Source organism: Astatotilapia calliptera, chromosome 11, assembly GCF_964374335.1.
Source record: "Astatotilapia calliptera chromosome 11, fAstCal68.1, whole genome shotgun sequence".
In the NCBI taxonomy this organism is placed as follows: Eukaryota; Metazoa; Chordata; class Actinopteri; order Cichliformes; family Cichlidae; genus Astatotilapia; species Astatotilapia calliptera.
In genome coordinates this window covers 31634505-31706593 of record NC_137432.1, presented here as the reverse complement: position 1 = coordinate 31706593, position 72089 = coordinate 31634505, and the positions used below count along the sequence as shown (strand labels likewise).

Sequence of the window (72089 nt, the reverse complement as noted above, 5' to 3'; positions counted from 1 at the left end):
GACAGTGTAACACCTATACTGTGCCACTTATCTACAGCATATGATCCCATATACCAGTGGTATCAAACAATGTGCCACTTCACACAGGGGAACAGAAAGGTGACAGAAAGTGCTCTCAGTTACTGTTATGGTACACATACATTCATTATCCAGAGTCCTAAAGTTTTTTTTCCTTCTCATAATAATAAATCAGTCTTTGGTTATAAAGTGGTATAAAGAATAAGATTTAAGTCTCAAATTTAGTGTAGTTAATCTTAATCTCTGAGGCATCCTCTAAGATCTTTTTACTTTTATCTCTTTTAAAACTTTGTATTCCTGCTTTTCATTCTCTTATCATCTTCCTCTTCTTGTGATAATTTGAGAGGTATGCCATTTTCTTAGTTCTTCATTTCAACATTATGTCTTTCTTTCTGTTTATTTTTACCAGCTGGAACATTTTATGGTATAACTCTGAATATTTATCTACGTCAGAGGCGTCAGTGTCTGACGGTCTGTCTTTCTAAGAACAGCCAGGTAACACACACACACATACACACACAAACTCAAACAGACACTCAAGCACTCCTGCTGGTTGGTGTAGACACAACCCCGCTGAGTGGGTCAGGTCTGACAATGGACCGTCAGCAGGGAGGACACAGTAGGTTTGCATTTTAACATAAGAATGGAGAAATGGCGCACAACCTGGCAGAATACTCAATTCTCATCAGGTGTCAGGTGTCTGACAGATCACACAGAAAATATCTTCACTCTCAAGCTCTAAAACTCTTAATTTAGTCTCACAGAGATGGGAATCTAGAGCGCGCTCACGCTTCCGCACATTAACGTCTCTCCATTCACTGACTTGTTTAGACAACCTTCCAATCAATCCTTCAACTTGTTCTCCTGAAACAAGGCCACGTGTGTGTGTGTGTTTGTGCATCTGTCTGTACTCCCGTTTAGGTGATTCATAATCGCAAAGGATGATGGGAAGGATAGGTCCATTTAGGATAGACAGGTGTGACCTTAGATGCCCGCCTTTCAGCTTTAATGGCATGGAGGTTCAATAGTCACTTTATCAAAGATCAAACTACTGTTGTTGGGTTCAGGGGGCATAATCCATAACACTGTTTGACATCCAAAATCAAAAGTGTGGGAGGTCATGGATCCTAAGCTATTCAGTGATCTAGTGAGTAATCCAGGTGGAGGTATCGTCCAGACTATGGCATGTAATTTGTGTTTGAGATTTAAAGGGATTCAAGTAAATTAGTGCTAAATATTTTCCATGATCCAATTAAATCCCAGCTACAAACTATAAAATCCATTATGCTGAGTCATCAGTTTTAGACTAACGTGTTTTTATGAGATATCATAACTGCAAGAAAATTTGCTTTCCCTAATTAAGGCCTCTCTGTTTAGGCCTCTCATCCAGTGACCTTATAGAGGTTAGAGTTCTCTTCCCAGTTCTAGTCAACACCTGGTCATACTGCTTAGGGATGCTTTACAACTTTGCAGTCACACACCATTAACTTTGCTTGACTGGCATCATAGTCTTGGAACTGCAACATCACGCATCACTCAAGAGCTGAGGCTGAAGATACTGCGCCCAAAGTCCCTCATCACTCACAAGCCTGAAGCTTGCTGATTTGCAGCAAACATTTTTATAAAGCTCTTTTTCCTCTGCTGATTTTTCATGTTGCCTTATTGCCTGGTGTTTTGATGGTCTGTTCATACATGAATGCCGTACTGTCTCAGTGTTTGTATCTATGTGTCTAAAGGAAGTCTTAATGACGACGTTGTCTCACTATGATTGGAGGATTTGACAGGTAGACAAGGTTTTCAAATTGATCAGCAGTAGATGGGATGCAGCCTGATGTAAACACCCACACACACCTTTTAACAGCTTGGACAAAAGTTGAGATAAGATCTGTGTAGCTTCCAGGGATGTTACCTACACACACACACACACACACACACACACACACACACACACACACACACACACACACACACACACACACACACAAGAAAAGCTCTCTCTCTATGCCATTAGAGGCCTGTGTAAGGCCCTGCGTTTGTGTGCCATAAAGTCCCCAACCTTTTTTGCACCACGGACCGGTTTATGTCCGACAATATTTTCACGGAGCGGCCTTTAAGGTGTTGCGTATAAATACAACAAAATAAAACCAGTACTGCAGTACTGGTTTTATTTTGTCGTATGGTACCAAAAAAAGAAGATTTATTCATAACACACGGGAAAAGACCCAGGGAAAACGATTAAAAAAACAACGCTAAAAACCCCGAAAACCATGAATTTCACACCCAAACCTCAACTCTCGCGTCCCGGTACCAAACGACTGACGGACCGGTACCAATCCATAGCCTAGGGGTTGGGAACCGCTGCTTTACGACATAAGTAAGTGAAGTTGGTTCATTAAACAAATATTATTAATTGGGAAAATGACCTATTTTCATCTTTAGCCTCATCGCTTCATCAATGTCTCACTTGCATACTTTGCCCTTTTTCTCTCTGAAACTTAAGCCTCTTTCAGACAAGCACTCCTTCCCATTAATATGACAGCACTGGAACGTGTCAGCTTCAAAAACACAGTGTCACTCTTGGCCGTATACAGAAGCTCTCGCTCCATCACTATGATGGATATATTTGAATGAAGCGTTGAAGAACACTAAAAAAAAACCAGCCTATGTCTGAATGACAGAACGCCATCGCTTTAACAAACTAATTAAGCCAGCAATGTTATGTATCCCATGTCTCAGAAGGACTATACACACACACACTCAGGCCCACGCTCTCACACAGAGGTGCAGTTGTGAGTTCAAAGCGCCGCCTCGGGCCGCTGATGGAGGGAGTGGGGGGAAGCCGGAGAATGAAAGAATGGATGAATGAATGAAAGGAAGGTAACATACCTGCAGGGGTTAGAACAGGTGAGCTTTAATGGAGCCTTTCCCTTTCAGTGCTCAGACACACTCACTCACATACACACATACCTGCATACCATCGCTCTTTCTCTCTGACCCTTGCCACAGACCATTGATCTATAAGGCTGACTGATTTATTCATTTCATTTTTCTTTGCATGCAGTATTCACATAACCTTTTTTTTTTATCATATTCACCTGATATTTATGTAATCATAATGTAAAACACAGCATATCTGTTGTACCTTCTGCCACAGAAGGGTTTTTCAGAATGTCTTAAATACTCATGGGACTTCATGGCTGATTTGTTGTGTTTGTGACCTTTGACTTCTTTGGTGTTTGCTTCTTGTGATCTCAGTAATCTACAAGAGATGAAGCTTCCTCTAACTGTCCCCTTATTTTGAGTCTATGCTGGTAAAAAAAATGACATAAATAAACATTAAATCATTTTTTGCTTTTGTGTTTCAAGAGTTTTCAGTCATAAAATTGGTTTGGGGATTTTTGAGTGTAGTGTGGGAGAAAAGCAGCCCTCTGTCCTCACCTTCCACTCTCAGCTCTCTGATCTCCTCCAGGGGAGAATATAGAGGAGGGAAGGGGGGGGACACAGGTGACTCTCTCTCTCTCTCCCAGAAGTCAGGCTTCCTCCCAGGGGTGCTGACAGCTCCAGGCCTCCCTGGGTCACCGCAAAGCTAACCTCAGGCTAAATGGCAGGACAAGTGTGAGTGTTATAGTTCTAGAAAAATGTTAGATTCACTGTATTTTGACTTTTTTCATAATATATTAAAACCTGACAAATCAGAACGCTTCACAGTCTAGCTCTGCGTACAAAGCATTATAAAAACTCTTTTTTAAACAGTTTTTCACAGATTTCTTTAATTATTACTAAATGACAAGAAAATGAGAATAACAACAACATTTTTAAATCCAATCATTCAATTAAGGACACAAAGAAATATGTCAAGCTGGAGACTACACTGACTGCATGTAGTTGTTGAAAAGTTCAAAACCTGTAAATGAGTTTCATTCTTGAATTAGTTGCATAGTGATTGATGGAGATGATTGGTGCCAAACACAATGTTAAATGAAATGCTGGTGACACAACCATGAGAGAAGTATTTTTTTCCCTTTATAGCTCATGTTCTCTATCAAGGAAGGTAAAATCTAGCAATAGTATAAGACTATAAAATACACTGTTCTTAACCAATCCTAAGTACAAAAGTAACCCAGTTTACTTAAAGTAAAAAAGTAAAGTACAAAAATGTTATTTTATATCGTTTTTATCATTAACTCGGTTTCCCTGGGTGTCTTCCCATGTCTTATGAATAAATCTTCTTTTTTTGGGGTACCGGTACTGGTTTTATTTTGTTGTATTTATCCGCAACACCTTAAAGGCCAGTCTGTGAAAATATTGCCGGACATAAACCAGCAAACCACCAGTAGATCACCAGATGGGTGCATTGACACTGTTTGTATGAATGAATATGCAGGGACAAGGGAAATATGTAACTCAAATTCACATATCATTCCCTTTTATCAAATATAAACTTAATGAACAACTCTTGACAATTAAAATAACAAATAAAGGTAAATACATATGAATTTATTATATATATATTATTGAAATGATCATGAAAATATTTATTTCAAATACATGATTCATTAATTAATTATTTAATGTGAGTGCTTGAGCAGTTTCCAAACTTTCACCTCAATTTTTTCCGCCTGGACAGTTTCAACTTTTACATTTAAAATCAGTGTTTTGGTGAGAGTTGAGATTTTAGGCCATTTTCCCTTATGTGGTAGGTGACCTGAAATAGCTGAGCTGGGGGCTGGGTCCAGGGTCTTTCTCACACGCACATGCACATGCACAAACCCCTTCTTTGTGCTTCCGAACCTTCGACAAAGCAAAGAGGGGAAAAAGGCCCCTATTTATCTGAACCACCTCTCCATAAAGAACGAGGGATCAACACCACCTTTCTTTTTTTTCTTTTACCACCCCTTCACCACTCTATACACCCCTCACCCCTGATCGCCCCATTGTCGGACGGGACAAAGGCCTCGAGAAAGAGAGAGGTAAATGGGGGTCGAAGGTAGGTGTGTGTGTGTGGGGGGGGGGGAGGATTCACCTGATAAGAGGATGAATGATCCGTTCACTGTGGCATGAGGAGGAGAAAAGTAAAGGGAATGAAGTGCATCTCCTCTTACAGAAAAACAGCCAACATATATCCATATTTTCCCTGCACTTTTAAACTGTCACATTAAAACCTATCTCAAATTTCTATTTTAGTATCAAATTCCAAAACAAACAAAAAGTCGGGGTTTAAGTGAGGTCATGGAAGCAAAACTTGAAAGAGATTCTGCAGAAAAGAAAAGAGAAAATGTAGCTGAAGGGAAATAAATAAATATTTATCTTTAAGGGAAATAAAGGTATTGCACAAAAAATATAAATTGGAAACAGCTTGGAAGAGGAAACTTTAAAAAGTACCTTCTCTGACCTACGACTTTGTCATTAATTGCTGTAACGTTCAGCATTTTCTGCTGATTATTTCACTGCGATTCGATTGTCTGTGAACAGACAAGGAGAATATGAAACTTGTGAAATACAAACTTGCCACATTTCCTTGCAGGCAATTGGATTTTCCTTTTACAAATGCTTTTCTCCACATTTTACACCTGAACGGGCATCAAAACAAGAGGCTTTCTGTGTGTGTTTCCTCTGCTTTTTTATGGATCGTTCCATTTGTTTTTCATTGGATCTTTTTACCCTATTGCTGAAGCTAATAGGTAGACGACAAACACTGCTGGAGCCACTTTTATGAGGCAGAGCATGAATCAGAGTCCAGTGGAAAGTCACTGGAGATCTCAAACTAGTAACCCATTAAATAAGATGCAGGACAGTAAACAGTTGTCTTTAAGCCTTTTAAGGAATACAAAGCTTTTTTGCTTTTGTTTTCTTTCATGGTTGTGTTGTTATCATATTTGTGGCTGCTTTGTATTTCAACTTCCACTGCTCACCTAAGACTTTCATTTGGTATTTCGTGCCTACTAGCTACAGTGTTTAACAGCATGCAGTAATGAGTACTGTCTGGTGCTGTACTTTCACACATGTTTGTTGCAAAATCCTTTTAGAAATGTTTTCCTTTTTTTTTTTTTGGAAATCAAATTCAAATTAAACCAAATTCACAACACAAAAACCTACAATGTTTAATAAAGATATGAAAAATCCAAAATACCTTTCTTGTCTTTCAAGATGGGGCTGGTGCCAAATGCTTTTTGAGAACCAGCAGTTCAGCTGTACTGAGAGTCAAACTATTTATTGTACATAGCAGAAGCTGCTACTTCTTTCATGTTTTATCAACATAGTGGAACTCCCGATCCTACCGATTGTGTTATAAGTGGTTCCAGGTTTTTTTTGGGACTGGCAAATTTGAGGACAATGTTGCATGCTTTTTTGTTTTTGTTGTTTTAAGTGGTAATGTGAGCAACCAGTTCCCAATTAGGTACAGGTCTTAGAGGTGGCTTTTAAAAGAGTGCCTATGTAATGTTGAACTTACCCATAGCTCAGTGCATCGATAGAGATAAGGATAAGGCAAATTCCCAGTGTTGAATTTGGTACTCAAAAAAGGTTATTGCACATTACTTGTTACTTAATTACTCCCCAGAGACAATTCATCACACTACTGAGTATATTATTTTCTTGTTACTCCATAAACTGACCTGAAACGTATTGCCTCATAATTACCAGTTAATAATATAGTCTACAGTCCCACACAACAACACAAATCCTTATCCCAATGAGGACACACATATAATTTCTCTCTTAGTATTTACCCTTAGTATTCGACAAGAACCGATTCTCAATTCCCATCCCTTGTACTGAGTCTGCATTATTCAAATCAAATCAAATCAAAATTTATTTATATAGCAGATATTATAACTACAGTGTTGACCATAGTGCTTCACAGTCAGTAAAAACATGCGACAATTAAAACAAACAATAAAACAGGACAACAAACAATAAGTAACAACACAATAAGCTAGAACAGCCAACTAGTTATTATTGGCTAGCTTTGTGTTAGCTTGTTGTTTTGCAAAGAGCCGAATTTTCTGTGTAATGCAATTGTTTCTGTCCTGGACGCAGTTTAAACGTTACCATCACTCTCTTGTCCTTTTATGCAATTAAAATAAAAGGAATGTTTATATCTCCACTGTTGAGCGCTCCACCATTTATATTCTCCTACACACTCCTCTCTATCTCTCTATCTGCCCAGTGAGTAAATAACTGAAGAACCTAATTCAAGTCACAATATTATTGTAACTGAAATTGGTAATTACTGAAAAATGTAACGTGATTACATGTTACACCCAACAGTGCTTCCCAACAGGAAGAGTAATACCTGTTATATTTCTTATACCTGCTTGGGCCACATGTGTAGTTGGTGTTGTAACCTCAATTCTCTATGGACAAGTTCAGAAAAAACTTTATTTAGGACCTGAGCAGACCCTAGCGGACTAACAGACACACGAGGTGTAATTGAAGCGTAAAAACTTTGAGGTTGCTAATACTTGATTCGAATACTATATTCACGACTGTGCTAGCTACTTATGTTATGCTAATATGATGCACGCCAAGTTAATGAGGAATTATTTCCTTATACACACCTTACACTGAGCCTAATGAGTATTATTTAAGTATTAAAGTATTATTAAAGAAGCAGGTGTAGAACATTCATAAACAAATTTGATCGGATGATTAGGCTTTAAAAAATGTAACAGGATAATTCATGTTGGATATTTGAATGCCCACAATTTCATGGCAACCCTTCCAATAGTTGCCTATTGATTATGGAAAAAAGCCATGTTATGTCAGTTTACCTTTACCTGGTGGTGATCAACTCCAATTACAATTTTCCACAGTGTAACAAAGTGATGTGAAAATGCATGGCTTCAAATAAAAGTTGAGTGAATTCATCAACTAATGTGAAAACCCCAAAACAGTAAAGACACAGTATTATCAGAAATGTAATTATGCAAGTTAGAAAACTGTTAACTCTCTAATGTTGCTAATTTGTGACGTTGGAGATTATTGGATTTTCTTTGAAAGCTACATAATATCCACATTCTAGAGAAGGAAAGGAGATAAAGATAAAGAGAGGAGGTACAGAGGTGAGGAATTTATATGACCGGGGCTATAGGTTATGGTGAATTATCCTGAATTAACAGTGTGTTTACTTTAGCTGGGAGGCTGCTGAGTGAAATGGGTGAAGTTGGGGCGTCAGGTGACCCAGGTCTTTGTTATGGAAAGAGGTGGGCAGGCAAACGCAGCCCCAAATGACTGGCAGGAATGTCAGCGGAACAATGCTGTGACTCTCCACGACAGCAATGTCCATCATCATTAAGAGCTCGCCCATCATTGTGAAAAAAAGCTGTGAATATCTTTTGTGAGGTTGTACTGTCGAGGCCTTGTGACTTTGACCCTTGGCCTCTTCACTGTCACTTCACACATTATTGACAGAGAAAGTAAGACTGTATGGTTGATGTAACAGCAAGTTCTAAAACTGATTTGCATTGGAAGCTGAAATCGGGTTTCACAAGATTTGAATTGATAGAGGTTAATGTAGTCTTTTCAGAACGCAATTGTTTTTTTTATCAGATAATAACCAAATGGTACACAATATGCAAACTTTTCTTCTCAGAGAAAACTATTCATTTGCATTATAGCCCACTGTTATTAACTGTAGTTTCAAAACAAACAGTAATTATTAAACAAAAACTAAATCCCTAGCCAAACGTAAAAAAAATAGACACCACTGTAACAGGAAGGAATATTAAGTGGGATCATTTCCATAACAGTTAAATCAATCTTATTTATGAAAATAACTTGCTTTATAGAATTCAGATGTGCAGAAATTCTGGATCAAAGCTTTACTCAACTATCCTAGCTTTGCCAAAAGAGTACCTTATACTAATGACCATCGGTTCTTTTTGTTGCTTAGACTGAGGTTTGAATGTGTATGCTTATGAGAATTAACTAAAGAGAACTTTAGTTTTACAGCTCAAACACACACACACACAAAGTCAACCATACATAGGTAAATGCAATCAGCTTCCCTCCATTGTTTGTTTATGTAGCCAATGTCCCAAAACCACTAGCATTAGCATCAACAAGCTAAAGAACAAAGCCAGGGAATGAGCCAGTACTAGCATTCTCTGAACTGTCTAGTGATACAAGCTAAAAGTCACCTGAGTTAGAGTCACTAATTCAACAGAGGTTTCAGTTTATCCCTTATTTAAAAGAATTTAATAAATAAAAACTTGCAATGCAATTTGGGGAGCAAAAGAGCCCCTCAGGATCAATCCGATGTCAGAGAAGGAACATCACTGCCTGAATGTTCAAGTGGATTTTTTTAAAGTTGCACTTAAAAGTACAGGTGACAAATGATGTGTCCTAACATAAAGATACTGGCAAATGAGAGGTAACAGTTCAGCAGTAGAACCCTGTGTTATGCTTGTTGTCCAAACCTGATTGATGTAAAGCACAATGTAATCAGTTTTAGTTGTATCTGCATGGAACTAGTAGACACATTATTTTTAAGCAAAATTCACTAGAATCACTCCAAGTTTAATTTTCTAATTACACGCTGTTATTGTTCTGCATAAGCTGTGGAGTTTCCTTTTCTTGATTTCCTTGAAACGGTTGGTATTTAATAATAAAAAGAGATCTTATCATTCTTGATGTTCTGAAACTTTCTGCAGAACTATGGAAACCTTAAAACAGAAAGAGTCTCTAAAAGCATGCAGTTAAATGTGGGCGTAATAGCAATTAATAGAGATAAAAAAAAAAAATTAAGCACATTCCTAAGATAAAATTCCTCTCGAGTTATATCAGTTGTCTCTTTGTAACAAGTACATATATGCTTTCCAACAAAAGTCACCGGAGAACTGACAGACAATTAAAGTGTGACGAAATGATGAACATTTTTAATCAAGTGGATAAGAGTGTGGAGTGTTTCTGGTAACTAATGTAACTGAGGAAATTAAGTGTCAACTAAATGACAGTGAACTAACATTTGCCAAGTCAATTAGCACTTGCTAACAGAGCTCCGATTACTCAAGAATGCAGTTGTTCAGGGGATGTTAACACACCAAGCAGCAGTGTTGCCTATCGTTGTTTGCTTTGCTGTTGTCAATCGGTGTTGTGTTGACACTGGAAGAACAAAAAAAGTCACATTCAAGATAAATGAAAAATCCTACTGATACAAAGCTTTGTCACATTAGCGTTGGTACACGTAAATTTTATCCATACGTCTTTACCGTTAGGTTGAGGAAAAATGTGAGAAAAATAAGAGGGTACCTAGTAGCCAGGTGTTGCTAATTAAATATACTTTATTAACTGATCATCAGCAACTGTGACCACCTCTATAAAACCACAGGTTTTGGCAGTTTATGGGTCTGGGGCATTCAAGGTGTTTTTAAGCACAATGCGATCTTCAGTCTTTTAAGGAGTAGATGTTGCAGCATCCAAGAGTCAGATCATCATTGCAATAATCCCAAGAGCTACATCACAGACTCTACAGCCGTTGGTTAGCTTGCTAACCTAAGTTCACGCCTCTACAATTAGAAAAAGACTGACTAAATATCGATTGTTCGCAAGGGTTGCCAAGGGAAAGATTCTGTTCTCTGGACTGCCAGAGTCCTGTGAAAAACTCTTTTTCACATGACTGTTCACATAACATGTTTACATACATACATGCAAACACAGAAGGCTGGGTGTCTGTGAGTGAGGCTCATTATGTGTATGTTTGTGGCTCTAATTGGTTGTGTGTATATATTCATGTCTTTTAGTGTGTGTCTCAGACCTAAAGAGCCTGTGAGCAGCTTATATGTTGGGGGAGTTTAGGGGCTGTTGTGTTTGCTGAGAAAACTCAACAGGCTAATTCTTTTTAGTTTAATCTACTGGTCTAATTCCCATGTCTGAGACAGTGAATTGGCCTTAGAGGATTATAAACAAGGAGAGCGGGACTCGCCAAAACAAAGATGACTCTCCCTGTTACTGTTAAAGAAGGTAACAGGAAAACCTTGGACAAACAGATCCCCATATATGTTCTGATGTTTGTTTCTTTGTTTCTTTTTTTTTACAGTATTGATAACTTGGAGAAAAGACACACAAGTGTATAAGATCCAGAAGTGTCCAGTAATGCAGCCATGTAGTAAAAAATCTACCTAAGATACCACAAAAAGGCCTCTTATCCTACCTCCCATATCTTTTCATGTAATCTTTGTTAAACTTCTCCAAGTTTTGATAGAGAGCTTGCAGAAAAACCAAACCGCAACCCAAATCCTCCACCCAGCCCCAAAAAATCCCCCAGTGGCAGCCCCATTCTGTCGATTTAGTCAAACAACCGAATCTACAGATGTAGCAAACTCCACCCAAAATCCTCAACACCAATTCTCTTATAGCAATGAAAATGGCAGCTCTAAGACAACAAGGCAATGAAAACCTGGACGGGAGTTTCCCAGCTTTATTTATTTTGGTAAATTCAGTCTAATCCACTGAAGTCTGAGGTCATTTGTCATTGTATTCAAGTCACTAGATCTTTCCTTCCTATAGCAGATGCATAATACTTTTTAGTAAATTGCTTTAACTAATAAAAAAAACAGTCAAAATAGCCAAAGCCAGAGCTCCTGTGCACTTGAGTCTATGCAAGTGTGCATGAACACACAGCTGCAGAGGCATACACACACACACACACACACACACACAGAATGGAAAGTATTACTGAGTCTTTTTTGGTGGCAGAAGCATGTGGGATATGTCGCTTCACCCTGCAGGCCATTTCCCCATTCTCTCCTGATGATTATCTGAGGTAAGCTCACACACACACTCCATGAGCGTTGTGGGGAATGTCACGCTTTCCTTTTAACAAGTTTTCCTTTCAGTTAAATTAATCTTGACAGGAAGCGCTTACTTTAAACTACTTAAATTAGGATTGAATTTTAGTTCATGTATTAAATAGACACCTCATTTTTATCTTCACGATGTGTGGACGAAGCCAACTGTTATTTTGAATGCATCTCAATGAGACAGCTTTAGTTATGTTGACTTGACCGGCTGTTAACACATGTGACGTCTTGTATTTGTGAAGAAGGATGAATAAAAAACAATGATATTCAAATTGCAGAAATAATAATTTGCCCTTTAATTTTACTTTAATTTCAAAACAAACAAGTTCCTCCTATTGCATTTACATATGAGGAAATGAAAATGAAAGGTTCAAAAAATTCTTTGAGAATCTTATGACTCTTATGATATGGTTTACGTGAACATCCAGGAATTCATACACACATAGTAAGTCATGTGAACACACCCAGACCCACACAAACGCACGCAAACTGAGCTTCACTAACTGAGAGTCACCCCGCCTTACCCCCTGCGTGGCGGCTGCAGGCCCAGATTTGAAAGGGATTTGTTTGACCCGAGGAGGTGTTAGCAGGGGACACGGTGTATGTGTGTGTGTGGTGTGTGCGTGCGTGCATGTGTGTGTGTGTGTAGGAGGACGACTGAGACAGACAGACAGTAAAACATATGTTGCTCCCAGGGAGAGGCCATCTTGCTGATTCAGCTATGGTAGTGATTGCAATGCAGTGGTCAATAGTTTGGATCATCCACACCCCAAAAACTAACATACCTGCTGCTTTACAGCTTGCCAGAGGCACGGCAGCAATATGGAGGGGAGGAGGACCCCCAAGATGTGCGTGTAAATTCTCCCTTCTGGGCAGAGAGGACAGTAGGAGGTGTTGCCACTCTGCCTGTCTGTCAACATGTTTGACATTCCAGTTTGCTTGTTTGTTTGATTTTTGTACAAACTTTGCTTCTTGGAGATTTTTTTTTGCAGGTCAGTTCTGAAGCGCGTTACCTCATGCTTTTCAAGAAGGCAGATTAGCTCAAAAATCGCAAAATAAGCACAAATCAGCAAGGAGAAATTTTTCTCGTTTTTACAAGTTTTGTCTTCTTTCCTTTGGTATTTCCTGGATTTGGGATAGGGACATAAAAGATCATGGGACAGTAAGTCAGTAAGTTTAATTATATTATCTAGAGTACTAAACATGAATTTAATCACAATCTGAATTTCCACGATAATCAGCCTTTCCACTTGCAAATTGTGGGCAGATACAATCCTTGTTTGCCTGCTGTGATCACAGTGATACATTTTCCTTGATCTTGGTTTGATTGAGCACATTTTTCCTACTTCTGCTTTCTATGTTAAACATCTCACAGCACTCTTATAGTCCTTTATAGAGTGCTAGCACATGGTTTGGATCTTAATCTTCAGTGGAACAAAGACATCTGTCGACAGATGAGGATATTCATAGAATGGAGAAATACATAGAAGTTTTTCCTCATTTTCACGGCCCTGTTTAATCACATGACCACCACTGTCTTGTTCTGTCAGCAGCAAACAAATCCACATGTTCACATCCCTTTTCTGTCAATAACTCCCATCTCGTCATCTTGCTTTCACAATCTCTGCTATTTCCTCTGATTTCACCTTTTTTTCTCTCTTTTTTATCTTTGTTTGTTGCTCAACTCTTCTCTGCACTTCCATTCTTTCTGCCTGCCTCCTTCTCCCCGTTCTCTCATCTCCATTTTTGCAATATTGTGTCTCTTCCCATCATCAAGCTCAAATATCTCCTCTCTTTTTTTAGCTATTCAATCCCCCCTGCCCCCATATTTCTTACTTTATTTCTCTGCCTCACCTATCTCCATTTCCATTTTCACTCCTTCCTTTCTTCCTCTTGTGCCACAGTCAATTTTTTTTTTACAAGTGAATTTTAAAAAAAATCCACTCTCTTCACTCCTCCCCTCTTTCTCGGTTGTCACTGAGGGATGAATGAGGTGACAGCTTGGTTTTAGCCCCTGGAGGGGAAAGGGGGATGCCAGACCTTCTCTTCACACTGACACACAATCATGCACACGCACACATACTCAGACACTGTTGCTAAATATCTGACTGAGATTGTTCACAGTTTAAACTGGACTGAAGGTGAAACTGCTACCGCTGTCAGGTGAACAAATATTTCACCTTAAAGTTTAATATGAAGTGCTCATGTGACTGCGCTGTGTCCAGTGGTTATGTGCTTTCTGCACTGCGCTTCTCAGAAACAGCATTTCCAACACACTGTGTGGGCAGTATTGAAAACGTCTTTGAAATACTGCATGTGATTTTTTTCTTGTGGTTTTCTTGTCAGTCGAATTATGGATGCAATCACAATGATGTCACACAAATGATTAATTATTTAAGCAACCCTGTTTCAGAGCCACACAGTTATCATGTATCTACATTTTATGTGCAGTCCACACTGGACTTAAATAAATGTTTCAATACTTTTGGAAATATGCTTATTCACTCTCTTGCCTCTGTGGTAGGTCTAACTCTGCAACTTCCCAGGAAAGTTGCTAAACAGATTATTTCCACCCTCGGACACACTAACAATTTGGGTGGACTGCAGAGCATTGACAGAGCTGTTCTGCTAAAGCTACTTTCAGTGTCCAATATTATGAAGAAATAACAAGTCCTTTTCTTTTTTCTTTGTTTGCTCAAGCATCATCATTCCCTTCCTTGATTAAAAGAGATCAAAGCAGACCTTGTTTGCACGTATACAGTTTTACTTATATAAAACCTCATGAACTGAATAAAGAAATGTGGAATATATAGGCAAGTAAATCCATAAAAAAAAAACAGAGAAGCGCATATACCTGCAACAGAGAAGAAGTAGAAAGCTCTCAAACTCTCTTTAACATGCATTGCAAGAATTGGGTAGTTAAATATAAGGGGGAAAGTATTTAATTTGAGAAGACACAGACTATAATCAAGTGAAATAATCTGCCAAATTTCTTGAAATTTCTTGATATAAAAAAAAAATATCTAGACTTGGGGGGAAAGTGGGAAAAATCTTAATAAGTTACTTGGAATGAGTGTTTCAAGAAATCTTTTTTAAGTCAAATAAAGTCATGCTTCATTTAGCATTGGTTTTTTTCTCTCTCTGAGAGAAAAGATCTTAAAACAGTCAGCTTCTTTGGGTCACCAGTCTATCAACCACAGACAATTTGGAATCACCAGTTAACTTAACTCCAGTAATTACATGCCTTTGGACTGTGGACGAGAGCCACACCAGATGGTGGAGTTTAACTGAGGACCTTTGTGCTGTGAAGGAGTAGTGCTAACCACTGTGCTACTTTCTCACCCGTGTGCTAAACAGAAGTCTAAGTGTGCAAATTGTTACTGAGAGGTCTTGAAACAAGATTTCACAGGTAAAAATGGTTTTAAAATACAATGTGATCTCAGACGGTGTCTTGGTGATATAAAGTAGCCTCATAAGATTTTTAAACTAAATATAAAATAAAAGTCATATATTCTCAAAGCAAGATTAAAAATTGTATTCATTGGACTCTTTGTTATTATATCACTCTCAAAACAAAATCAAAAAGACTTTTTGGTTGGATATAAGATTGTAAGACTTGGTTAAACAGACAATTTTTGCAGTTTGCTCCTTAACATGATTATTTGATAACAAATGGTACAGACTGGTCCAAAGAATAGTTTTCATTTCACTGTTGTTTGGATGAAATAATCAAAATATGTAACTAAATGATTCTTATATAGCACTTTTTTACTCTATCTGAGCACTCAAAGCGCTTTATGCAACTAATTCATTCACCCAATCACAGCAGCACGTTTTCTAGGTTGTGAAGTGCTTAATATCTAACATTCATACACATTCACACTCCGATGGATGCAACATGGGGTTAGTATCTTGCCCAAGGATGCAGACTGGAGGAGCCTGGGATCAAACCACCAACCTTCCAGTTAGTACCTCACCTGCAGCCACCCCACATCAGCACATATAGTGCCAATAACAGTGCACCACTGTCACATCCAACTTCAGCACATTCCCTTGCATTAACAAGACTGCACATTAAAAGAACCACAGTGATTTCTTGTCAAAACCAAACCCTAGCTCAAAACTTTAACATAGACCTCGTATATCTTCTTCTTTTGGCTGATCCCTTAGAGGTCACCACAGTGGATCGCCTACTTCCATCTCACCCTATCCCTTGCCTCCTCTTCTGTCACACCAACCCTCTGGATGGCCTCCTCTGAGGTCTTCCTCTTTTCCTCTGGACTGGAAACTCCATCTTCAACATTCTTGTACTGTTTGTCCAATATATCCACTCTCCCTCCTCTGCACAATAGCAACAAAGCACTTAAATACTTTGGTGCCAGCTTCAAAATAGCAAGTCATCATGATTATCTTATCTGATTACTCTTGACAGGACAATTTACTTAAATAAAATGTTAGGTGCAGTTTTGATTTCACTGCTGTTTTGATGATGATTACAAAAGCTACATATTCTCTTTAGGCAGGTTATATGCATATTGCTTTTCATTGTATGGTTTATCATTTAATATTTATTTCATTTTTCCAACCCACTCTTCTTGTAAATAAGGACATTTGAGGAAGATTACCCTTTCCTTTTAAATACTGAATGTGTCTTTTAGTAGTTCAAAGCCTTTTTGTATTTTCACCGTGGCTAATTTTAGAAACAACACAGTCAGTGCGGTTGAACAGCTCCTGTTACCTAAGCCTGAGTCACCAATCTTTACCTGTTTAGGTGGCACACACTTAGAAATGGGGGTTTTCCAAGCTTGCAAACAAAACCTCAATTTACAAGGACCAGGGCATCAATGATCAAAGAGGGGGTGTGGTCCCATGGCTCCATTAGGTTGCCGTGGGAGACAGTCCCTGAGGAAATGTCGCCAGCGCAGCCCTGTCGCCAAGGAATAAATTACAGACTTGATGGGCAGGTAACTATCACCTGGACTGGCTTGCTCTCTCTGTTCTTGTTTTTGTTTTAGCTTTTGGTGTCTGGACTGTGCTGTCCTCCTCTTGCCACCCTTTTTTTTACCCTCCCGTCTTTCCGTCTTTCTCTTTCTAACCACAGTTTCGAAAGCATGTGAACACCCCTGTCTGTAATTTTTCCTTAGGTGATTTCGAGTCTTTCTGTGTGTGTGTGTGTGTGTGTGTGTGTGTGTGTGTGTGTGTGTGTGTGTGTGCTGCATGGGCCATTTCCTGTTTCAACATGATGGTGCAGTTGTGTGCGTCAAAACAGATCCATAAATTGTGTCCCAAGTGTGGAAAATCACTGGCGCACAGCCCAAACCACAAGCATGTCAAACACCTGTGAGATTAACTGAAAGACCAGCTATGAGCAGGGCTAAATTAAAATTTGAAGCATTTTCAACAATCACATGAGGTTGTGTTATATGAACGAGCTTTCATTAGATTTCTTTTCCTCTTTCTCTCCCACCCTCCCTTCCTGAATTGGTCCTGAATGAGGCTCTAAATTGCCTCTAACTGGTTTGGAGGCGTGATAGAAGTGTAGAATACCGAAATCAAGCAAGAAAGTGACATCGTTGAGGGCAAACAGGCCAGTGAGTTAAGACAGCAGGTCAAGAACCCTTCTTGGGAGAGAAGGGGAGCGAACATGAGCGCAGGACCAGTTATAGGATCTGAGTGTACTTTACCACCAGTCTGTTATGGTTCATTCACTTGTCCTGTAGCTCTTTAATCAGAGAACAAACAGTAAACTATAAACATTCTGAACATCTCAGATTTTACAATACAACCAGTCTACATCAGATGTTACACAAACACAACATCAGAAAAACATAGCAGTGTACAAAAGACTTAGAATATGAGTCATATGACGTTTAACCTTTGAAAATCTTGTCTATCTATCTTCAAAGGAAAAAAACACGATTGCTGCAATGATTTAATTTTTTTTAATGTCATGCCATTTTTAAATTTAAATTCCCCTACACCTACCTTGAGAGTAGATAGCCTTTTTTTCATGCTGGCTTACAACCTGGCACACAATAGCACTGGGGTGAGTAATTAACTTTCCCAAGGGCCCATGTGAGAAACTGTGACTGGTGTGAAGGGCCACCCCAATAAGGCTATAAAGAGATAAAATGAATCATGAGCAGAACTGTGTGACCCCTTGGGAAAATTAATTGCTCAGTCTTGACATATAGCATGCTGTAAGTATAGTACCTTTGTGGCAGCTGTTTTGTTTTATTTTCTTAAATGTAGAGTATATTGTATGACGGTGTTAGGCATTGAAGTTGGTTGTATTTTTATCCATCATATATGTGTTTACATTCTATCAAGCACCTCCAATTTGGTGACATCTTAAAAAAGTTCAGGTATACAGAACATGTGTAAAGATGGCTTAGACAGCTTAAATTGAAATGTGACAATTTCTCCACAGTGTATGAAAGGAACCTTCTTGCCAAATGTCATGCGACATGAGTGGGTTATGCTACTCGAAATGCCATTTATTGTATTTTGTATGACGTTTACTGTTAATTGTTTTTAGACATCCTTAGTGATCTTGCACTACTTCCACATTTTTACTTCCACACCTCCACTGTGAACTGTGAGAAAATGATATTTGAACAAAGGTTTTAAGGGGAATCTCATATTTAAAGATTTTTATTTGAGTCGTCATTGCAGTCAAAACGGTATCGCTTCCTCTTTCTATTCATTTTTTTATCCAAATGATTTATTAATATCTCCATGTGTTGTTTCTTTTCCATTCTTAGTATGTCTTTGATGTTCATCTAAAATTTGCAATGACTTCCATCAGAGAAAGCACAGAGGCTCTTATTTATTATAATTATCATCATCATGATAAAAACTTGTCACTGTAATTTTAATATTCATATTAAATTAAGCTCGAGTCTATTCATTCATATCTTTCACTACAATGTAACCATTTTAATTCCTAGTTTATATTTAGTCTTTTTTTTATTTCCATTGTGTTATATTGCTTTAAATGGTTGTATATTAAAATGAAAATATATTAGTAAGAAGAATTCTGTGATATTGTAATGCAGAACAATCCCATGCAAAGTCTTCTTTCTTCCTTCTTCCTTCTTTCCCCACTTTCCCTTACCTCTTACTCTTTCTTTAAACCTTTTTCCTCTTTCTCCACTTTTCTCTTGCTTTGACAGCTTGTCTCTTGGGAATGCGGGGATTGTGTAATGCTAATCAGAGCAACATGGATTACAATCAGCACATACACACGCATCTGTCACAGAGGCAGTTAATAAGTCAATATGTTGACATTGCTCAGGGCCACACATGTGCCCCTGTGAGGAACAGTTTGTGATAGTGCGTAATCAATTTTAAAGAAACACAAATAGTTATCTGCCAGTCTGTGTAGTCTTACCTTAATCACTTTGAAGTGATGATATCAAATCACGCACAACTTAAAGTTTCCAATTTTTAGGTGTCTTTTCCATACAGTAATTCAGGTGATAACTGCTAGGAAATGCTATTAGTTTATTTAGTATGACTAAAGATACAAAGATGCATGTTTACTTAATCTTTAAATAAGTTGTGGAAACTGACCCCGCAATTAAGAGTGCCTGTAAATTTCCAAAGTTTACCAAATTAAGCTGCCATGGCTCAGGAGAAGAACAGGTCATCTACTAATTAGAAGGTCAGTATTTTGGTCCCCAGCTCCTTTAGTTTGTATATCAACGTATCTTTGGGCATGATGCTTAACCCTCAGTTGCTCTAATAGAGCAGAAAGTGTTATATAACTACCAATCAATTGACCAGAAATCAAGTTAGCTTTCTGGGGAAACTATGGTTCAGTTTTGGCAGTGTGTGGGCAGCTAAGGACTGCCTGTGTATCTTTACAGAGTGTCTGTTGTCAGATGGAATCAGTGTCAAAAAATATGTGGTATAACAGATCTGTGGGCTGCTGTTGTAGAAGAATGACGATGTAACCTACAAAGCGCTTAAGTGAAACTCAGTCTTAAAAACAATGAAAAGTATCCACCCTCTGTATTTTCCATATTTCAATTTTTATTTAGTTTTCAATCTTTGATATTTTTTGTGAGCTTCACCCATTCCTCATGAACTCCACCGTTGCCTTCATAACTGTTCTGGCCCATTTGTCGCAAAGTCAACATTTACAGCATCATCCACGTCAAGCCATGGGTAGATTTTTGAGAACTGCACAAGAGCACTTGTTGGAATCCTCTCTCAATAAACTCTCCACTGGCAAATATTTCCACAAACAGTCACAATTGCTGCACTGTAAATTAACCATCACTCTGGCCAGGCATGCAAAGGTGTAAAAGAGAGCAAGAATGATGCAGCAATTCTTGAGATAAATTTTGAGGGGTCTTGTTTCTGCTTCGCAAAGTGGTGAAAATGTGTTTAGACTTTCCTCTCTTCCTTGCTTTTACTTGTTATAACGGACAGAAAGAACAGACTACTTTGTTTTAGGTGGCTAAAGCAGAAGAGGCTAGTAAGTACTTGGCTAAATGGCTTCAAAAGCATTCAGTCGGCTGATTTACTGCAGGAATGAGGCAGAACAAGAATAAGATGTTTAGAGTGGCTGCCTCTTCAAAAGCAATGAGTGATTTGTAAAACCATGTAAAGCCAGTCCAGGCCAAACTCAAGGCCAAAATCCAGCCCCATTTTAGACTGTGAACTTTAACCCCCGAGGCCAAAGAGGAAGTGCTTAGTAAATAGACAAGGGAGGAGGGACAGTAGATAGTAGCTAAAGCTGATTCAATCACTGCATCGTGGGAAACACACACAAACAGCCACTTTGCCTTCAAGACAAAAACACAGGAAGGATCATCTAAGTGGTCGTTACCATAGAAGCAAGGACCGCCGCCCGAGCCATAACCCTGGTTGTATGTGAACTTTTACCTCAGAACTTGTGATTGTGTGCGTGTTTGCAGCACACAGTAAGGAAATTCACTTTGGCGCAGATTTCGGATGAACTCACAGGACCTCTCCCAGCTCAGCATGTGGTCCAACTTGAGAAAGTGGAAGACACAAACACACTTCAAACGCACACACGCTTTCTTTCAACAGCGCTCTTCAGATGACAAAACATTTCCTCACTGTCTCCACATGAAATTTTCCGACCTCCTCTCTGCGTTGATGGATGTAGCCATGGAGCTGGTCAGCACTGTGTGTCGGAAGTGTTTTCAGGGTTTTATGCACTCTGTGTTTGGACTGTGGCCTCTTGTTAACGTCCCTCTGGCTACAAACACACTGACATGTGATTTATGGAAATGAGCCATGGAGGAAACACAGCGGGATAAATCAAATGCACCCAACCTATGCAATGTCTTTCACTTTGTATGTGTGAGAGAGAAGGTAAAAGAGAAGAAAACTAATAAAAAGAGACACAGAGGGAAAGTGTGTAAGATTGATGGGGTTTTTCCTCTTTTGATGTTGCAACAAAGTCTGGAAGGGGCTGTAAATCCACATGCACATGGGACAAGAACTAGAGTGGGTCAGAGATATTACCTTTAGGCTCCAGAGTTGGTTGATGTTTGATCAACGAGCTCTTTCTCACAAAGAAAGTTACGGTAGTTTTGCACATTTTGTCACAAAAACGAACATGCCATACTGTTTAAGGATATGGAAACTGTGCATATGGAGCATTAGAATGACTGAGCAAAGAACCACTGTCTTCAGACACCCAAGATAACACAGTTTGAGAGACATAAAATTTAAGTTTTGCGCCAACAATTTATTTCCCAAAGTTCTCTTAGCCAAAAAAAACTCAGCATGTCTTATTTTCCTGTGCAATGTATCCTTAAAAAATGGGGAAACTGGACAAATGGAGGACAAAAAAGAAGTGGAGAGCCTAAAAGGGAATATCTGAAAGTCATGTCCAAAAATCTGAGCAAAAGTGGAGCCATTTCCAGTCACTGAAGTCTCATCAGAAATGGTCTCAGTGAAAGGGTGGTTGTCAAGAAGCCATTGGTGAAGAAGGGAAACAGGGAGAAAAGGCCAAAAAGAACTAAGCTAAAAATCAGTCTATGTATGTATCTCAGGCAAAAGGTCTGACCAACAAATGTCTACAACCATCTGTAAAACATGGTGGAGGCTCTGTCATGGTCTTGGGCTACATTTCAGGTTTTGAAGATTTTGCCAATGGATGGATGGAATTAATTCATTAGGTTAGATCTGGAAAGAATCAAATCTTTGACACTGCAGTAAAAGCTGGATAGAAAAACACAGAGTTGAAGACTACCAGTCATGCACTAGCCTCCCTAGAGCCTGAGCTTCAAAAAGCCAGTAGAACTATTCCTGAAGTCTACTTAAAGAAATGTCAAGACAGAGTTCAACCTGCACTGAAGAATAAAGGTGGTCAGACCAAATACTGATTTTCAAGTTCAACAGAATTGTACAAACTGTTTTTGTCTTAGTTTCCACAAACTCCTGCTCCAGTTCCCATTTTCATAGGAAAATACAAAGCGTTGACTCAAGCTTTTGCACTGCTCTGTATATACGTTTATCAGTCACCATTTATTTTTAGCAAAAACAATGAAAGGGTTAAAACGGGTCATAATAAAATCACTGTAGTCCTTAAGATGGAGGGGCTAGACCAAGTGCAGTGTAAACGACTCTCTCTTTATTTATTAAGCAAAGTTCAGTGCTCTTCAGACTGTAACTGAAGAACATGCCTGATTCATAAACAAGACCTAAGACACGTATTTCACTAGAATCCTCAAAGGTTTCCTGTACTCTTCACTTTTGTGATTACAGAAATTATTTTTCCATTGTTTATGGGTTTGGTGACGGGAAGCTCCTCTTGACCCTCTTTGATTTAATTTGATAAATTCCCTCTTAACCAATGATTAATATTCTTTTTATATAGGAAGAAGAAGTTGTGTAGGGATGCATTCACTAAGTTCTACTTAAAGGTTTTAAGGTTTAAGGTTACCTTCATCTCAACCGAGTTCGGATCACAACACCGACCATTATCTGCTTAACCTGGGAGAAGAAGCCAATGTAAAGTGACCTTCAGCAACCTCAGTGTATGTGTACGTGTGTACAGAGATTGATAGTCATCCTTTACTTACAGGGTTTAGGCTCTAGCTTGGGTAAAAGTAGGCTAATATCACACAGAGAGGAGTGACCTCGTTCACGTTCCAAACTGTACAAAGAACCTGTTGACCCCTCATCAGCCAGATTACATTGGATGACTGGGGGAGTGGTGGCCAAGACGATCTCACATGATGTTTACTAATTTGTTTTGTAACCTCCCAATCTTTGCGAAAGATGTAAGGTTGTTAGGCTGTTATTTTGGTCAATACCCAGCTTTATTTTTTCAATTATTATACACTAACTTGGCAGCACGGTGGTGTAGTTAAGACTGATTCCTCACACCAAGCACACTCCTGAGTTTCACTCCACCACCTCGCCGGGGCCAGGAGTTGTGTGGGGTTTGATTGATTTGCATGTTCTCCCTATGTCTCTGTGGGTTCTCTCTGGGTACTCCCACATCCAGGTTCATCCAGTAGGAGAGTTATGTTGTGACTACAAAGCCTGTCTTATGGATCCGCAGGCGAAGATCGAGGCAAAAAGAGCGTCAGTGGAGTTTTGTTCCTTTGGAGATCAACATGGCAGTCACGGAGGCACGCGGCTGACAGCCAAAGTCAGCAGTCCAACCTCCTGAATCAGTTAAACTAACAAAGAGTAATGCAAGTAGAGCAGATAAAACAATGCATATAAAGCAAAAGCATGTTTTAACACATTTTAACCAAATAAAGAATTGATTTGATTTCACAGAGCAAAACATGTCCACACTGAACTCTTTACTCTTCACACAGTTACACTGAAGTGTAACTGGCATCTACTTTGGGGTTGGGGGCTGGAGTTACCTGCAACCCGAGGATAATTTCCAACTTTGAATAGTTTTTGTTCATCACTGTAGTAAAAGCTACATAATCAAAAAGGAAAATAAATATAGTCAGACTTACTTAGTCAATAAATTACAATTACCTTCTAAAATGCTGGTGACATATATAATGCATAGACTTTGAGTCATCAGTTAGCCTGATGCTCTGTAAGATATACACATACACATACTTTGATAAAGCCATCAACATGTTTCAATATTTTCCAAGGGAAATAAAGAAATTAGGGTTCCACACCAGATCTAGGTCTATGTTGATTTTTTTTGCTGAATACATTGTTACATATGTTTGTACATATGTTTTTACATGGCTGATTTTATCTAGCACAGTCCATGTGTAAATGTGTTTACTTCTTTGTGTGTGTGTGTGTGTCTGTGTGCGTGTGTCTGTGGGTGTGTCCAAAAGGATTAATCAGAGAAGGCCTTGTCTGGGATAAATTTGTGGCCCCTGGCCTCCTATTTCATCGTGAGTCTGCTGGCCTTGGGCCACTGATGAAACCCTCCAAGGTTAACCAGATACAATCATACACACACACACACTCACACATCATGTCCTCCTTCCATTCCAACTCTTTTTTCCTGCTTTTCAAGATTGTAAACATGATTATCTCTTCCTGAAATGGAAAGTCACGTTCAGTTTACAACAATATCAACATCACATTTCTTGTAATCTAGGCAATACCTTCCAGTAAAAACATGTATTAACAGTTGCACTGGTCAACATCCTCCTTCTACATACATCCTCTATCCTTTCATTTTCAAACAATTTACTCTTGAGTCCACACTGAAAGGGGGTTGAGTAACAGAGGAAAGACATTTAATGTGAATGATATAACTGACTGAATCAACACAAAAGTAACATCTATTCTCTTATTATAAGCACATATAGTCTGCTCATAACAATGTTTGTTTTTTTTGCTTCCTGTTTGCACATGATGTTGGGAGTATCATTTCCAGTACGACATGTTTAATAGGTCCTTTAACCTCCACTTGATCTTTTTATCCTCTGACCATCAACAAAACTGACACAGCCTGGAAATGACTTGGTCCAGCATCGACTTTAGTGTGTGTCAGTGCATGAAGAAATTTATGGTTTCTTCACACTGTAAATGTATATCTAACCCAAGTTTGCCTTAACGATGTTATAAAGAGAATGGCTAAAAACAAACAAAAAAAAAGATCTCTTCCTCTTAAGAGTGAAAACATGCACAGCAAATTTCACATGAATCTGGCTCTAGTTTTGTGGATATTTTTGTCCCAGACAGAGAGACAGATGTTTACAGTCCTAGTTTGCTTGTAATTTGTCTGGCTCGACTGAAATGAACCACAAAAATAGAGAAGTAAAGAGGGAGGAGTGTATCTTGGAGAGTAAAGAAAAGTGGAATAGAGTGATATATACATTCATAGAAAAATGAAGGCTTGGCACAATTGAAAGGGGGAGAGAATGAAAACAATGAGCAAGGAAGAAATGAAAACAAGGAAAGAGAAAGAGCGAGATAGGGGACAGATTTCCCAGGGGGTGCGGGACAGGGTAGGGGCAGCTGGCCGCTAAGAGCCGTACACGTAGACACACACTGTGCACATTAATTAGACTTCATTAGCAACTGTCGGATGAGACTAATCAGGGTGTGTTACTGTTAGAGATTTAGGGAAGCCGTCTGTGTGTGCGCTTGTGCGTGTATGTGTATATGTGATTTACTGCTGGGGCCCAGCTGAGTATGTGTAGTGATCAGAGGCCCAATCAGACCCCATGACACACACACACACACACACACACTAACACACTCATCAGGTCAGATGACGCATCTGTCATCCGTTTAAATGCTGCAGGTTGTCAGTTAAACAGCAGGTTATACTTGTGTGTGTATGTGTGCGACCTTGTGTGAATGACAGCTCCATTACAAATGATACACATACTGTATGTATCATCTCTTCTGCTAAATATTATTCCTCACCAGGTGAGTGTATGGGTTTAAAAAAAAGGAAAGAACATGAAAAAGCTGACGTGATGGATTTACACGTTCACTCTGTATATTTGTGTGCTTTTAGAGGAATAACTAATTTATGGTGATTTATATACAGGAATGCAGATTTTTCTCTGGAAATGAAATCTAAGTTTACTGGCACTGTTTATGACTGTTTTTGATGAAATGCAAAAGAGATTTATTTGGAAATTGAAAGACATTTACTGGAGTCAGGGTGATTTCAATATTTATCATCATGTGAACAAATGAGGCATGTGTCCTGAGATACATCTGGAAATACTAAGTGCGGTGGTGCTAAAGCCCAAAAAGATGAGGCATCGAGTGCAGACTTACGTGCGGTCATAATACATCTGTCTGCATAGATTGCATTTATATGGAGCATTTTAACCTTCACTCAAATGTCTTTACACTTCAAGTCATATAATAACACATTTATATGTTACTGTTATTTTAAAGGCCACATACAGCAAAGCAGAACGAAAACACTGTATCTATGTGTCTATTACTCACAGCGGTGGCACATTAGGGACCATTTTGCAGACTATAAGAGAGCAGTATTAAATCACCAACCTTTAAAATTTGCGGATAATTTTAGATTAACAATGACAGTCAGTGAATGAACAGTTGAAAGAAAAGGCAAAAAACAGACTGAGGTATCAACCCATTATTTAACCACCGCTATCCCACCTGAGCCACGGTGAAGTATGCTTGTGAGACGGCTATAAGAAATAGTAGTATATATAAAGTGCATGTCAATTTATTGGTTTTAACTAAACTATAAAGCATATGCTGCCTCATTCACTTAAAGCTTCACTGGGAATTAGTTATCCCAGCGACCATCAAAACATAGCAAAAGTCATACTTCTTCAGCGGTTCTACACTTGCTCAGCTGTGACTATCACATTAAGGAAAAATGTGGTAGACTTCAGAGTCAAAATTAGTCCAGTTGTTACTCATTTCTGCTGTTGTGGTTTCCATTAAATAGACAGACTCCGGGGATTGCTGTAAGTAACATCCAGCAACTGTTCAACAGTCTCTGTTTTTTGCTTATCCTTTGGCGTTGCTCATTCACTGACTGCCATAGTTAATCCAGTATTTATGCCATGTAGTCACACACTCATGTAGTTCATCAGGTTGAGAAAACATACATACATGCGCTGAGTTTTTCACAGATACAGATGTGATTTTGTCAGTTGTTATGTTGGCCCACTCAGAACTTCACACTCCAATGAGAGTCGAATGCCAGAGCGGAAACACACACGGATACAGAACATAAATAGAGTATAAATGCACACTCTTTTTCACTAGTTACAAATTAGCATGCATTGATATAGACTTACGCACGAACACGCACAGACTAAGACAGCAACAGGCTCTTTTTACAAACACAGAAAGACAAATCATCCTCTTCACACTCCGAGAGTGACAGATCGATTCCCAGTACAGCTGCTGCTCAGACAGGTGTGTGTGTGTGTGTGTGTGTGTGTGTGTGTGTGTGTGTGTGTGTGTGTGTGTGTGTGTGTGTGTGTGTGTGTGTGTGCGTGCATGCGAGATGTTCCTCGTTTCACACTTAAAAAGAAAGACAAGCACTCAGAGAATTTTCTCTTCCTCTTTATTCCTCTCTTCTTCATTTCAGTCTGTCTCTCTAGGATTTTGTGTTTCCAGTTTGAATTGTAAAGAATGGAATGTTTTTTATTTATTATGTTTCTTTTAGTTAAATTAGTCCATGGCTTATCGTTGTTGTTTCTCAAGTTTTCTTTTAAGTATTTATGAAATGTTTGTGTATACAGCTTCAGTGGTGTAAGTGTTGTTTAACTTCATTTTACATTTATGCTTCCCATTTTCCAATTACAGAAGGTGACAGGATTACCACCCACCTACCAACTGCCATGACACTAGTGAACTAGTGAACAATTTTACTTCTGCAGAAGAGACAAGCCAGACTGAAGTATGCTGAGAACAACTTGGTAAAAGATTTTGTGCGCCAGTGCGTCCGGAACTGGGAAACTAGTCAAGGTGAATAGAATAGAATAGAATAGAATAGAATTCAACTTTATTGTCATTGCACATGCACAGGTACAGGGCAACAAAGGTGGAAGCAATCACAAAGAAAGAAGGATATGGTAGGATTCTGAAAGAAAAGTTCAAGAAGTCAGCAGCAAGAACCAGGTCTGGTTCATTGTTTTGTCTTTCAGTACAACAACGGCCTAAAACATTTGTCGCTCCTGGTGAAGAACAAAGTGCACGATGTTGTTTGGCCTGCACAAAGTCCTGATTTGAATTATAAATATGTTGGTTAAACGAAAGACTAACATCTATGCCAAAAGACCATGAAATCTCAAAGAGCTTAAGAGAGTTGTCAACGAAGAAGGATGTTAGGATTGCTCAGGAGATGGGCAATTTTATTTTAGTATGCATTTGCCAAACCTTAGATTTCTGTGAATAAGTAAGTCAAGATCAGACCTTTACAATCATCATGTTATTGCCTGATATTAATTTAAATTAATTATCTCTTTAGCCTTTAAACTGGAGTCTGAAGACATGCTACACAGCCCACACTCGCCCCCTCTCCCATCACCTTGACTTGTGTATTCAGTTGCAGATTTTTCTTGCCTGTAAAAGCAGGGTGAGGACCGCTGTCACCTTTGACCCCTGCTACAAGACAGGAATAGAGACACCATCAGAGTTTGCACACGCCAAGTTCTTTCATGTCCTCACTTCTGTGTGTTCATGAGTGTGTGCTACCTAAAAGTATAAAGTATGAGTAGGATCATTATTAAAAAATGTTATTGAGAGAAATTAACCTCAGAATTTTTGATTTGGATATATAAAGACAATTATTTTCATCAAAACATAATTCACAACATTCTAAATTTTCTATAGCTGTTTGGAGACATCACTTTGAGCTCTGCTACCTGGTCCGTAATGCTTAGCGATAGCTGATAAACTCAAGGTTTAAGTTCAGTGAAATCCTAGAAGACTGATGCCTGATGACTACTGGAATATAAATCTTTGAAATAGTTCAGGCTACAAGATGAAGCACATCCACTCTCATTAAGACACATCAAAGAGCTTGTCTAATTAAGCCCCGCTTAACTACTACAGATTTTTGTGATTGCTTAAATTAGCAATTACCTTGTTACAACCTTACAACCTTGTTCCCTGCTTATATCTGCTGCAGAAAAAATGTTAATATGGTAATAATGTTAATATGTTATGTGTTTTATATACATTGATGTACATGCTTGTGCTGATTCACTTAATTGTTCTTCATTTAAGTCCATGTGTCTCTCCGTGTGTGTGTGTGTGTGTGTGTGTGTGTGTGTGTGTGTGTGTGTGTGTGTGTGTGTGTGTGTGTGTGTGTGTGTACGTGTGTGTACGTGTGTGAAGTGAAGGTGCTTTAGTGCTAAGCAGAGAACAGATGGGTGTGAAAGCCGATCTGCACTGTGGCTGATCGAGGGAGAGGCAGGGAGAAGGAGGGAGAATTGAAAATCGACAGCAGTAGCATAGCTTTCACTGCCAACATCAGTGTGCGCGCGTGTGTGTGGTAAAGAAGCAGCTATAAAAAGACTAGAGTTACTGAACACAAGGTGGGGTGAAAAAAAAGGAGAAAGAACAACAATAGCTGATACTCACACATACTCTTGGATGCACTTTGACCCCTTCAGCTGCCGTCGTGCTTGCTTTGGGCTTCATGCCGCACGACAGGTGAGCTAGCTAACTGACGGCCGTTTGGGATAGCTGGGACGCATCGCATTACACAAACACACACTCACCCACACCGACAAAGAGGGTTTAAAGCATTCATGTGTACATTCATACACAGTGGCACAAGGCCAGGGCCGGGTCGGGGCCGACACGAACCCACACACACCACTCCCTGCATTCCTGCGTGTGTCAGTTGTGTAATTAAAAGGCTAGCACCTCTTTGTCACTCTCACTGTGACACACACTTATCCACCATCAATGGATTTAGCTGCGGTTAAAAAAAGAGGACAACATATAAACACGCCAGAAAGGTATAAACACAAAGACACTACATAAAGCTACCTTTACGAAAGATGTTTTATATTCATTTGTAAATTTACCAGATATATTTTAAATATAACCTTCAATCAGATGTTTACACAAAACCAGCCTTCGCACACTGAGGCGGCACTCAGCGCTTCATCATCCAGGACAGGAAGCAACAGAGAGCTCTCTGATTTGCTGTCTAATCATTTGTTTAGTATAGTTACTGTTTATTTTAGCCACGTTTCAGATTTGTTCTTTTCTTTTTCTTTATTTGCTTCATTCTTTTTGGGTGTTTCTACCTGTTTTCACCTCATTTTAGTTTACCTGCACAACATTTAAGGTAAGTACTTCAAACAAGCAGGAAATCCCAACGCCAGATAAAACACATCTGTCACATGGTTGAGAAGAGCTTACTGTTTAACAGTTCTTTGAAAAAAATATGTTTGAACATGGTGTTATGCTTCTTAAGGATTAAGTCAGACAATATGGTGGCATTTCCTTCTTTCATTGTACAACAAACTAACACACAGCAGGCTGTTGGCAGCTTTCCAGTAAATATTACAGCCTGATGTAATGAATAAATGAATGATAATGTTGCAGAGCTGCTGGCATGATACCAAACAGATAGTGTGTGTGTGTGTGTGTGTGTGTGTGTGTGTGTGTGTGTGTGTGTGTGTGTGTGTGTGTGTGTGTGTGTGTGTGTGTGTGTGTGTGTGTGTGTGTGCACTGTACAATATAAAGGTCACTAAGGGTTTAGTCAGGCTTCTGGGGGGAAAAGGAAAAGGAAAAAACACTGGTCTTTTGAACACTTTACGCAAAGTGTTTTCAGATGGTGGGTAATTACTCTGATGTTATTAAAAAATCTTACTAATAAAATACCTTGGCAGCGTTGAGTTGTTCAGTCTAAAGTCATCAAATATCAAAACACATGTTTCTTCAGTCTCAAAAGACTGATCAATAAAATGTTAAATAACAGTTCTTCTTTGTTTATTTGTGTTGTATTTTTTCCAATTGATCCTCTTGGTAATTGTATAAGAACTTTCCCATTTTTAAATGTAAAATCCTTAAAGTCCAGTTTTTAAGGAGTAAATAGGTTATCCAAGTGCCACACCTGGAAAGTTTCTGCTCTGGTTTTCCATACAAAGCGCATGAGACCAAGCGTGTCTTTTACCAGCTTTTTATGTTGCAGTGCCCATCAGTTTGTAAGTTCTAAAGAAGTTTTACTTATTGTAAGAATCTGTTCCCCTTAGAAACAGAGCATCACTTAGTTCTTTATCATTTTAGGGTCTATATTTCATATAAATAGTTTCAGTGTGTGTGTTTAGACTAAACAGAAAATATGCCTCAACTCCCCTGAATTTAATTTCTGTGCTAATGATTTTTAAAAAATGGAGAAAAATACAGATAATACATTGTAAGTTTTAGAAGGTACTTTATCTGAGGTGAATACAAGACATAAGAGGATGCTCAAATGGACTCAAATATAAAACAAGGCCCCACTTGGAGCACCATTAGGGCTGCTTACATGATGTTATATTTAGAATCCATTGCCGTACTCAGTGCTTGAAAAGCTGGGAGCAAAAGGTTTTTCATCCACTCAGTTTCCTTCAGCAGAAAGAAATGTCAAATTAATGGCACCATCAGAGAAGTTTCATCAATGAGGACATGCTCAAGTTTCTTTGTTCAGAATAATATTAAAAGAATATTTATAACAGAAGATAATGTTCATATAAGCAGCCACGTCTCTCACTTTGCTATTCTATAGGTGATAAAAAAAAGACTGATGGAAATATTTGTCTTCTTCCTCAGTCTGCCTGTTGATAAAAGCTGGGTGAGGCCATGAAGTTCTGGGCTCATTACTGTTGATAAATAACAGAGTAATAAAGCAAAGAGGCTGCGCGATACACAAACACAAAGTGACAAAGTGGACTTTACATATGGAGCCAGACACCCTGTCTCCGTACAGCTCTGTCATTTCTACTGTGTGTAACTCTGTTCATTACCTGTTTGTAATTGGGGTGGGGGGGTCAGGGTGTGGCTGTGTGTGTTCTCACTTAAGTGTGTGTGTCCCTCCATGTGTGTGTATGTGCAAAAGATTAGAATCAATTTGGACCCTCAGCTGTTTCACCCTCCTTCCCACCCATCTTCTCCATGCCTCTGTCTGTGTGTCTGTCTGTCACCTTGTTACCTTGTTATTGCAGTGCTGGTGGGTCCCTTTGGTCACTGTGTGTGGGTCAGTTTGGTCAAAGTGTGTATGATGTGTTTGCAGAGTGTGTGGTAGATTGGAGGTAGGGGTGAGGGGATGGGGTTGGTCAAGCAGAAATCCCTAATAAAAGTTCAGCCTTACTTGTTTCATTTACTCATTTGAATTACCATTAAAAGTCAGATTCTGGCGATTTTGGGGGAATTTGATCATTGACCTTTCTGTCTGAAATAAAATAGAGCCCTTTGTAGTCTTGAAAATAGCTAGTAATAGTTTAGATCTATTTAGGTTTACAAATGAAAGAGTCAAATAAAAAGAACATAGCAAAAGTTCCACCTACCTTTCTCGAACCATTCCTGCATCCACTTCTCCACTACTGATCTGTTATCACAGTCTATGGTCCACACAGTTTCTATTTAACAGAAACTGCTATGTTTTTTAAATATTCCCCCCAAAAAAACGTTATTTAGTTTTTAGTTGCACATTTTGAATGCTTTGTAGGTATTGGGGAGGATACGGGAATTTTGCTGATAAATCTGGGGTAAAACAATTATAATTGCATGTATATTTTTTAACCATGCCCCCTACTTTTTTGATATTTTTGTCAATATTTAATATTGATATTTTGGATTGTTTTCATCCAATAGTCCATTAACTAGGATTTAGTTTTTTTGATTGCCACCTCATTCAGTCCATGTAGTAGGTCAGCATCTTTTCCGAGGCACTAAAACTGTGAGAATGTGTCATCAGTGTTAGTGTGTGAGAGAGTGTAACTGCTGTACGTGTAGCAAAAAAATCAAAGGACTGAATGTTAGTAAGTGAATAGTGAAATATGGCTTCTAGTGTTAAGTGCTTTGAGAAGACTAGAAAATCCAAATGACCCAAAGAAACTACAGAACCGGATTTCTTGGTGAGGTCGGAAGTGGCACAGTCTATCACTGTGCCATTGAGAGCATCCTCACTGGATGCATCACCACCTGGTACAACAGCACCGCCTACAACTGCAAAGCTCTCCAGCGAGTAGTGCGGTGCTCTGAACGGATAATTGGAGGTGAGCTTCCCTCCCTCCAAGACATCTACAGGAAGCAGTGCCTGAGGAAAGCGGGGAGGATCATCAAGGACTCCAGTCACCCCAGCCATAAACTGTTCAGACTGCTTCCATCAGGAAGGAGGTTCTGCAGCATCCGGTCCCGTACCAGCAGACTGAGAGACAGCTTTTTCCATCAGGCCATCAGACTGCTGAACACGTCATAGACACCTCAGCTTCACTACTGGAACTTCAACATTATGCACTCCATACTGTACAGTAATGCCACTGTTTTGCACATGTCTCACTCTGTATATTTTATTTTATTTATTTTAAATATTCTACTTATTGTTTACTTTATTTAATTTGTAAAATATGTGTACACACACACACACACGTAGAAAAATATTTAGTATACACATCCAGAAATGCATATACTATTATATATTGTACATATATTTATTAGTTTCAGATGTAGCCATTCTTGTATTTTGCTTGTTTACATTATTGTATTTTGCACAACTCTGTTGCTTGTGAAGCTCGCACACAAGAATTTCACTCACATGTGCTGTATCAATGTACCTGCACATGTGATGTGACAATAAAAGTGATTTGATTTGATTTGAAGTGAGTCAGAGCTGCCACACAAACACACTCTATAAACAAACACAATATGTTACAACTACTGAAATCTGTACCGCCTGCACGTTACACACATAGAATGAAAAAATACAGACATGATCTCACTTGTTCAAAACTGTAGTAGAGGGAAAATGTTGCTGCACAAGATACTGATCACTGAATAGTCCCCACTTACATGCATAAAATAACGCACGGTATAAATCTGTGTGTGAATGCGTAAATGTAGCTTTTAGTAAAAAACGCTTTGAGTCCTCTGTTAGACCAGGAAAAGTCTACAAAAGTATCAGTGCCTGCGGATGTCAGTAACAATTCTTTGTTTTCTGTGTTCTGTCACTTCAGGAGAAAAGCAGGCTGATGGATGAATAAACTGTTGAGTGAAGAGGCTATAACATGGATTAACAACACCTTACTTGTGATGAAAAGCACCATAATGAAGCACAATGCGGAAGTGGCTCAATCTCTAAAAAGATTTGTCACGTATGTATCACAACATACTTTTTCTGTAGCAGAATGGATATACAGCCTTGCTCAATGGCGCATTAAAGGGAGCTTTTCTGGATGGTAGGACTTGAACCCTTTATCAGTAGCCCTGACTGCCTATATAAGACTGAAGGTATGCATGTGAGTCATACCCCTAGACTAACGGGCCTTGTTTTAAAGCATAGTTTAGACAGGGTATCCAGCTAACATAAAGAGATTGACTATGGTCTATGTTGAGTAGATTTAATAAATATATGTATATATAAATATGTACATATATATGACGCTCATCTCTGGTAACAAGGCCACTGCATGCCTCTCACTAAAGGTTAAAGGTAAGAGCTTACCAGGTTTGCTCAACAGGGCTGATACGAGCAGTAAGGAGGGCTTCACGAGAATAAAACTCTTCCCTTGTTAGCTGTGTGTTTGTGGTGGTTCGTGGTGACCTGGTGACATATTTTATCAGGGTGTTGCAGGACCGGCCCTTGGCCTCCATACTTTCTATTTCACAAACTCTCTATCTGTCTGTGTGAGTGTGTGAGTGTAAACAGTGCTCACCTTGTTCCGAGACCATAAAGCTGCTGTGTTTTATCAGTGATGGATTGCTCGGGCCTCAACCGCGACTTTAGCAGCTTCCATATCTCCAGGTCCTAACTGCTGAGCATGTGCGTGCGTGCTTGTGCGCACATGCGTGAGGAGCGTGTGTTCGCTGATGAGCCGATGACTACTCGCGGTTGTTTGGTCGGCTGCATGACTCTGTGTTGTTTTGTCGAAAGCCTGCACTACCTGTGCTGATATTTTGATGGTGTCTGTCACATGCCCAGTTGTGTTGGTCTTTTTATGTGTCTGCATATAAACCTGTGTATCTGTTTGTGCATGCCTCAGTGCGTGTGTGCAGCAGTTTTGTGAGCTGGCATAGGTATGTGGGTTTGTGTGTATGTCACTCTGTGTCAGTGTGCATGTGTGTGATGCAGGTTAATGATTGCATGGTTTGGTGTATGTGTGGCTTCCTGTGGGTTTAAACCTAGTGATGATGGAGAGAGCTGGGGTTACACCGGGACATGCAGACTCTCACACAAAAATACATGCTCACAGCAGAGTAACAAAGTGAAACTGAAGTGAACTTTTCCTCTAATAGCTGTTCTCTGAACTCAGAGGTCAGATTTTCCACTAACTGCACTGTCTTCTCAAAGTGTTACAACAGAAGGCAAGGATGTGTGGTTTTATTTCTCAAATAACACTATGAAAAGGCTAAGGCAAACCATGTGTTTTCATTCTCAGCCATCTGAGACAAAAAATAAGGTCTTAAATATATTGTTGGTGTCTTTAAAAATTGCTTTAAGAGAAGTTAAATGGTCTGTACTTACATAGCACTCAAAGCCATTAATTGCTGCAACTCTCATTCACACAAGCACTTTTTTCTTCACCTAAGCGCATTGCCTAACACTCATACTGCAGTAAATGCAGTAGAGGAAACTCATGATGAATTATTGTTGGTCTTGCCTAACAATACTTCAATACGCAGACTAAGGAAGCCAGGGATCGAACCGCCAGTCTTATGATTAGCAAATGACCCGGTCTACCTACTGAGCCCCAGCTAATAGTGAATTTGTAGGAGAATGTTTTAAGCCATGGCTGAATCCACAATAAACTCTACTGCGTGTGCTCTTGGTAATAAAGTAAAATGTCACCCACATCCACTGTGTTGGTCACTGATATTTTTTTAAAAACAGTCTAGGTTGTTAGACCCTTTTTTAAATGGCCTCTTTTTAGGCTTTGTTTAATTTTTTAACAGTTGATTCAAGATAGGAGCCTTAACTTAGTAGGATTTGGTGAAGAAACCAGGATAATCACACAGACAACAAGCAAACTTCATATGAAAGAGTCGTGCCCAACTTCAAACTCACGACCATCCTGCTGTGAGGACACACTTCAATCTACTGAGCCACTGCACTGCCTTGGTTCATGGTCAATATGAAAAATACAAAAAATGACCAAACCTTACGCATCTATGTTATGATAGGAACATTTCTTAACCAGTTTTGACGATACCGGTTTAATTTAATCAAGCCAAACTGCTCAAAATAACAAGATTATGCAAAGTTTCCAATCAAATAAGGTAACACAGACTGGTTGCCTGTATGTATACAGGGATCATGTTTACTGCTGTGTGTAATCATTTCCTGAAAGAGCACTCTGAGCTTAGAAAAACCCCACCTGAAAGATTTCAAATCCTAGCCGTGGTGCTGAGGTTCATATTGTGAGGTTGGTAATTCACAAATGTGTGAATTTGCTTTGATCAAAGTGATACAAAACTTTTAAACTAAACAGAGAAAGTAGAGATAGCTTTATAGGCATGTATTTTAACTGCAATTTTCAGCTAGACTTTAACAAATCAAACAAAGCTCCCATCATCATGAACAGATCATGCAGCCTCATGCTTGACCTGTAATCAAGAAGGCAAAATTTTGAAGTCTTTGTTGTTTCATTTAGATTTCAAAAAGTGGGTGGAAAATTTCAGCCCAGGTTTGACAATAGAAAAAAAAGTGCTTTAATCTGTGTCTGAATACATCTTTTATAGTAAATGTAATACCTGAGTAATGCCATACAAGTGTGCTTGTCTGGAGCCAGTCTAACACACCTGTTTGCCTTGTCATGGATGACTGCTTTCTTAAGAATGAGCAGGCACAGATTACCTCACACACATGGATAATAAACACCAAGACAAATTAGTGTTTATTGCTCACTTCATCCCAACTATGGTTATTTGAATTTGTCTTTTTTCCCCCTTCAGCTCATTCTCTCGCACTCACTCACAGTTTGTCAGCTGTTGTAAATCCATCAGTCTTGCCTCCCACCGTGCGTATCTTATCATGTGACTTGCTAGTTTAACCAAATATTGGTGAACGAAAAGGCAGTCAGTCCACTGTGTGACTATGTCTAACACAGCAGTTATTCACCACCGTGACAGTGGGTATGTGTATGTCACAAGAGCTGCGGTTTTCACCTTTACCTGATTGGCTGTGCTTGTTTGTCACTTTTGCTATCTGCAGTACGGGGTATCTTTGTTTTGCACTTATCTCTTTCGCCTGGCCTATCGTGAGACACATCCTGCGGTGGTGCTCCAAGTGTGTGAGTGTGTTTGTGTGTGTGAGTGTGTATGCCAGGGGGGTAATTACAGGCTCAGTGTAAGGCCCGGACAAATTACAGAGGATCACACACAGACTCACACACACATACATACATACAAACTCTATGTTGCTACCTCTACCTCTCTTTTTCTCTCCACCCTTTCAACCTCTTGCTTAACACTAAGAGCTCAGTCAGGTCAGACCATAACAAAATACACTCGTCACACGCACACGGACGTAGAGACACACACCCACTGCTCCTCTCGAGTTAAGAAACACTGCCACAGAAAAATATCCCTGGCAAGTCATTTAGTCTTGTAATGACTCATAAAATCTTATTTTCTGCTAACCAAAGTGAAAATGTTCAAGCATGTTAAGGTTATTTAATTTGTTTCCAATGTAGATTTCCTTTATTATTTTCTGAATCCATTTTAAATGACTCGGCACGCTACAAAAGGCTGCAATCACGTTTTTTCTGTCGAGAACAGGAAATGTCTATTTATTTATGATAATACTAATTTTGATAATAAAACATAATAACAGCCTGGATGAGGTTTGTCGAGTGGAGACTAGCCTGCAAAATTGCAGAGGTTTTTAAAATCTAAAATCTAAGATCTAGCATCCATGTCCACAGAATACTGCAGTACTTGATCACTTAGTCTAGTTTTTTTAAGTAATATTTAAAAAGTTCCAGTTAATGCTTGAAAGCCAACTGACCATAACCATGAACACGGTGAGTAAGCTATCCCCCGAGGCTACACAGTTACTAAGAGATTATTTGTTGTTTTTAAAGTGAGAGAGTGTGGACTGTCTCCTCTATCCCTGCTCATCATAGGTCAGAGGTCAGATAAGGACTGTCTGCTGGGAAATGGAGTTGGGGGAGGTAGCAGGGGACGAGGAATCACCTGATGACAGGTCGGTAGGAAGAGGAAGATAGGAGGAAGTAGTCAGTGTAAGCACGCTACTGGTGTTGAAAGGTGTCTTAAGGTTGATGTGAGATAAGTGAAACTGTACATTAGCGAGTTACTAAAAATCTGTGTCATCTCCCCAAACGAAAACCAAATAAACATAATACAATGCACAAATAAGTGTTGAATGACAACAGCATATCTTTTTAGACTTTATACCCAAAGTGAGAGTCAATCTGTGAGAGGACTAATTCGTTTTGTTTGTATTTCCTGTGATTTTATTTATGTAATCCATGCAGCACTTTGTCTTGGTTTTCAGATGATTAACTTAACGTCAGCTGAGACCAGAGATGTCGGAGGTGTCCACCTTTTCACCTGTCTGCCAAATCATGGGGCATTGAATGTGATTGATTTTCTTAGGCTTAACAACTTAATTTTGTCAGTTGGTAACATTAACACTTCAGGGTTCCTTGAAAGCCATAATCAATACTGTCTTAATTATCAAGAGCCCAAGATTACAGGCCACAAGGTTTATATTGTTCCAGTGATATCTAAATGGTCACAATAACCAGTACATAGAGTAAAAAATTTTATGACCTTCACATGGGATATTCCAGTTTGGCTCTGTGGGACTATCCTGCAGGATTGAGTGATATTAAAAGTGTGACTACAGCTGTACTGTATGAATTACATCCTTCATTTTCGAAGCACATGAACTAGACACATTAGTGGCAGGATTTATTAAAAAATGCTCTCTGGCATGAGTAATCACTCATGAAAGCTCTTCTTGACCCTTTAACTTTTCAAAGCGTGTGCTTAAACATTATAGACGAGGTCATGTCAGGGTCCAGGAGCGACAGCAGTTGCAGTTTGGTTTTTTGCACCATGTGACAGATAACACGGAAAAGAAACTCTGCACCGCTTTTTTCCATCACGTCATCTGCTCGCAGACCCATTTCTGTCCCTTTGTTCATCACCACCCTTTCAGCACCAACTGCCTTTCTTCCATATTTTCATTTTTCCAGACTACAAAATAATCATCTTGATATCTGAGCAGGTTTTTGACAAAGGACATTGGATGTGTTAGTAAAAGCTGTGACAGTGTGACCTTCTTGTTTCCAGCTTGTTTAAACAGCAAACTGGTTGTTTATTTATTTGTGAACCCATATGATCAGAGTGGAATTTAATAGAAAATAAATTTAACCTGATGATAGCTGGTAAGTAAATAATCGAGAATACCATAAGTCAAAACTTTCTGGTGTTGATCCCCCCCAAAAAAACTCACATTTCCGATTAAACTAAAAACCTGAACAGGAAATATTTAGTAGAACATTGTTTCTCTTCCCCTTTCCATGCCTCATCAGACATTATAAAGTACAGTGAGTCTGTAAAACATGTTGCTCTTTAAAGGTATGTGCTAATAGGAGCTATTACACTCACTCTTCTCCTCCCCGCCCTTTTATTCGCACTCTCTTCTCTTCCCTTCACCCCACCTCCTGTCTTTCTCTTTTTCTCCTCCCTGTCCTTTTTCGTGTCTCTAATTAGGAGTGTGTTAAACTCTGTGAACAGCGTTCAGGAATGCCCAGGCAAGCTCGTAAAGATGACATCAAACTCCTGTAGATGCTGACAAAGAGGTTCAACCTCCCTCCACATACAGTGTAGGATGATGAATATATAGGTGAAGGTGGGAACTGACACAGAGATGGAGAAAGTAATGAGAAACTATCTTTGTGTAGGTTAGTTTTCTATATGGAAATCTGGGGAGATATGAATTGTGTTGCAGTATCTGTATAAAATGCTAAAAGATGACACAACAGATGGACATTAAGTTATCAAGTTGTTCTCCTTCTTTTCTCAGGCATCTACTTGTTCCTTCACTTCCTCATCCCTCCTTTACGCCACTACTCCTTCACTCATTCCCTGTGTTACCTATCCTCTTCCTGCACCTCCATCTTTGAAGTATCTGCTCTGCCTCACTGTTCCCCTTCTGTCCTTTAATATGACTACACAGTGACTCAGGCATGGAAAAGAGAATATACAAGTGACGAAGGGAGGAAGAGCATTAGGTGGGAGTTGAAAAGAGGAAAAAGTGGAGAAGCAAAAGAGAGAACTAGGCTAAGGATGAAGAAGAGATAAAGGTACTGTGGGAGAGGAGGAGGAGAGAAGAAAAGAGAAATGAGTGGAGGAAGGGTAGAACGGGGTCAGAGCAGAGGCTGGGGGGTTGATGTGGGGTCAGCATGATGAAGCAGTAATGGAAGTGTGTGGTGGGGATCAGAAGATGTATGGCTGGTTGACAGAAGAGAAAAAGACAGAGGGAGATTGCAACGGAAGGTAGAGGGATAATGGTGTTGATGTGGGCGTGGTTTCTTTCGTGTGTTTGTGTGTGTCTTTGTGCTGCTCTGATTTCAGTTCCTGAACGACAAATTTCAATTTTAAAAAAGCTCTGTTGGGTTTTTTGAACATTTTTAGATATTTTTATTTGGAAAATACTATTTAATATTATATTATTTTGTATCACCTGTTTGCCCTGCTCTTAGACTTCCTGCTGTGTTCCATCTTGTCTGTAACTATATATGTATGTGCTTCCATCCATCCATCTCCCTAACTAATTAACCAGTTCAGGGATGCAGGAGCTTATCCCAGCTGTCTTCTCGCATGCAAGTTTAGGCTATCTTAGAAAATGAAGTGCTCCAAAACAATAAAAATATATTGGTTAAATCTTTTCCAGTTATATCATTTACACTACATTTTTTTAGGACAGAAATGTGAGGATTTGCTTCTTTTGTCTCGTTCACATTGTTCAAAATTTCATATCCTTGATTCTGGAAAGACGAACGCTTTGTTTGCTCAGTAATCTTAAGCAGTTTGTAGATCACCCACTTAAAAACTGGCATGTCCCTGTAATATGTCCTCCTTTGTTGCAACACAAATTCATTCTGCAGCCTGTAAACACTGGGGTTCATGTGGGTGTTTGTATTCCGAATAAAGGAACAACTGGTTCTCATGTGTGTGGATGTGACAGACTGAAGGAGGGAGAGGTGACCTCTGATTGGCCGGAGTGACTCAGAGGTGAGGTGAGAGGTCATGCAGGGGTTGTAGGGGGAGCATATCAACACCTTGTCCCGTATCTACCTTGCAGTTTACATATGTGTGTGTGTACGCGTGTGTGATTGATCCGTTCAACCCGGTGGCCATAGCTATAGATCCCAACGACCGGAGATGATTGTGTGCATGTCTTTATATGCGTGAGTGTGTGTGTGTGTGTGTTTGGGGAGGGGCTGAGGGATGATCCGTCTCCCATGGCGACAGGCAAGACCATGGACCCTTCCGCTTCCTCTAAATATTTACAAAGGACTGGCCAATCAGAACCAAGCAGAGACTGGCCACCAGCCACGGCATGCAGAAGTGCATCGGGCATGGGTCTTTATGTGTTTTTGTCTTTGTGTGAGTTTGGACTGATTGCACACTATTTCTCCATCACAATGGACTCACAAAGTTAAGGCACATCGGTTTTAAAACTTGACACTCACTTAAAAACTTTTTACAAATAGTATCAGACCAATCATTAGCTCTGGTACTCAGGCACATGTTCACACACATATATAAACAGACACAAACACATCATAAAAGGTTTCCTGCAACTTACAAGTGCACAGATTAACTCTTCTGAAAGTGCACTTGGTTTTTATCCAAACATGGAAGAACAGATTTCTCTCTCTGTCTCTCTTAAACTTTTTTATGTACCCACACCCACATGTGCGCACAGACACACACACACACAGAAAACATGTGTGTGCAGTGAAAGTCCTCTGCTTGCCTGTTTGAGTGAACAGTAAATGAATAAAATGTGTTTGACCCACTGAGAGGAAGTGGTTTTCCAGACTGCCTCAGCATGTTGGAAACAGCTGTTTGTGCGTGTGTTCATTGGTGCATGTGTGTGTTTGTGCATTCGTGTGCGTGGGTGTGTGCATGTGTGTTTTAGTGTGCTCCTGATCACCATGTTTTCATCCTGTGTGTGCTTGCAGCAGTCTGTGTACATGTTAAATGTGTTTCTATGTATACGCACGCATAGGCACATGCATTATGTCTTTTTCTCTCTTATATGGGAGTGTGTGCATGTGCCTTGCTGTGGGGGGGTCTGTTGACCACTTGAGAGGAAACCACAGGCCAGACAGAGCTGTGTGTCATCAGGCCAACCACCATGGAGCCGAAAATCCAGCTTCAGCCTGAAAAGAGATAAACACTTTGAAATACTGTGTGTGATGAACGCACGTGTGATCACTGTCAGCTTTTATGACACAGGGCCAAACAGCATCACCAAGTCTTTATTCTCCCATCAATATTTAATCATGTGTGTTGTAAATTAGTGGTGACAGCATTTTCAAAACATTCAAAACATCAGTTATGGTTTACCTCAATACCTTCATACCTTTTTTTGCCTTCATTTAAGAGTTTCCAAGTTTTCTGTGTTTCTCCCTTAGTTTCCTTCATCGTTCCTCTATCGTTCCTGTCCATCCTGGATTTGCCATTTTGATTGTAAGAAGAGTTTGGAGAGTTGGATTTATTTGGAAAAGAAATTAAAATTTTATATGTGTTTGGACTGCTGAGCAAGAAGAATACCGACATGGGTTTTTTGCAAGCTAAAGTTCAAACAAACTGAATGACTGGGTTAATTATAGAGGCAGTATTGTGAGCTGTACCACAGGACTCCAACTGACAATAAATAATTTTAAAATTGAACTGAATGAACAAAAAAATTCATTTAATTAAGGACATATTGCTTGGAATGTATTTAGTTTAGCAGCAAAAAGGATTTTGATGATAACGTCATCAATGTGACTGATCCATTGATAACTAAGCTGCTATTTTTTCCTCCTCTTCATCCTCCTCCTCATCTTCTTCCTCGTTTTCCTCTTTTTCTCTGTTTCTTTATGTGGGTTTTACTTCCGTCGTGCCCATGAGCTGAATCTTCTGATCTTTACATGAAACAGATCAGGCTGTCCCTCACAAACACACACACACACACACACACACACACAGAACATGGACACACACTCTTTCACCTCATCAAAGTGGTGGAAGTGTGTGTGGGACGATGGGCTTGATGGAAAGGTGGGGGGCTCGGAAGTGTTTTAGTGTGTGCACTCATTGGGGGTGGCATACACACATGGTCGCATGGACACACACACAGCTACACAGCTGGGACATATCAGTGTTTACTCTCTCCTGTCTCACTGTACTTAAACTTACCTCCTCTTTCCACTCTCTCTGTCCACACACATACAACCACCCAGCCAGATCGAGGGAAGCCTTTATCTGAGCCTGGCGCTAAGTTGTGAATGGTTTTGTGTGTGTGTGTGTGTGTGTGTGTGTGTGTGTGTGTGTGTGTGTGTGTGTGTGTGTGTGTGTGTGTGTGTGTGTGTGTGTGTGTGTGTTCCGGGGGTGCATGTATATGTTTAGCTTGGCAGGCTGCCAGGGAAATCGGACTGAAGCCAAACTTCTCCCTGGAATAGCAGCCACGTGCCAGAGCCTGCTGTGTTAGTGTCTATGTGCATGTGTGTGTTTCTATCTTGATATTTATGTTATAGATTGTCCCAACACATATGGCAAAACTCTTTTTTCTTCTTTACTTTCTAATATTGTCTTCATTTACATTTTATTGGTTTGTAACAACATAACCATACATTATATTTCCTTTAGTAAACCAATCTAATTGGAGCAAACTGATACTTTGACTCTAGCTTCCAGTTAGAGATGGTGAGGATGAACAACATCACACCTGCTACTGTCAGTTTTCCCAGTCAGTTTCACAGGGAGCATTTTTACGGACAACTGAGTTATTGTTCCACGTGCCAAAGGGAAACCCAAATATCTGTTACTGCTTAATAAACAATGCAATGGTCTTTCATTTTAGCTGGACACACAGATATTTTTTTTGTTAGTGTGCTTTTGTTCTTTTTTGTCATGCCTTGATTATGAGGTAATCATCTTTGGAATTATCTTTTGGGTGAACTGAAGCTGTAAAACTCATTGCATTAGGTGATGTTATTTGCACTACCCACTAGTACAATTATACTAAAGAAACAAATATACCTGAGGTAAATTTTTTCCATCATAATAATAGAGGATTTGTTTTAAATAATATCTGCAAGAAATTATTTTTTATGGTTATGTACAGGTGTACATGTAAACTGCCGATCTACTGGAATTTTCCCACATAAACATCTCTGGGGTGTAAAAGAATAGTCTGGAGGAGCGAAAATATCCAGTCACTGGCAGATTTCTGGGTCAAAAGGCCTTGTTGATTACAGAAGTTAGAGGAGGCTGGTCAGAGTGCTCTGAGCTGAGTGCACAGTAACTCAAATAACTACTTGTTATAACCAAGGTATGCAGAAGACCATCTCTGAACAACAAGTTGACCCTTGAAGCAGATAGGCTACAGCAGCAGAAGATCACACCTGCTACTGACTCGTGTCAGCTAAGAAACTGAGGCTACAATATGCATGGACTCGTCACAATTGGGCAAGAAAATATTGGAAAATGCTGCCTTGTCTTATGGTCTGATGAATCGCGATTGCTGCTATAAGAGTCAGATGTTAGAGTCAAAATTTGGTATAAAAAACATGAAAAAAATTTATCCATCTGTTCTGTTTCAGTTATTCATGCTAGTGGTGGTGTAATGGAGTCAGGGGAAATTTTCTGGCACACTTTGGGTCTCTAAGTACTAAATGTTTAAACACCACAGCCTGTTTGCCGCTGTTGAGCCTGTCCATCTCTTTATGACAAAAGTATACCCACCTTCTAATAGCTGCTCTCCCACAGGTTTTTTTGTTTTTTTGTTAATCTGCAAAAGCTAATAAAACCCCTCACAGTTATAAAGTGTGCATGTGAACTGCAACTGTAATTGCGCTGGTGTTTCCATGCCCACTTATATTCTTGTGTGATACTGCATCACATGAAACATTAGATGACCCCTGAGATTAGCAGCTTTGTGCAGAAAAAAATTCCATACATTTCTATTAAGTGGTACTGTTGGTGAAAATTAAGTTTGTAATGTTATTAACATAAAGAACAATGGCAACTATCCATTGGAGGGTGTCAGGCAGCTTCCAGATGTTGGATGATGCAACAGTTAAAACAATTTTCACTGTGCTGGATAGCTAGCCTGACCTAGAGCTTCCATCCAGCTGCTGAAACTGGCCTCTGGTGTGATTGGTTTCAAACCAGGGCAAAAACTCAACAGCCAAGTTTGATACAATAACAACCACATACTTTTTAAGAAGTGATGGTCGAGATTCAAGGGCTTTGTAACATTCTGGCTCCTGGTTGTGTGGACTGTATGAAGCCGTTTAGTGGAAGCATAGCTCTGGACCAGCTGCTTCATGAATGGTTCTACTAACAAAATAAACTGGTTCAATGCAGCCACAGTGTAAGTTTTAATCATGTTATGACACTTATCATGGTTTCTTTCGGGACCCACACTGCTATAAGCTTCGACTCTGGCCTTGAAAACCCCATTAACCTCACTGCATATTCTACAGCTGACATACATACACATGCAAAACATTACTTGCTATACAATAAAATCTCAAAATGACAACAGTGAAGCAATCAAAGCAGGGAAAGGCTGATATATAACAGTAATAAATGCATTTCACTTTTCAAGGCCAGCAGGTAACTGGATCGGTATTACCAGTTGCTGCCGTACAGGTTCCTGATAAGAAGCCACATACACTTACCCGAAACAGAACTGAACTAAACTTTTATCAGACCTCAATGGACTATGAACCAGTCAAAGGTAGCTCACAATCACACAGGCAATTACTGCTACTGTACTCGTGACCAGTTTTGAATTATTATGATGGGACATCCAGCTCTTGTCAGCATAGCTCTTGCAGGCTATTTTTGGAGAAGCCCCCCAGTGTCTTTTGGCCTAATTGCAAACTGAACACTATTAGAGTCTGTTTAATTTAGATGTAATTAATCAGGTTATTAGTCTGATTCTGATTCTAGCTGACAGCTGGAGCTGTGAGAGATACTGATTATTTTTATTGATTTTTTTAGTTAATGCGAGTGATATTAAAGCATTGAGTTTGGGCTAGGTGAGTTACTTGAGCTTATTTTGTCTGGGTACGGCTTTGTTCTAGAAGAGTGGAAGTAGAGACTTAAACCTTAATGCCTGGTGGTATTAAAGTCATTAGGTGACTCTGTCTACCAAACACAAAACAAGACTTCTGAATAATTGTACACATTTGAAGGAAGAAATGAGCTCATTTAGAACTTCAGCAACTAGACAAAGATGCCCCAAAGCGGGGTTATAGCATTCTTCAGATTTGGTTTGAGGGCTGGGTAAGTACCTGGTTAGAACCACATGGAGGAAGTCATTTCAGGGTATAACTTTTTTCCACTTCAAGGAGTTTGGGATTTTGTGTCAGACTATGTGGGGCATCTGAATGTTGCAAATTGGTTGTGTCGGATTAGATATCACTGGTTAGGTTTATATAGCCATCCTTAGAGGCAAGTCTTAGAGGTTAGTGAGAGGACACAGCATTTTAGAAATGCTCTGCTCACTCTGGGGTTAATGGCATCAAGCAGTTTAGTTTAGAGCCAGAAAGTTTGGCGCCAGAGAGGGTCCTGGCTGTAACTATGACTAGTTGTGTCATCACTGTCAGCATTTGGAGTTCCTTGTCTCTGTGGGGCATTTCTACCCAACTGGTCATCTTGGAGGGTCACAGCTAGGGTTGTGGCTGAGGTTAGAAAGAAGAAGGGGCCTGTGGGTCATCCTGGCTCCAGGTCCAGAGGGTAATGGTGGTGGTCAGTTCAGTGGAGAGGGGGCATTGATGCCTTCGGGCCTCAGCAGTGTCCAGGGGCCAGGCTACGGCCAGGTCAGCGGGTGATGGATGAGATTGAGCCTGGTTATGGCAGGTGTCCACCATTTCTGACCAGTCTAGCTTAATCAGCAGAGCCCTCTGACAAGAGAGTCCATTTAACCTCCTAATGACTGGTCATCAGTGTGAACACACACACAGACTCACACACAAATGCAGAGGGGGGCTACACTTAGCCAGTGTGAAATGAGGAAACGAAATAAAATGACTAAAATACAAAAATAGACACACAAAAATAAAAGCTGACACGAGCACACTTAAAGATCTCGTGCTGAACGAACACAAAGACATGAACACACACGTAATCATTGCTCCCCGCTGGTCTCCCATTCATCCCTTTATTGATTTCTTGTTCATGGACTTAGGAATGATTGACGCGCTGGTTGTTGCAACAGATAATGTAATTAAGACTTCACAGCTGAGTGCACTGACCTGCTGCAGGCTCTGACACATCTAATCTAGTCACTATTTACATTGCAACAGTGATTAGTTGCAATCAGTGAAGCAACAGTTATCAACTTCTAAATATCAAACGCTCAATAAATGTAAGCCCGTTTCCTAATTTGTAGTTGCGTCTGTGTTTAGATTTGAAAAATGTGTGTGTGTGTGTGTGTGTGTGTGTGTGTGTGTGTGTGTGTGTGTGTGTGTGTGTGTGTGTGTGTGTGTGTGTGTGTGTGTGTGTGTGTGTGTGTTGAGCTGCACATTTGTCACTTTAGCATACTCCATCCACAGTGACCCACTTTCTGTCAGCGTAGTCATTGTCTCAGATCATTCTGCTTGATTTAACAAAACAGTGTCCCTGCCCCATGTGTCTGTGTGTCACTAGGTTTGGAGTCAATTGTTGTGCGAAATTATACACTGCAATCACATTTTTTAACAACAAAAAGGTCAGCTGTACGGAAACATTTTTCTTCTGTTAATAATGTTTTGATATTTCTTTCCAAAGCAGCCAGTTTATTTGTTAGAGCACAAACAAGATTAATAGATCAGATCAGTCTCATAATGCAATTAATTTTTAAAACAATATGCAGCCCAGTCATAAAAGATTAAACGCTGGAATTGCTGGTTTTGTAATTGCATTTTTTCCCACTGATCATTACTCAGAAGAAAAAGTCCATTAATAGGACTTCCTTTTATCACCTTGTGAATCAGATAATAAAAAGGTTCAGCCACTTTGTCTCATTTCAGGTTTTAGCAGAAAAAAGATGCAGGGTGTGAACGAAGTGTCAACAGTTTTTCTCCCTCCTGTTAGGAAATGTGTGTGCCCAGGGTGATCACATTAGTGAAAGTAGAAAGTGTTAAGTGGACAGTTAAACTCTGAGGTGTGAGCACTAATTAACATAACATGTTAAGTGTAAAACTTGTGTATTGAGTGTTTGTTTTCATTTAAGCCAGCACACACACACACACACTTGAGAGCAAGAAATACATTCTGCATTAGCGACCAGCCTAAATTTACATTTCCCTCCCACTGACACTGTTTGCTGCATGCTAGTCTTCCAGATAGACTCACTAGATTGTTTCTTTAAAGCTAATTAGCAGACAAATCCTACGCTCCCTACAAAAGAAAGGTTTCATGAGGGTTCAATAGGTACAATACAAGATTATTTAACTCTTGTATAAAAACTAGTCACAACTGGGTCATCTCTTTGGCTTAATTTGAAGCACCAAGCCCCATCAGCAATGTCCCTGGTTTGAGCATTGGCAGCTAAATGATAAGTTGTCTCCTACAATAAAATAAATGATCAGTGATGAATTAAGACACATGCCAGTGTAGTAAACTGAAACAGGAAGGCATGAGGATAAAATGGGCCTGAGAGAGGAATGAGGAGGAATTATAGTCAAAGGAAGGACTCGATGAGGAGGAAGAAACAGGATAAAGGAGAAAAAGGAAAGTGGGAAACAAGAGTTGCAAACAGCAGTTAGCCTAGGGAAGCCATTCACTTTAAAAGCCAGACAAGAAATATCAATAAACAGATGAAAAGAAAAATATCACCACACATGAATCATCTATCCCTCTATGGACGGTGGAAGGAAGGATTTTGAAAAAGGCAAGGGGGCGGGGTTAAGCCAGATTGTTTGTTGTCATTGAAAATTGAAAAACACACGAAACAACATTTAGCATTTTTAGCAACATATTGCAGCCCGAGATGGCGCTGTGGTAAGGAATATATCTGTTTGATATAATCAAAAGAATCCTGCAGACGACGAGGAGGGAGGGCATCTCCGCGTAACAGGTGAGCGCCGAGGCACGCGGGGGAGGGGGAGGCGCGCGTGAAGTGTGGTGTGAGTCTGTTTTGCGATTACTGTAATGAAATTGGCGAGTTTGTTATCAGTTTATTGAAGATTTTGCCACGGTCGTAGTCCGCAGATAAGAGCCACGTTTTCACTCATCCTCCCATCACTAGCTGTGAGTTTAATTCCACTGAAGTGTAACAGGTTGCTTTGATATATTACTGTAGTTCTATAATAGTCCGATTCCTGGAGTTTACACACCCTCGAGTTATCTCGGTTAGAAGTTGTTAGATTAATAAATCTGTTATTTTGCCGTTTGTCACACATGTACAACAGGTTAGACTTTTGGGTGCTAGTTTTTTATTCCACAGAGTAATTCTTCATTTCCAAGAAGTTATAACTTCCTCTCATTCCTTTCTCCCGGATTTTGAGGAGGCTTGGTCTTAATTTAAAAGCATAAACACCAATGACAAGTGTAAACCCTGTTATGGTTCAGAGAGGAATGGAAAGTCTAAACAGATTGTGCCCTGGAAGAGCTTTACGGGAAGGATGTGAATGATGGGTAGATAGGTACATGCCTGAATATACAATATTATTCATAATCATTCTGACAGAAAATTTCCCAACTAAAAATGCCTTGTTTACTAACAATAGCATTGTAAGAAAAAGCTGGAGCATATCCCAACAGTCATGGGGCAAAATACAGGGTATACCCTAGACAGGTTGCTAGTCTGTTGCAGGGCCAATACACCATTCACACCAACAAATTCCCACTTGAACTAATTTGCAGATTTTTGAATTGTGGGAGGAAGCCAAAGTACAAGGAGAGTCCACATGGATACAGGGAGAACATGCTAATTCCACACAGACGGATTCAAAAAGGGCTTTTTCTGCACAAATTTCCCACATGGATACAGGGAGAACATGCTAATTCCACACAGACAGATTCAAAAAGGGCTTTTTCTGCACAACTGTGTCAACCAACACTCATTTCATTTTACTTTAGGTCTTCTCAAGTCCATGATATGTCAAAGAAATGATCAAAATACAAAATAACTTAGTATGAAAAACCTAATGTAATTTTTAATGCAATAATCTTTAAGTGCTTTAAAAGGAATCCGGACTATTTCATCCTGTGGGCCCTAGTTTCATTGTTTTAAAAGTCCTAAATATTTAATAAATAGTATGACTAGAGCAATCGGCCTTGCACTCCAGCGGTATCATGACCAAGCTGCCATATCTAAGAGCCAAGAGCATAAAAAATGTCTGCCTACACAGCTTTTAGTTTTGATTTCCAGGGGGAGTGACGTTAGCTTTACAGCTTACAGTCGATGAGAAATGGGAAAAGGCTTATGGATGAAGAAATTTCCAAACATGTCACAACTGTGTTTTTAGCTCTTCTGTCCTGATAGATTTGAAGTATTTGGTCAACTAAAAGTGCTCACAGTTGCTGGTTATAAGTGTCCACTTAAACCAAGCCTACAGTTTTCTCCTACTGTACAAGGAGTCAAAATGCCTTCAGATATCAAACAAAACCAACAGTCACAATTCATATCACACAGGATTCTGGCATTCTGCTAATTCAGTCAGTTTTGGCAATCCATGAGTCTTCTCCAGTTAAGACCAGTGAGGTAGTTTAGACTCTAAAAGTGACTATTAATTAGATTTCATCAACCAGTTTAGCCCAACTATTGGACTAAAGTGGTTTTTCCTGAGGCTTGTTCTAGTTGAAACTACCAGGATGTAGGTTGGTGTTGCATGAGGCATGTGTATTTGTGAGCGTTATCTCAGTGGCGCTTTTCTCATGTCGTGACTCACTTCAAGTTTCCGCTGTTCACTGGAATATTGCTGGAACATGTTTATGTCCTCAAGTTTTAATGGCTACCTGAGAGTGATTGCAGAAAGACTCTGTGTCCCTTTTTCTTGCAAAAGTGCTTCATAAAAGTTGATTTATTTTTGTTTCTTAGAAGGTTTTTTTCAGCTCATCTCAGTGCTGACGTTTGTTGTTGTCTGCAAGTGACGTACGGAGCAGTGAAACTGACTCACATGCCTGGACTGGAGTCTGGAAAATGAATGACAAGTAGAAGAACAAACACAACAATTAGGGGTTGTAAGCTCTGTTAACTTATCAAAGTCACTAAAAAAGCTTTGTTGTGTTTATTGTTGGTTGTTTTTTGCATCCAGATTAATCAAAATCATTTATTCCAGATGTTTTATGATATCTTTATTTGATTGGAAGGAATTTTCTTTGATTTTCCAAACAGAAAGAGAAATCAGGTAACTAATGTTAAACAGGGTGAAAACAAAATGGAAATATTTTACCAGGGTAGCTACCACTGAAAGTGACAGAAGAACAGTCTGTAATTTGCGTCCTGTGCCTTAACACCATGGTAAGATCAATACCTCGCCAAAGTCTGCGTATTAAGCATTAAGCTTGATCTGGGAGATGATTAGCTTAGCTTAGTACTAAGATTGGAAGTTGGGGAAAACAACTATACTAGCCTCTTACAAAGATGAAAGAAAAGCCCTCGAAAACTTGCTAATGAAGACAATGCATGTGGTTACTTAATCTGTATACAAAAATGTCCCGTTATGCTATTTCTTGAGAAAAAGCAACAAGGAGAAATTACTTCAAGATTCAGTTATCGTGTCTGGCTATTGTTTGCCGATATTTGGACTTCAGAGTTTTGACAACAACCAGTATGACTGTTTCCATCTGTTTCTTTTTGCAATAGCAAGCTCCTTGTTGGCTTAGTCACCTTAGTGGTGTTACGTTGGTCATCTAATTTGTTATAAGGAAGAAAGTGGTGCTCATACTTTAAATAATGGTTGTGGCTTATGCAACAGATTTCATGAAAATAATGAACTCTGAGTTTTCATTTGGGTTTTGTTCTTTTTTCGGGGGGGGGGTTACACATTGAATGGATCTCAAAGGCGAAATGGGCTGTACCATTATAAATTATTCATATACACAAATAATTAGCCAGAGTAACATTTTTCATGGATATATTCAGGCACTGGCAGTACTTACTCAAAGTTTGGAAGAACAGTTTGCTTACACAGACTTCAGACACGCGCCTTTTTCTAACCTTAGCCACATAGCTTTTGTTGCCTGACCATGAATGACCTCTGAACACACTCCTGAATGATTGTTTAGCTGTCTCTTGATGAGTAGAGTGTATTTGGTTGCGTGCAGTCTGATTAGCTATAGACTCTGGGGGAGGGGATAATGTGGAGGGTTACTGTCTGGTTTGGATATTGCTCAAGTTTACCCTCGGCCTCTCTGCTATAGCCATCTGTTGATGGTGTCAAGATGAGCCCATTTATGTGTGTGTGCTTGTACACACAGCAGGGGTGGATTGGCAAGATTAGGAGAGGTGGCTACCTCACACCCCTCCCCCTTCCATCCCTGATGGACCTCCACCTACTTTTTGAGGCCCTCAACCTGCTGCATGCCACGCGTTCGTGGTTGTCCCACACACAAGAAGACACACAAATAAAGAGGAGGGGATCATGGTTAGGTCTAACCTGCCTAATTCTCTCTAATGGCTTCTCTATTCAGGGATTAACTCCCTATAACCCACACACACTTTTAGAGGGTCTACGATATACTGGCCTACAGTGTAACGGTCATAGTAGCACACTGTCTCTCTCTCTCTCTCTCCCTCTCTCTCTCCCTCTCTCTCTCTCTCACACACACACACATACACACACAAATACAAAGGAAATGGACAATAGCTGATCTCTGCAGTAATTTGGCGAGGCATCAAATGGCCTGTGGGCTTCAATTAAAATGTTTAGAACTCAAGGAAGGACTTGAGGGGAGAGAATGGGGGAAGATGGGAAGGCAGAAGAAAGAAAAGAGGAGGGGGGAAGATTTTGAGAGAAAGGGGACGAAAGTATTTAACTTTTATCAGGATAAACTCTTTCTTTGACCCTCTAGGAATTACCAACTTACCATTGTGGCAGGACTTGTGTGTTCCTGACATTCCAGGAGCTATGTTGTCATCTTTTGCCTTGATAGGGACTCCCAATGAAAACTTGTCCTTGGTGAGGAGCAAGACAAAGAGCAATTAAAAAACACCTATGAGGAAATATTTAAGGGACCAGGTTTATCCTGCCTTGGACAAGGTTTTCGGGACCTCATCTTGGATTCAGGCTTTGGGAGCTCCTGAGCAACTGGTGGCTGGCTTTAGCTTTTGGAATCCAAAAGGGCGATCTGGGCCTGTCCTCTCGTGTGTTCACCACGTGCCAAGGGGTCGGTCAGGTGCAGTCTGTGTTTGGCAGCATTTAAGGGCAGAGATACTGGCAGTCTGATCCCCGTCTGTTGAAACTAGCCTTTGACACATGGAAAAGAGCCTGAACTAGTGTTTGAGATTGAAAGATATTGTCCGGATATAGTTGGGCTCACCTAAAAACTGGCAAACTGTAAGGCAACCCAGGAGGGGAGAGTGTTGCTATACTCACACGGTTTATAGTGCGAGTGGGATGCTGCTGCCTTCAACTGAGTTGTATAGTTGGGTGGTGGAAGGAAGACTGCAAGGTTCTTCTCAACCCCACTGACACATAGAGAAGGCAGAGAATAGGACAAGGGGGCGAGATTACTTAAGTAGTTCAACAAATTTTTCTGCGCAGGGCCCAGAGTAAATTTAGCTGATTACCTGAGTGAGATTCACGCTGACATCTTTGATGGACTGGATGTTGTGTGGCTGTCTGGGTGATACACCTCTGCAACATTTTTTATGATGACCCATGGTGATGCTTACGGACTGGCAGAATTGGGTGGCGGTTCTCATCTTTAAGAAGGGAGACCAGAGGGTGTGCTTTAATTATAAGGATATCATACTACTCCCTGGGAAGCGCTGCACCATTTGGCAAACCTCAGGTTAGGGAGGAAAAGGACAGATCTCATTCTGATCATGGAAAGCTAAACCAGCTCTTTTCCAGAGTTGTCATGCGTTGGTATTCTGTTCATAATTTTTATGGACAGAATTTCTAGGCAAGTGGCAACCAGGACCCATAGACCCATTGATTGTGTGTGTTTCGCTTTATAGGGACTTTCTCTTTAGCATCTATGCATTCGTGTTTGGATGTTTTTACTGGCACAAACAATTTCCAAAATACAAACAGTGATGTGTTTTTTCTTTCTAGAATTTAGAAATAAAATGAAATATTTTCAAGGCAAATCTCTGTTGAGCCAAACAATTTAAACTGCTGCCAACAATTTATATGAACAGAACTGAAAAACTACCCTTGTCTCCTCTCTGAGTTCTTACTCGAAACTGAAAAGGGATTGTAACCTTGGTGTATTTTCACTCTTACCAAACAATCTTGTTCATATCCAGATCAGCTATTTAAGAGATGAAAGAGCTAACATCTTTCTAAAAAATGTAACCAAGTGGAGTTTTAGTCGTCCTAACACTTCCTATCACCTTTTCTGTAAATTGAAACTTGCAAAGTCTTACCACTTAGTGTTAGAAGAAAATCTTTCATAAAAGATGGAGATACATGTTTATGTGTGCACATATATTTTGGCCATGCAGACTACCAGATTCTGACTGCTATTAGGGGATAAACACAGACAGAGAGGTTGTGGTTTACTCAAAGGAATGTGAGGTGTTAATCCCACATGTATGTCCTGAAACCCACCTTTCTCTTTGTCTCTGTTCTTTCTCTACTCTCCTCTTCTCTCTGCTCTTCCTTGTACTTCCTTGTGTTTTGAAAACGTCTCACAAATTGCAGATTTCAAGATAACTCAAAGAGTTTAAATGCCAAGCTGTGTAGAAAGTTTGTGTAAGTGGAGAATATGTGTGTGCTCACGCTACTGTATGTGTGAGCATGGTTGTGATAGAGGCCCTCTGTTAAACCAACAGAGACCCAGGAGGTCTTTGGACCCTCTTTTGTCTGTCCTCTCTGTATCCTGCAGGTATGCATGCAGGGCCACTGTGGAAACAATACAATTTAAAAAAGCACATTTCAGTGTGACTTCAGGGTAACTTCAGACACTGCTCCCCACCAACTTCAGATACCCCATAGCTATATAAATGTCCTCACCCCTTCACAAAGAGTGTGAAGGAAACTTGAAAGGGAAACATAGTAGTCATTTTTAAGTGAATCATCTATCATAAAAATGATGATAGAAGATAAAAAATGTACTCCTTTGAGTAAAAGAGTGTTTTCTTTTTAGTATCTCTTTCTCCTCAAGCTTTCTCTGTCTCTCATCTGCTCTCTCCCTCTTTCTGTCGCCGGTTGTTTTGCACAGGGAGGAATTGCTTGGTTGTAAAGCATCAACATGTCCGACAGCTGTGGGGCAGATTTGCAGCTCTGTGTGTGTGTGTGTGTGTGTGTGTGTGTGTGTGTGTGTGTGTGTGTGTGTGTGTGTGTGTGTGTGTGTGTGTGTGTATGCCGGGGTCGTCCGTTGGCAGGAAGCAGTAGGCAGCGAGTGATGTGGTCAGACCCTCTGTCACCAGAGACAGAGCGAGAGAGGTCCGATGTCTGTCTCTCCTTCTCTCTCTCTCTTGCTTTCTTCTTGTCGTCTTCCTGTTGCTTGTTTTCTTTTCCTGATCATCATTCTTCATTAGAGGAAAAAAAAACACAAACAGAAGGAAGCTCATTTAGGCCTCTGAGGGCTGATACTGATGATTGTCAGACTAGTACTCATATCATGTACACTCGGTTCCTTTCAGTTTAATGTCAGTTTGCATTCTAGACTATAAAGTCATACGCTTCCAGACAAGAGAATAATCAAATTTATTGCCCTCAAAAATTCATAGTATGAATGGAGAATTTCTCATTTATGCAAAAAGAAAAATCAAAGTCAAAAACTATTTCATTTAGTCTCTTTCTCACACTCATTCTGCATATATTTTTATATATCGTGAAGTTCTAATATACTTGTTGATTTAGTTTCCGATCTTATACTTACCTACTGAATTTCATGTCGTAGAGGAAAAAAAACACTTCTGCAACCTGAGCAAAAAAACGTGAAAATCCTGAGAGGAACAGAGGCTTTAAAAGGGGAAAAGTGATGGAAAAACTAGAGTTAGAGGTCAGTGTGGAAAATCATTTTTGTAAATACAATGTGGAAATCAAAGGGAATGAGGAGAAAACGAGGAGAGGAGGGAGGCGAATGAGTAGGAGGTAAATTGAGGGAGTCAGGGGGACAATTAGATGGGAATTTCCAGTGTTAGTAAGAGAGTGAGCTTTTGTTATAACAAGCCGAATGAGTGAGAGCTGTGCGTTAAATTATGCATGCCACTGAACTGGTAGCTGAGAGAGGATGTATAGGAAGAAAAAAGAAAGACAGTAGATACAAAATGTATAGCAAGAGAGAACTGAGCGAAAGCCGTTGTCTTACTTACACCTGTGGACTGTATAAATGATGCATGCATAGCCATCGTAATATCACCCGTTGATTTTGGACTCTTCATTTTGAAAACTTATTCTGGCTGCTGCTGTCTTAGTTAATTCATTTGAAAACAGCACCGGCACCGCAAACACTGCCAAGAAGCAGTAAAGGTGAGGCCTGGCAGACGTCCACTAGCTACAACATCTATCAAACTATCCAAAGGCCAAAATCATTTTTGTAGCAGGTTCTTTTTAAATGCTGCAAAGTTGGGCATTTCAATATATCAATCTTCAAGGGCCGACTTGATTTCAGAGCCAGCCTGAAGTGGCCATTAGAATAACTGCAGTTTTCACATAGGCTTAATTTTTCCCCATGTCAACTATAGCCAGAAACATCTTGCCATTGAGAGCATATTTTACAATAAGCAGCAGAATTATCCTGATGAGAGAGTGTATTGTTTTACTTAGAACCTTTGGGTATTATACAGAACAGTTTCTCTTTTGTAATCTACAGCCAGTGCCGCTGTAGATCCAGTCTGTCAGCTATTGTCTGATGACTTAACGTCCGGAAGCAAAGACCAATATTTTTGTGCTTTCAGTGAAGCCAGAAGAGATAAGATTTCCTGTTCTGTCATCTACTCGTTGTTTAGGAATGTAGATGTATTAAAAAGTTAAGTGGCTGTAAGGCAATAGTTGTTACAGTTAGTACACTTTGTTCTTCAAAAGAAATATCTACCTGCATGCAACCAGAGCCTGCTAAAGTGTAAAGGGTTACTTGAGCTAAACAATGAACACCAAACCACTTCCAGTGGTAAAGTTGGTGTTTGTCAGTTGCAGATTGATTATACATATTCATATGCTGATATCTGTTTATAGATATTACCATGTGTTTTAAAGGTAACTACAGTGTTGTCTTTCAGTGTCTTAGTTTCCAGTGACATACCCTAACTTTAGTTTATTTGCCTTAATGTCTTTACATTCAAATCTCCTCCAGAATTACTTTGACCAGTGATGGCGGCCCTAAGGAGATAAAGAAGAGTTCCTTACATTTAGGATATAGTGGATACAGCGTATTGTCCTTAAAATAAACCAGTTGTAATTGCTTGAGTTTGTTCTTTTTGCCCTTTCTTCTTCTTCCCTGTCAGACATGTGCAATCGCATGTGAGCCAATAAGGCAAAATTCATTTTCTATTAAAACAGAAATGAAGTCATTGTAAAACGTAAAAGAAAGAAAGACAGCGGGAGAAGCATATGGAGAAAGACAGAGACAGAGAGCAAGTTATTTGAAGGGGAAGATGCAGAGCGACAGAGAAAGGGGGAGAGACAATAAAAGAGAGAGAGAGAGAGAGTACTTTTAAGTTCTTTTGCAAGAGCAGCAAGAGCAAACCAGTCCTGCCCCCTAGAGGTATACGCAAAGTGTGTGTGTGTGTGTGTGTGTGTGTGTGTGTGTGTGTGTGTGTGTGTGTGTGTGTGTGTGTGTGTGTGTGTGTGTGTGTGTGTGTGCGTGCGCGCTTGTGTTACTGTGTGTGTTTAGCTGAGGAAGAGAGGGATGTCCTGTGACAGTGACTCAAAGTTTCCTCCCCCAATACATGCACACACACGCATGCACACACTCTCACGCACACATATGTTGTTGTTGTTTACTCCTTAAATGCTTTGAATGGACACACTCACAGAGAAAGAAACTCCTAAACACAAAAAAAACACACTTATATTCACACATAATCATAATCACTGCAAAAAACAAAACAGGCAGGGGGACAAAAGGCTGTGTTTTCAGTGTTGTGTGTATGTCGGCGTCTCTGTGTGTGTATAGCTTATGGCCTCAGGTGAAAGCACATGCTGCTTCCTTCCAAAGAAAAGTTGGTGTGTGTGTTAGGAAGGAGAGAATGAGGGGGGTGGAGCCAAGAGGAGGAGCTATAGACTTCTGTCTCGCACATACACTCACTTCAGAGTACACACACTCGCATTAGTGTGGATATCAGCACCCGGAGCTGGAAGGACAGAAGGAGCGGAGAACTACTGCACCTGTCCCACACACACACGCTATCTTCACAGACATACAGGGAGAAAGGATCTGACCGGACGTCCCTATGTGTGGATGGGACCAGAGTTATACAGTAAGTGTGGAGCATTCGTTCGTATGCTCAATTTTTTTTTTACATTTTTACTAAAAGATACAGAAGAACAAAGATTGATTTTTTGCTTTTGTATTTTTTTTTCTTTTAGTTTTAGAGAAACTAAATAAAAATTTCAGAATTTAGAGTAGAAATAAAACTTTAAGAGTTTTTTTTTGTGTGTGCTTTTTAATCCAGTTTAATATACTTTTAAGCTTATTTTAATCTCATTTTCAGCCTTGTTTTCTGAACATTAGGACGATTTTTAATTAGAAATTTGAGGTTGCGTGACAACGTGACTTCATTTTTCTAATAAGATTTTTCTTAAAATGGTTAGCTGCTGTTGCAGATGCTTTTACTAGTTTGAAAAACTGAGGTATTACAATGTTTGTTTAGCAGCTCAGTTATTTTCACATATTTGACGTATTTTCTACATATTTTTACAAATCAATCATTGTTTGTTCATGGAAACATGTGATTTTTGTTATAACAGTAGTGTTTTTTCCCCCACATGAATTTCAGAAAAAAACAGTCTTGGCATGATTCCTCATGTCTGTTTTTTCAGGTTTTTAGAATTTAATGTTGTTATTTAATGTCATTTTAATGTGAAATCTGGCTGCCTGTATGCAGATTCGCCTTTTACATATTTTTCAGTTGCTCTACATGTGCAAACAGTGAATTGTTTCTTGGTTCTTGGTTTCACTATTAGTTTTCAATGTTGCAGCTGTTATGCAAAGTAAATTCAAGAGAGATCAAATATTGTATTTTCATAACTGATCACTTTCAAGTGATCTTCATTTTAATAACAAATTGGGCAGAACCTGTTGTTCGCTTGGCGTATCCTTTGTAGTAAAAAAAAAAAAATCCAGCCGCTGATTGGGAAAAATCTTTCTCACTGGAGTTTTTATTGTTTTGCTAGTCAAAAATTAGATTTTGTGGTTTTAAGATACTTAAATGTATTTTGGGTGATTTGCTTTGTTACAGCCTGGCAAGTCAGACTGTTACAGTCAACATACTTTAAGATTCTGGGTTTAGAAACTACTTTTTGATTGCAATTCTGGAACAGGAAAGTCAGTTGCATTGGTTGCAAGTGCTCAAAAGTGTTGTCTTCTATAAAAGTGTTAAAATTTGAAAATATAAGTCTACATTTTCAGTAACTAAGGGTGTTTATAGAGTTTATTTTCATGTGTAACTTTAGTATCTGTGTGCTGACTGTTTAAGCACAAAGTTGTTGAATGTGAGGGAAATATTCTTTTTTGTGGCTTCAGAAGCATTTGCAGACCTGAGTGTGCTCACTGAAGATCTGCTGCTTTCTGCTGCTCTGCGTGGGACAAGCAGCATGTTTGTCCCTTTGTGGATATCTGCCTGTCCCTGTATGTGTGTGTGGGATTGTCTTGGGTGGGATCACGTTTGAAGTTTTGTTTGCGCTGCTGTGGCCCCCCAAATGGAAAAGTTTTGACGCTCCCTTCCTCATCACTCCCCCGTCCATTACTAACATACATACACACACACAAGCTGGGAGTCGGGATGATTTGCCGGTTCCGCTGCAGTGCCACTCTGCTTCCAATTTTAGCTTCATTCAGACACAGACAGCATTTCCTTCCTCTGTCTTCAACCCCAGGGAGAGACACGGAGGAGGGGGAATTAAGAGGGAGGAAATACGGAAGATGTTAGCGTCACATAATCTGAGTAGATTCATCACATTATCCAGCAAAGTCCAAATTTCTTACATGTGTAAGCTAGTTAAGCTCCAAGTTGCAGTGTCGTTGTCTTTCTGAGTAAAAGCATGGGAGAAAACGACCGCAAACAAAACAGGAAAACTTTCTTTGCTTCAGGAAAAGAAAGAAAGTTAGAGACAAAGAGGTCACTTGGAAAGTTTGCTCAGACCGTTAATTACTTTTTGTTATATTGTTCTTTTAAACATCGGGTCGATTTTTTGAGGCTCAAGCATAGAACTTCGTTTACGCTTGATCTTTTGTAAAGGGGAAAATCTCATCGACAGCGCAGCTTGTAAAAACTACACACAGTTCTTCATATGGTTTGGGATTTTCATAATCATATTTCGTCACTATGTGTGAGAACACAAGCTCAGTTCCTCATCAGTTGCTTTTCGTTACCGCGCTTGATCGTTGTCTCCTGAGATATCCTACGCTCCTATATCAGCCTGAGTCATGTTCAGTTTCACCTTGAAGACATCACTCAATTCTGATAACAAAAAAGCTTTGTAATACAAACACCAGTAAGACCAGAAGGGCCATTTCAGGTGATTAAAATGATTGGGACTGTAGTCAAAGGAATGAATTATTACAATGCTGGATTAGGAGTTTTATTTGGAAAATGGTATGCATTTAGATTATTAGATCATTATTATTATTAAAATGAGCTGGTCTTTACTAGAGTCATGACAAAATGAAGACTGGAATTTTGTCATTTCTTTCCCCTAATTGTTTCCCAAATTAGTTAACATTTAGTCTAAATAGTTGACAAGACAAGCAGCTTCCTGTCTTTCCCTTAGTGTGCATGTTCATTTACGCGTGTGTGTAAGTGTGTCTATATGTGTGTATGTCTGTGTGTGTGTGACTGTAGCATTAGTCAGACCCCCTCCTTTCTCACTGAATCACCACACATAATAATCACATCTCTTCCTCTCCTCTTTGTCTTTCCTGATCTCTTCTTTCGGAGTTTATCTTACATCATTCCAATCCTTTTCTTTCTTTCCTCTTATCATTTCCTCCCATATCTCCTTCTCTTGTGGTAGTTTTTCCCACCACTCCCAGTTTCTACTTTCTCTTTTTTTCTCTTCTTTAACTTTTTCTTTTTCTTATTTGCCTCTTGCTGTCCGTTCTTCCTTTCTGTTGCTTTTTTACTGTCTGTCTCGATTGATCTAGTTTCCTTTTCCTTTCTTCCATCTACTCGGCTTTCTTTCTCTTACTTCTTTCTTTTTTTGTTCTATTTTTGCAATGTCTTTCTTAATTTCAACTATTTTTCACTTGCTGAGCTTCCATTAGTGGAAATATTTAGATAAAAGTGATCAGAAGTAACCTTTTTCGCTCCTGCCTTTCCTGTCCAGGCGACCTCTCATAGCTCGGCCATGTTGACCAGTGAGGGGGCGCACACCATGGAGCAGGACGACGCACGCCACGGAGCCAAGATGGCTTCCTCTGCCACCAGCACAGGCTCAGGTGGAGCGGGCACGATGACAGATAACGACGTCGACATGGAGGAAGCAGACATGACACAGTGGACAGAGGCAGAGTTTGAAGAGAAGTGCACGTATATTGTCAAAGACACGGCATGTGAGGCGGGCCCAGACGGTGATGCCATGATGATGTCGACGACCAGAGCCGAGGCTTCGCTGCCCCGTAACTTGGCCTTCAAACACCTGGCTGGCAGCAAGGAGGTCAGACTCTCTCTCACACTCACAAACGCACACACACGGGCACATGCTGGCAGACAGACAAACTTTCTCTCCAGCCAGAATATTTCATACACATTGAGGCAGAGAAAGGCATCTGTACATACACACAACTGTGAGTCAGACATGGGTCATGTAATAAAAAAGGGGTCAGGTCTCGTAAAACTTCACACACACACACACACACACACACACACACACACACACACACACACAGAGGCATTTATGTGTGCGTGGGTGTGTGAAACATCAGAAACAGATTTGACTTACAGTGCTGTTTTATCAGCTTGTATCTATCCATGAAAAGGATTGTGTCATCTGAGAAAAATTATGGCGCCTTGATCGCAATTGTTTCAAGTCATAAAACTACTTGAAATACCGAACCATGCAGGCAGGGGGCACCATCAAGCCTCTCATCCAACACAGTGCATCAGACTGTTTCCATCTGCTCGTCTTAAAACTGCTGAATGAGAAAGTGTCAGAGTGTGATTTGAGCTTTGATCACTCAAATGCTTCATATGAAGCATTTGATGATTTCCTGTACTGTAAATATTTCTTTACTAACCAATCGCCCACTACATGATTATAGATAAGCTTAAAGTAATAGACTTTTTTTCACTGATCTAACTGGGGGTGGCAAAGTCAAAATGTCAACAGGCAATGGATGAAACTTGATAACAGGGAGAGTGAACAGAACCACCATGACTCTTAGAGTGATAAGAGTGGTTTGCAGCAGCAAAGGGTTAAAAAGCATTTAATAATGTTCCAGAAAACAATCAGATATCCAAGTGACTAAGAGCAAAAATAAGCAATTTAAAAAAAAGCTTGTTTCCACTTTAGAGATTGTCACAGATAGGATATTTTAAAGTAGAAAAGCCACAGCACTTCTATGCTGTGTTTCAAGGTATTTTAAAGATGCATGACTGTCGCTCAGAAAATGTCAGTTTTGGCACTTGGGAGGTTCCCAGTAAAGCTGCGTGATGTCATTGATTTTTTTCACCAGGCGATTAGCAGTGGGAAGCTGAAGAGAACTTTACAAGCTGATATTCTATCAGATAATATTTAAGAGAGGGAACAAAGGTAAGGCTGAGGATGGCAGCTTCTAGAAAGAAAGCTACATTATGTTCAAAGTGAGAGAGAGAGCTTTGTAAAAGCCTGTTAATAAGTTGGGTTTTTTTTAATCACATGCTAACACATTTTCATGTCTGGTCCTATTGAGGGAAAAATGGGGATTTCCCATGTCATCAGGGAACGAGGGGGTTTGGGAAAGACTTCTGTTTGTGTGGGTTAAGCATGAAGAAAATGTGTGTGAGTGCATTTCTCTACCATCCATGGCTGGAGCCAAACGTCTAGTCACCACATAATCCCTTGCTTTTCTTCTTCTTCCTTTTCTTCTTCTCACCTCTTGCTCTTTGATTGAATCAGATGACAGAGTGAGAAAAAAGGAGAAACATGGTTGTTGGTTTTTTTTTACCCAAGTATCTGAATGTTTCCTCTTGAAGCATGTGAAGTGGCGGTGGTTTTGGTTTGATGTGGCAAGCAGTAGAGGTGTAAGGAGAGAGACAGAGGGAGAGACTCGAAGAAAGAGATTTTAGTTTTGTCTTCAGCCATTTGCAGTCACACACCAACACAGACGCTCCAGATGAACTCAAGTGTGGAGCTGGTTCATTAATCATTGTCTCTGTTGACAGCTGGTTGACGCTGTGTGTCTGAGTCTGTATTTGAAATAAGACTTAATGAGACTTAATGATATGTACTACAGATGGCTGTGCAGATATTATGAAAACACATATTCCACACACCTGAACGTCCTCTTCAAACATTTCAGACTTCATCATCATCACCCAATCCACTTCAAACATCCTGTTTGGCCTTGACGTGTTTTTTCCTAACCTGTCTATATGTGCGTGTCATCGTGCAGGTGGCTGGCGTGTGCAGCAGGGAGTACATCCCCAAAGGAACTCGCTTCGGTCCCCTGGTGGGCGAGATCTACACGGCTGACAGCGTCCCCAAAGACGCCAACCGCAAATACTTTTGGAGGGTGAGCACAAACATCAAAGATACACACAACAGCAGAAACACATACTTCCTCAGAGACCCCTTCCTGTGACGTCACGCACATCTAAAGTCAGTCACCGAACAGGAAATTGGGTTTGCTGTTTTCTGTGTGTGTGTGAGTGTGTGTGTGAGTCTGTTCAAGGAACGGAGATGAGGATGTGATGTCAGCGTATACAAATAGCATGTCACGCTGCCGTTCCTGTAAGTCCACACACACTGACACACACTGTTCGCCAGAAGACGCTCCATCACTACCAGTAACTGACAATGCGACTGCACATACTCAAAAACCATCTACCTGACCACCGCCTACACAGTGTGTGGTGTGTGTGTGTGTGTGCGTGCATGTCTGTGTGTGTGTGTGTGTGTGTCTGTGTGTGTAGTATGTGAACCTAACCACAGTTCCATTCATGCTCATATCTCACTTTCTCACACACACACACACACACACGCCAAGCCAAGAAAAAAACGAGTTATTAAGACAGAGAACGAGAGAGACAGAGAGAGAAAGGGGGAGGAGAGGCAGAAAATGAGTTGGTCTTTCCTTTCCCTTTTCAATATAAAAGAGGATCTCCTCCTCCTCACCACTCTCTGTCTGTCTCTGTCTGTTCTTCTGGCTCAAAGAGATGAAAGTGAAGAGAGGGAGATGGTAAGGAATGAAACCATTAAGAAAGAGACGAGAAAAGATTTAAGATGTATGTATGTGATGCAGTTTATAACCAGTGGTGTCTGCTTGGTGGCAGCTACTTCTTTGCTACATGATAAGTAAATTATTTTGCTTTATTACTTCAATCAAGTATTCTGACAAACATGCAGCCGTTTTTACTTGTTTAGTTGTTTTCTGACTGATTTTTCTTAATCAATGAATTGCTTCTTTACCAGCATTTTAGCCAGTTGTTTAACTTCTTCTCCTAATTTTGCTAGTTCACTATTTTAATTAAGCGGTAATGTTACTTATTTAGATATTTGCTTTGTTAGCTACTTAAATTAACCTGTTTATTCATCAAATTGCTAGCATTGTAATTAAGATGTAATAAGTGAAGGAGGGGGTGAAATAAGAGTGAAATAAGTTTTTTGCATGTTACTGCTTTGTTTCTTCTCATAAGACCTGAATAAGCATAAAAAAGGAACAAAGGACAAGGGATTTATATTATTCTCCCTTTTTTCTGTTAAATTAACTTCAGTGTAATCTTACATTCAGGTAAATTAACTCACTATTATTTTTTTCTTCCTCTCTCTTTTCAGATTTATGTGGATGGAGAATTTCATCACTTTGTCGATGGCCTGGATGAGACTCGCTCCAACTGGATGCGGTATGTGAACCCGGCCCACTCGGCAGCAGAGCAGAACCTGGCGGCGTGTCAGAATGGCATGGAGATTTACTTCTATACTGTGAAGCCTGTCCCAGCTGGTGCCGAGCTGCTTGTCTGGTACTGCCACGACTTTGCCCGACGCCTGCACTACCCACCGTCTGGGGAGCTGATGATGCAGAAACTTAGTAAGTTCCCGTGATTTGACATTTTTTGAAACCACAAAGTTGATGAGTAGAAGTAGTGACATTCACTGGAACATTAATCATTAATTTTTCTTTCTGAAGTTAAACATAATTTGTTATCTGACATCTCGTGTGGTTAAAACTTACTACAGCATTCACTTGCTGTGAAAGAGCAGCATGCATTATTACTCGCCTGATGCACTGACCACCGCACATAAAAAACATGAAATCAATAGTCAGTGTAGGTGTGTTTGTCTTGACTGTGTCCTGTCGCCGCTCTTAAACCCTAGCAGTGTTTTTGAATATAGCTGTGTCTCCTTCCTCTCTCAACATTAGCCTGTCATTATCTCTCTCACACACACACACACACACACACACACACACACACACACACACACACACACACACACGCACTCAAAAGTACAAGACCAACAACCTTTCATCTCTGTCAGTATCAGCGTTGTATTTTTGCTTGTGTGTGTGTGCTAGTGACAGTGTAATTACACAGACAGGGGATACGGCCCCTAATGCCACAGTCTTACACGCTTAAAGACCCGCTTTTAACATAAAAGCTCGCACACACGTGCACGCACAAAACCTTGCTCAACCTCTGCAGAAGAGTCGGAGAGTGTGTTTGCTTGACTGCGTGTTTTCGGTGACCTTTTGACGGGAAAAACTTGCTCTCATAAGAGTATATGCAAAATGCACATTAACAAGTATTAAAAAGAGTTCTCAAATATTTGTGCTTTATTTCATACTAATGGTATTTAACTAATCAGTCTAACCAATAAAAAAGCTTAATCTCAACCTTTAAACACGGCCGACTAACTACGCTCATTCACTGTAGTTGAGCTGATCAAAGGGAGACCGAGCTAAGAGGAAAACAAAGGCAGAGAGTGGGAGCTGAGTGGTTTCCAGGTGTGACAGCAGGCTAATAGTAGTGTTAAGCTGGCAGAGGAACTAGCACACCCAGCCAGAGTGACTCCACTGCCCAGGGAAAAATGCGCATGACCTGGGGCACAGAGGCAGGAGGTACCCACGATCCCTTTGCCTGCCTCCCCTCCCCGCAACTCAGCGTGTATACAGTAGAAGTGTTGCCTTTAATTAGGTTCCCCTGTCAGTTAAGCCCCACAGGCTTTGTTGACCTACCAGTGACTTGAATACCGATTCTTACCTGCAGCAGAAACAGTTGTTTCATTTGACTCCATTTTTGTCCTGGAGCTACCACACAAGTTTCTAGCCCTTTTTCATTTATTTTTTTTTTACTTCTACTGATCTTTCATTCCTAAAATGAGTAAAACATTTGACTGTTGGTGTTGCCCACTACAGTTAAGCTTTACAAACGTTGTCAGAAATAATGTCATTGGCTGAGTAAAACGAAGAAGAAAAACCACAATCTTTCTGACTAAGTAACGTTAAACTGAAACTCAGTTAAAAGGGCAAAAGGTAAAAGAAGAGGAAGCTGCTTTGCTGAATTTTAATAGTCATGCTGCGCACCGAATGTGATACCATTAAGTCATCGAAGTTTATTAGTGATTTTAGTCTATTTAACGTTGCTTTACCGGCATCGACTGTTGTAAAATATTGTTATTTTTCACCGATTTGTTGCTTGAGGAAGTGGACTCATTTTGTTCGCTACTAATGCAAGTAGATGCGCGCGAAATGAACCGCTTAAATACTAAATAAGTTCCACGTTTTGGTAGGGTAGCTAGCTAATGCAAATCTAGGCACTAGATAACCATTATAAACTAACTCTTTGCAATAATTTGGTAGCCTACCCACTAGATTATTTTGGGGCTTTCAAACCATTTCATTTTTAGAGAAATTAGTCTACACTGCAAAAACTAAAATCTCTGATACCGCCCACTAGATTCTCATCAAAGTTTTACGTTTTGCTCGTTGTAAAATGTTACATGTGTCCTTAAGGAGGCACTAGAGCTTCTGTTCCGAACCGAGCGACAACCTGTATTATATTCCCGAGGAGCGCAACGATGACAGTTGTTTGTATCATATTTTTCTTTCTGGTTTTAGCTCTTTCTAGCGCAGTCATAGCAAAACCAGACATATGTATGTGTTTAAGTGTGTGAGCAAAATGAGTGAGCATGCACCACAGTTTTACTCCCTCACTTTCTCCTTTTTCTCTTTTTGTCGCCGTCATATGCGCTCTTGAAGTGTTAGCGCTGGAGAGCACCTGTCATCCATGTGTGTGTGTGTGTGTGTGTGTGTGTGTGTGTGTGTGTGTGTGTGTGTGTGTGTGTGTGTGTACATGCGTTGTGTTCAAAGACACTCTCTCTTCCCACACACACGCACACAGTCAGGAGCGTGACATGCCACCATATTTATAGCCACCCTTTTCACCTCAAACACATGCACACAAGCTTGCTGCTCATGTGTGTGCGAGCGTGTCAGCCAATCACGCTGATATATTTGCCACTTAAAAAGACTAGAAAGAAGGTGGAGGAGGGAATGAGAGAGGTAGAGTTGCACCTCCTACCCCCCTCTGTTGACTACTTGAACTTCCTGGCAGAAGGGCCGTGTTGACAGATTGATATCTCCAAGATGGCTGCCCTGTTTGTTTTTCAGAAGAGGGATGGAGGGAGGAGGTAGAGAAGGAGGAGTAAGACTAACTGATAACCTCAGTGTTTACACACTGTCGCTATACTGCTGACAAAAGGGTCACTGACTATGTGTGCAACTGTGAGTGAAGGGCTGAATCAGGAGGAGTTAAGCAAATTTCACCAGTACTGGCACTTAAGATTAACTTTGACATGCTCCGTCTCTCTCAAACACACACACTTGCAATATCACACACGCATGTCCCTCTGGGCGACCTCGTAGTAAAAACTTGACTGCCCACTAAATGAGCTTATAGGTAATACACAACGGCATTTTAAGAGCCCATCTGTGGCAATTTAACAGCCGAGATGTGCTGCGAACTGACATCCCGGGGCTTTTAGAGTGTATGTGAGTGAGCTCGCCTCCTAATCTACTCTTTCATCATACTGAGAAGACAGTAGGTGCGAGTGAGTGAGGAGGAAGCGCTTTAATTTAACCTTTGACCCGGAAACAATAGCAAGTGGCCAGGAAAATGAGGAGAGCAAGAGCTTGATCAAACGTGTGTGTGTGCTGTCCAAAAGTGGAAGAGTCAACAAATCAGACAGAGGCCTTTGTCTGGAGGCGCCTCTGTGTGTGTGTACCTTGTCACATGGTGTAGGTGTGTGTATGTGTGTTTATGGAGGGCAGGTGGAGGCCAAGTTTTTTCTTAGTATATCTTTAGCAGGAAACCTTCCATCAGCCCTCTCTGTCGGTCTGCCACCATTTGATTTTATCTTGATTTTATAGACACACACACACACAGAATGCCTAAAGGGAGCTGTCACACCTCACTTCCCGTCTTTTGGCCCCACACTCGTTCGTCAAATCTGTCACGCTAATTGCCCCACTGAGTTACTAATGGTGTTTCTTAACACAGAGTTGCACACATCTCTACTACAGAGATTTTTATGTTCTTATAAAGAAGTTGTGATTTAAATGCCAAATGTTTTTAAAATCATTTTTTTGATTTGACAAACCCCTCCCTGACCATTTTTTTCTCTGTCTGTCCCTTCAGAGCAGTCTATTTTGGAGGTAAAGCAGCAGCAGGTGAGCAATGAGGAGCATGTGCAAGAAACATCCAGCCCGTCCCCTGTCGCAGTGACCCCCACCCCACCAAAGAAAGAACACAGTGTTCTTTCTATTCTGCGTGGCACCTCATCTTCGTCGTCCACAAAGAGGGAGCCCAACAGGCCGCTTCCCACACGTCCACGCTGTGCCGACAGCCCCGATCGTCTCCTGTACCCTCGTGCCCTCTACCCACCTCTCAGGGCCCACCCTCAAATATCTGAGGACTTCCTCAATCACAAAGCTGCCCGCCTTGCTTACCCCTCAACTCACTCGCCTGGCAACCAATCCTCAGCCACACCTAGCCCATCAGCAAGGAGCAGCCCAGAGAGCAGCCCTCACGGAAGCCCCTCTGGTGCAGCACCATCGCCTGCTTCCTTCTATCCCACCGGACTGGGAACCTATCCTGGTTATTCCCCACCGTCTGCCCCCCTCTCCTCTCCCTTCTACCCTCCAGGGGCCCCTTACTCACGTTATCTTATGCCCCATCACTATCCTCTCCCTGGTGGTGGCATCCCAACTGTAGGAGGAATCTTTCCCAGGATGTATCCCCTCTACAGCAACCTCCTGCCCCATCATGTGCCCCTCCTGCCTTCTGAAACACAGAGGCGCTTCCTAATACCTGACCCTGTGCACCCCTCCTCCATTTCTGGCCACAGAGACTTCCTCCTTCCAGGGCCCACAAGTGCCTTCTCAGCTGCTACTTCTCTGAGAGACACAACAGGTCCTCACAGCACTTATCCCAGGCACCCTCACTCTCATGGTTCAGCCCACGCTCCCTCCAGCGGCTCCCCGACTGCAGGCACAGCACCTCCCAGTGAGCAGGTGCCCACTAAGCCTACCTCAGCCCTGCTGGGCAACACCAGCGAGCGTTGTCACGATGACGAGGCAATTAACCTGACCAAGGTGAAGCGTGGTGCAGGCTCAGCAGGCTACAAGGCACTGCCTTACCCTCTGAAGAAGCAGAATGGCAAAATCAAATATGAGTGCAACGTGTGCAGCAAGACCTTCGGACAGCTGTCAAACCTGAAGGTAGGTTTTGGCTGTCATGTGTTTTTAGCTTATTATTAGTCCTGCATGCTTTTTGAATCACAATGTTATCTTTAGCATGTAGAGACGGGGTTTTTTTCTCTTCTTGTCACGCAGGTTCATCTTCGCGTCCACAGTGGGGAGAGACCTTTCAAATGTCAAACCTGTAGCAAAGGCTTCACTCAGCTGGCTCACCTGCAAAAACACTACCTGGTCCACACTGGGGAGAAGCCACATGAATGTCAGGTGAGAAAATATCACATTTATTGCTTTACCAGAGTGCTAATGAGCATAGATGACTGTTAACTGGTGGGTTTCTACAGGGTTCTGACAGGGTTTCTTTTTTTGCTTCTCATCATTCAGGTTTGTCACAAGCGCTTCAGCAGCACCAGCAACCTGAAAACTCACCTGCGCCTTCACTCAGGGGAGAAGCCCTACCACTGCAAACTCTGTCCTGCTAAGTTCACCCAGTTTGTCCACCTTAAGCTGCACAAGCGCCTGCACTCCCGCGAGCGTCCACACAAATGCCCCCACTGCCATCGCCACTACATCCACCTGTGTAGCCTGCGACTTCACCTGAAGGGCTATTGTTTGGCTGCAAGCTCCAGCTCTGGAAGCCCAGCCATTTCAAGCCAGATTGCCTTGGAGGAAGTGCACCGCGCCAATGAGGAGATTGAGCGCTTTGACGTCAGTGAACACGCTGAGCGACTGGAGCAGTTGCAGGGAGGGGTGGAGATGGAAGCCATGTTGGAGAAGCAGGTTTTGGGGATGCTGTGGAGGGAGAGTGACATTAAGTCCTCAAACTTCCATCCCCACCACAAGAGTAAAACCACTGAGCTTCGGTCTGCAGGTTATGGTGCGTACGAGTCCCCAAACGAGACGTCGGTCATCAAGATGCGGCACAGCAGTCCCATCCCCCCACTTCCTGCCAACATAACTGTCAAGCAGGAATCAGAGGATCACGCTTAAGTGACCTTTTTGCACCTGAGAGACATAGAGCCAAGACTGCATGGTGGACTGGGTTGCCAGGAGCAACAACTGTAAATATGTCTACCTGGTTGTCATGAGTAGTGACATCATGACCACTCCAGGGTTTAAACCTTTCAGGGACTCACGTACTCAGGGCTGCACTGTCCCATGACTACTTAATGGTTTCAGCATTTATTATACTTAGAGACAATCATGTACACAGGATTTACCTGTAATGTTATTAATATAATGCTTTTATCATTGTTGTTCTTGTATTATTTTATTTTTAATTTCAGATGTCCGTGGGGTTTTTTGATCGTTTTGTTGTTATATACTTAATTTATTTTACTTTTATTTGTTGTCTTCAAAAGCAATATGTGGGATGGTTACATTGATTTTCTATAGTTTTTTTTTTTTCCTGTGGCCATTTCTTTGTAGATAGTCACTCTCCCTATGCATATATCTGTCTTGTGACCTCTGACCTATAGAACCAGGGGTATCCATTCTTCAGGGTTTTACCTATTTAAATGTAGAAATCAATAATAGCAGGTTGAAAGGCTTAAGAGAGCTTGCCAAAGCGTGGCAGAGCAATTTGTTAATTTAGAAAGAAGACGTTTAACTCAGCCCTGCTTAATAACTTCTCTACGCCCTTTTCTGATGCCTACTTAATTTAAATGAAACAAGAAAGGGCATTTTTTTGTATATTTTTCACAACGGTTACCTCAGTGTGGATGCGATGAGTGTGTGTCTGTGTGTGTTTGC

At 40.3% G+C, this 72089-nt stretch overlaps 1 protein-coding gene across 2 annotated transcripts; it reads left to right on the top strand.

The window, feature by feature from the left end:
* The first annotated feature begins 49099 nt into the window (after positions 1-49099).
* prdm1a (PR domain containing 1a, with ZNF domain) lies at positions 49100-71467 on the top strand. Of its 2 annotated transcripts, none has more exons than XM_026185605.2 (7): positions 49100-49239; positions 61772-62101; positions 64038-64157; positions 65420-65672; positions 69280-70361; positions 70476-70604; positions 70722-71467. In XM_026185605.2, the coding sequence occupies exons 2-7, from the start codon at positions 61793-61795 to the stop codon at positions 71325-71327; spliced, it is 2499 nt and encodes an 832-aa protein (XP_026041390.1). In that variant the 5' UTR covers positions 49100-49239; positions 61772-61792; the 3' UTR covers positions 71328-71467. The 2 variants fall into 2 exon arrangements, with proteins under 2 accessions (XP_026041390.1, XP_026041389.1); XM_026185604.2 differs by lacking the exon at positions 49100-49239 and adding an exon at positions 58545-58704.
* Positions 71468-72089: the final 622 nt, after the last annotated feature.

What these genes read in the sequence shown, in the direction of transcription:
- prdm1a (XM_026185604.2), top strand. Translation starts at nt 58,678, where the DNA reads ATGTGTGGATGGGACCAGAGTTATACA. An exon ending in GACAGCTGTCAAACCTGAAG is followed by an intron (nt 70,362 to 70,475) that starts GTAGGTTTTGGC and finishes CTTGTCACGCAG; the next exon opens with GTTCATCTTCGCGTCCACAG. An exon ending in AGAAGCCACATGAATGTCAG is followed by an intron (nt 70,605 to 70,721) that starts GTGAGAAAATAT and finishes CTCATCATTCAG; the next exon opens with GTTTGTCACAAGCGCTTCAG.